Source organism: Mobula birostris, chromosome 25 (genome assembly GCF_030028105.1).
Source record: "Mobula birostris isolate sMobBir1 chromosome 25, sMobBir1.hap1, whole genome shotgun sequence".
NCBI lineage: Eukaryota > Metazoa > Chordata > Chondrichthyes > Myliobatiformes > Myliobatidae > Mobula > Mobula birostris.
The window spans coordinates 2,293,968-2,365,182 of NC_092394.1; the positions used below are offsets into that span (position 1 = coordinate 2,293,968).

Genomic DNA, 71,215 nt, shown 5'->3' on the forward strand with positions numbered 1-71,215 from the left:
AGCGTGTCGGCCAGCTCGATCGCCGAACTTAAGGTAAGATTGTTTTTTTCCAACAGCCGCTGGCGCACATACACTGACCTGGTCCCTGTGACGAAGGCGTCTCTCACTAGGAGTTCTGCATGCTGCACCGCTGTCAGCTCCTGGCAATTGCAGGCTCGCATGAGCGTCCGTAGGGCCTGGACGAACTCAGCACTTGACTCCCTGGGCTGTTGTTGCCGTGTCGCTAAGCGATGTCGCGCATAGACGCTGTTTATTGGCCGCAGGTATTGTCCTTTGAGTGTGCTCATCGCGCCATCGTAGCTCGGCTGGTCTCTGATCAGCAAATAGACCCATGGACTGACCCTGGAGAGTAGAACTCTGCGCTTCGCTGTGAGGTCGGTCGCTTTAATCTCCTCTAGGTACGCTTTGAAGCAGGCCAGCCAGAGTTCGAAAGCGTTTCCAGCTTCAGGCGTTTGTGGATCGAGGTCTAACTTGTCAGGTCTCAGTGAATTTTCCGTGTTTAAAATGTACAGCGAATAAAATTGAAGCACCTTCAATTACTCCAAAAGACTGAGGTTGGGTAAAATACTGAAAGGCTTTTATTCGCTGTACAATACGACCTTCACAGTGAGTGTCTGCCCCCGGACTGAGGGGGAGGGACAAGGCGAACACCTTTATACAGGATCTGTGAGAGGAGCCACAGGGGCAGTCAGCAGAGGGGTGTGTCCAGACAGGTAACCCAGTTACAACATATATACATGGTTTACCACACTTATCATGTGTGCATCAAAGCATACAGAGAAATCCATCGTTCGGATTAACAACCAACACACCCAGAGGTGTGCTGGTGGCAGCCTGGGCTCCTGTGCCCATACAGCATACTCACAGTGCTCAGTAGAACAACACACAACACAACAGCAAAACAGACCCCCATTCCCCTCTTCCACACACACACACACACACACTCACTCACACACACTCAAACTCACACACACACACACACACACACACACACACACACTCTCTGTCTCACTCACACACACACACACACACACACACACACACACACACACACACACACACACACACACACACAGACCCACACACACACTCTCTCTGTCTCACTCACACACACACTCAAACTCACACACACACACTCCTCTAACGCCAGGACACAGTGATCACAGCTTCGGCCTCAGACTTGGATTGGGAATTGGAGTTGCAGACAGTGTACCCACAGAAATTCACTGTTTGATTTTGAATGACAAATATCTGCAAAAGGCAGCGTCCATCATTAAGAACCCCCATCACCTAGGACATGTCCTCTTCTCATTGCTACCATCAAGATGGAGGTACAGGAGCCTGAAGACACACACCCAACATTTCAGGATTGGCTTCAGGCATGGATAGAGGATTGGTTAACCAGTAGAAAGTGGAGAATTGGGATACATGGGTGTTACTCTGGTTGGCAATCAGTGGTGAGCGGTGGGCCGCAGGGGCTGGTGCTGGGCCCCTGTTCATGATGCACATTAACGATCTGGAAGAGGGGACCGAGTGTGGTGTATCGAAGTTTGCTGATGATATTAAATTGAGTGGACAAACAGATTGTGCAGAAGTTATGGAGAGTCCAGAGACAGAGAGATATATAGTCTAAGTGAGTGGGCAAGGATCTGGCAGATGGAGGACAATGTTGGTAAATGTGAAGCCATCCACTTTGGAAAGAATAATGAAAGAGCAGATTATTATATAAATGGCAAAAAAAAAATTGTAGCATGCTGCTATGCAGAGGTTCTTAGAATGCTTGTACATGAATCATAAAAGGTGGGTTTGCAGGTGCAGCAGGCTATTAAGAAGGCAAATTGAATGTTGGCCTTCATTGCTAGAGGGATTGAATTTCAGAGCAGGGAGGTTATGCTGCAACTGTACAGGGCACTGGTGAGGCCGCTCCTGGAGTACTGCGTGCAGTTCTGGTCTCCTTACTTAAGGAAGGATATACTGGCTTTGGAGATGGTGCAGAGGAGAGTTGTCAGATTGATTCCAGAGATGAGGGGGTTAGACTACGAGGAGAGATTGAGTCACCTGGGACTGTACTCACTGGAATTCAGAAGAATGAGAGGAGATCTTATCGAAACATATATAATTATGAAAGGGATGGATAAGATAGAGGCAGAAAAGTTGTTTCCACTGGTAGGTGAGACTAGAACTAGGGGATATAGCCTCAAGATTCGGGGGAGTAAATTTAGGACGGAGAGGAGGAGGAACTGCTTTTCCCAGGGAGTGATGAGTCTGTGAAATTCTCTGCCCAATGAAGCAGTGGAGGCTACCTCAGTAAATATATTAAAGATAAGATTGGATAGATTTTTACATAATAGGGGAATTAAGGGTTATGGGGAAAAGGCAGGTAGGTGGAGATGAGTCCATGGTCAGATCAGCCACGATCGTATTGAATGGTGGAGCAGGCTCGACGGGCCAGATGGCCGACTCCTGCTCCTATTTGTTAAGTTCTTATGGCTTCATCCCCTGTGCCATCCGATTTCTGAATGGACACTCAACCCATGAACACTACCTCACTATTTTATTACATATTGCAATGTACTGCTGCCGCAAATCAACAAATTTCACAACAAACGCCAGAGGCACTAAACCTGATTCTGATACAATGCAAGTAGCGTTTTAAATTTTCTACCTGTGTCATAAGTACACCTGAATAGATGATCATTTATTTGTGGTGGTATTACTGTATGTGTTAGGTGTGTGAGCTGTATGTACTGTGTTGTGCACCTTGGCCTGGAGGAACATTCTCTCATTTGGTGGTATATGTGTGTACGGCTGAGTGACAAAAACTAAACTTGAGGGTGGAGGTGGAGGTGCCTGACTGGGTGGATAGGTAAGTAATTGACCCTTCGTATAGAGAATGGATGGGGAGGGGGAGCTGATGGACAAGTGGGAAAGAGAATGTTGCAGAAATAAAGGGAGGTGAGGAGTGGATAACGAGACTGATGTGATCACTGAGCTAGGAGACAGTGCAGGCTGAAGGGCATCCTTCTGTGCTGGTATTGTAATTTCTGTCTGATCACATTGTTGTGTCTGCAGCAGTAACATTGACACTGACAGGCAGAGGTGCAGGTTTACAATCAGGACACCCGGTTTTATACACGGTGAGAAGCTAAGAACAGTCTTTCACACACAGCTCATCTGGAACCAGCTGCTATCCTCAGACAACAGCCCCACACCGAGTAGCAGCACCATCCACACCTCACCTGCCTGGGCATGCCAAACCACCTTCCACTGCCCAGGTAAATCAGTAACCCAGTGCAAGGGACAGCAGCCAGCCACCAAGATTAAGGATTTAAAGATTATCTTTACTTATCACATTTACATTGAAACATCAAAACACATAAAGAAAAGGCATCGTTTGCGTCAACAACCGACACAGCCTGGGGATTGTGCTGGGACATCCTACAAGTGTGGCCACACTTCCCACACCAACATTGCATGCCCACAACCCTAACCAATGGAATGTGGGAGGAAACCAGAACACCCGAAGGAAACCCATGTGGTCTCAGGGAGAACATACAAACTCCTGACAGACTGCGGCAGGAATTGCACCCCGATCGGTGATCGCTGGCACTGTAACAGCATTATGCCCACCACTATGCCACCATGCCACCCATCTGTGGGCACAGGGTCATAACCGGCAATATTGAGGTCCCATGCACAGCCTCCCTGCACGTGGTCACGGGTCTCCACTGGAGTCAGTCACCAGGTTTGAGGAGACTCCAGCAATTTTCTGCAGATGTACCATGGAGAGCATTCTAACCGGTTACATCGCCATCTGCCATGGAGCCAGCAATGCACATGATCAGGGAAAGCCGCAGAGGGCTATAGACACAGCCAGCTTCACCAAGGCCATGAGCTTCCCAGCATCAAGACTTTTAAAAAGGCGATGCCTCAAGGTGGCATCCATTATTGGGGACTCTCACCACCCAGGTCATGCCCTATTCTCCTCACTACCACCAGCGAGGACATACAGCAGGGATTTCCAACCTATGTTATGCCGCAGAGCCGGGGGTCTGCGGACTCCAGATGGGAACCCCTGAGGTGTAGGATCCTCAAGACCCACACTCAACGCTTTAGGAACAGCTTCTTCCCCTGCGCCATCAGATTTCTGAAAGGTCCACGATCCTATGAGAATTACATCACTATTTTGGTCTCTTTTTGCACGATATATTTTTTATATACTTATTGAAATTTATAGTTTTTTCATATATTGCATGGTAGTGCAGTCACAAAACAACACGTTTCATGACATATGCTGGTGGTTCTGAGGGACTGTGTACACGCCGAGTGCTGCTGGTCACAGGTCACGTTCTGTCCACACTGTGGGCGAAGGTTGGGACCTGACGTAGGCGGGGGATGGGCGGTGAGAGGAAGATCAAGGTCTACATCAGACTGAATCGAACCAGCCCCTGACAGGGGTCTCCGTGTGGTGGGGGTGAGGCAGACTCCAGCGAGCAGAGGTGTTCTGCTGTGCAGACGGCTCAAAGCAGTCCTCCACTTGGATGTAATCCTGAGAAAAGAAAGATTGCAGAGTTAGTCAGGTTGCCACCGAGTGATCTGCTCACAATGGGAGCCCTTCATCTTGCTTGCCAAGGGACACATCACCGAGGATCCCGTCACTGACGGATCTGCTCACCCAGGAATCCGTCACCGTGCGAGCTGATCACTGAGGAACCCGCCACTGACGGAAAACCCCCGCACATGACAACACCTCCCCCCACCCCACTTGTAACATATCCACCTCGAGAGTACAGACCCTGAGGGTGTTCACCCTCCCTGGGGACAGACCCTGAGGGTGTTCACTCTCCCTGGGGACAGATCCCAGGGTGTTCACCCTCCCTGGGGACAGACCCTGATGGTGTTCTCCCTCCCTGGGGACAGACCCTGAGGGTGTTCACCCTCCCTGGGACATTCCCTGAGGGTGTTCTCCCTCCCTGGGGACAGACCCTGAGGGTGTTCACCCTCCCTGGGACATTCCCTGAGGGTGTTCTCCCTCCATGGGGACAGACCCCAGGGTGTTCACCCTCCCTGGGACATTCCCTGAGGGTGTTCTCCCTCCCTGGGGACAGACCCTGAGGGTGTTCACCCTCCCTGGGACATTCCCTGAGGGTGTTCTCCCTCCATGGGGACAGACCCCAGGGTGTTCACCCTCCATGGGGACATTCCCGGAGGGTGTTCTCCCTCCCTGGGGACAGACCCCAGGGTGTTCACTCTTCATGGGGACAGACCCCGAGGGTGTTCACCCTCCATGGGGACAGACCCTGAGGGTGTTCTCCCTCCCTGGGGACAGACCCCGAGGGTGTTCACCCTCCCTGGGGACAGACCCTGAGGGTGTTCTCCCTCCTTGGGGACAGACCCTGAGTGTGTTCACCCTCTATGGGGACAGACCCCGAGGGTGTTCACCCTCCCTGGGGACAGACCCCAGGGTGTTCTCTCTCTCTGGTATTGGTGTTCTCATATCCCAGGTCCCAACACACTCTTGCAGACAAATTGTGCAAATCAGTTATTCAGAGCCAGACTCAATCCAGCAGCCACAGGAACCACTGGATGAGATGGCAGCAGGTGGTGATGTAACCACATGGCCACCCCTGCCCAGCAACATGGGCTGCCGGCAACGGTGGTGGAGGTGGATACGATGGGGTCTTTAAGACACTTTCCGGTAGGTACATGGAGCTTAGTAAAATAGAGGGCTATGGGTAAGCCTAGTAATTTCTAAGTTAGCGACATGTTTGACACAACTTTGAGGGCCGAAGGGGCTGTATTGTGCTGTAGGTTTTCTATGTTTCTAACATCCCACCATTGTTTAATGCAGCTTCTATCTCCCCCCATTCCTGGTGTCTGGTGATTCGACCCAGGGTGGACCAGGGTCATTGTTGGGTCAGGATGCCTCTAGTGCGGTGAGCTCAGTCCTCAGCCTGGTGTCCAGTCTGATAGCCCAACAGGCTCGGTTGTTAAATGGCGACCTCCCCACTTACTGCGTCATTCTCCACCAGATCCTCCAGGTACTTGGTGATGTCACTGAACGGCGGCCGCTCCTCATGTCTGTCTGTCCAGCAGTAACCCATCACCTCGTACCTGCAGAGATACAGGAACCCCTGGGTAACCATAAGACCACAAGCCATAGGAGCAAATTTAGCCAATTGGCCCTCAGATCTCCCCCACCGTTCCTTCATAGCTGCTCAAACACATTCTTCTGCTTTCTCTCCTTAACCTTTGACACCCTAACCAATCAAGAACCTATTAACCTCTGCTTAAAATATGCCCAATGACTTGGCCTCCAGTCACCTGCGGCAATGAGTTCCATGGATTCACCATCCTCTGGCTAAAGAAATTCCTCCTCATCTCCGTTCTAAATGGATGTTCCTCTATTCTGAGGCTGTGCCCTCCGGTCCCGGACTCCCTTCCCCTCCCCCTCCACTAATGGAAACATCCTCGCACATCCACTCTATCCAGGCCTTTCAATATTCGATTGTTTTCAATGAGGTTCCCCCGCATTTTTCTAAACTCCAGTGGGTACAGGTCCAGAGTCATCAAATGATCCTCATATGTTAACCCTTTCATTCCCTGAATAATTCTCATGACTTTCCTGAGGTGAACATTCCCATAACCTTTCACCGCTGACCCACAACCCCACCCTCTCATCTTACCCCAGGGTGGGTGCACATCGTCAGGACAGGTTGTAGTTCCTGTTTCAGTGTCTGAGGGGGCAATTCCCGACGTTGGAGTGCATTTGAGCCCTGTTCCCCAGATTCTGGGTCAGGAGGGATGTGGAGTGGTGGCCCTGCTTGTTGTTCGGTCGTCAGGTGTGGGGGGGGGGGGGTGGATTGATATACAAAATTTATTTATTTATCACTTGTACAGCGCATCAAAACATACACCAACATTTATCTTTTTACCCTACCGACCAAAACGACAGAAGTATGTGCTGAGGGCAGCCTGCTAAAGTCTCCACATTCTGGTGCTAAACTAGCAAAAACAACAGAACAAAGCAACAACAGCAAGACAAACCCATTTCTCACACACGTACCACACACACACACACACACACACACACACACACACACACACACACACACACGAACACACATGCACGCACGCATACGCACATGCACGAACACACATATATATACACACACACACACACACACACACACACACACACACACACACACACACACATACCACACAGACACACAGAAACACAGAGGCAGGCGCGCACACACCTGCCACCCCGGGCCTCGTGCCCTGGCTATTGACTTTGGACTCACATGGACCTCTGACCCTGGGATGCTGTCAGACCTCCTGTCTCCCGCCGACACAAACCTCTGAGTTGAGGACTTGTTGATCTGGGTCCTCAGCGCCTGGTGACCCAACCTCTGGGGAGTGTTGCCCTTCAAGCACAGAGTGCTTCAACTCTGAACCCTGACTTTTCATTTACTGCCCCTGACCCATAACTCCCCCTTCATCCCTGTCCCTAAACCCTAATCTGACTTTTAACTCCCCACATTCCTGTCCCTAAACCCTAATCTGACATTTAACTCCCCACATCCCTGTCTCTCAACCCTAATCTGACCTTTAACTCCTCCACATCCCTGTCCGTAAACCCTAATCTGACCTCTATCTCCCCCACATCTCTGTTCCTGAACCCTAATCTGACCTTTAACTCCACATGTCCCTGTCCATAAACCCTAATCTGACAACTGACATCCACATTCCTGTCCATAAACCCTAACCTGCCCTCTAACTCCTCCACATCCCTGTCCATAAACCCTAATCTGATCTTTATCTCCCCCACATCTCTGTTCCTGAACCCTAATCTGACTTTTAACCCCACATGTCCCTGAACCACAACCTGTCCCATGATTCCCTGTGCTGTCCCCAACCCTTCAAAATCTGAAAAAGCAACTGAGCTGCAAGCTCGAGGGATATGCCCGTACCCTGTGTCCCCACAGAGAGAGAACGTGTGGTCCATGGCTGTCTGGGGGATGGCTGAGATCAGACTGTACCTTGGACCACTGCACGTGGCTGGAGAGGGTTGGAGAGTCCACGAAGAGTGAGAGTACTTACAACTCTTGTCGGCACTGCTGGGGGGCCTTCATCTTGTATCCAGAACAGATGTTGTACACCACCTCCTTGGCTGACTCGAACTCCGGGTAGGGGGAGCTCCCTGTGGCAGGAATGGAACCAGGGTCAATGGGGACCTACGGCAGAAGCATCTGTGGGACTGAACCCGAGATCAGCCCACCCAGGAATGCCACATGATGTCAGCATTGTACTGGGCAGTGGACAGTGTTTGAGTCCAGTGGAGGTTAGTGTCCTTGGCACAGCGGTGTGGGTTATCATTACCAGAACACAGACCCAGTGTCGGCACCCTGAGCTGGGCTGGAGAATGAATCGGGTGGGGAGGGGCACAATGAACAGAGAGGTACCCTCACCAGCACCGACACAGTTGTCCACAACCATGGGAGGAAGTAGGGACTGCTTTGGGGGGAGGAGGGCCGTGAATTGGGGTGTGAGTATGAGGGGGCAGAAGGAGGGATGAATGGGGGACAGAGAGAGAGGAATAAGGGTGCAAATGGGGGTACAGGAGGTTGGGGATGGAGGGCAAGATGGAGTGGTGTAAGAGGGAGAGTGGAGGGAGGAATGAGGGATGGATTGATGGTGTGGAAGGAAGGAGGGAGGTAATGTAGAGTGACTAGCAGCAGTGGAATGCACAAGAGAGGGGTGGTGAGTGGAGGGAAGTGAGTGAGGGGGAGAAAGATGTGCAGCGGATGAGTAATGATTCAGTGATGAGTGATGGGGGTGGAATTGGGATTGAGGGACCAGAGGGGACGATCTTCAGAGTTCCACGGAACGTGCTCTTACCCAGACTATAGAGCTCCCAGAGCAGAATCCCAAATGCCCAGACGTCTCCCTGCAGATTGTAAATCCCGTCAGTGAAGTATTCCGGGGGGTACCAACGGAACGGGATGCTGAAGTTCTGCACAAAGCAGTTAAACTTTAAAATCACTGGATGCAGATCTGTCACTACAGAACACCGGGGGTACGGTACCGGTGGGGACGGGTCTGTCAGTGTGTAACACCCGGGTACGGTACCGGTGGGGACGGGTCTGTCAGTGTGTCACACCGGGGTGCGGTACCGGTGGGGACGGGTCTGTCAGTGTGTCACACCGGGGGTACGGTACCGGTGGGGACGGGTCTGTCAGTGTGTCACACCGGGGGTACGGTACCGGTGGGGACGGGTCTGTCAGTGTGTCACACCGGGGTGCGGTACCGGTGAGGACGGGTCTGTCAGTGTGTCACACCGGGGGTGCGGTACCGGTGGGGACGGGTCTGTCAGTGTGTCACACCGGGGGTACGGTACCGGTGGGGACGGGTCTGTCAGTGTGTCACACCGGGGTGCGGTACCGGTGAGGACGGGTCTGTCAGTGTGTCACACCGGGGGTACGGTACCAGTGGGGACGGGTCTGTCAGTGTGTCACACCGGGGGTACGGTACCGGTGGGGACGGGTCTGTCAGTGTGTCACACCGGGGGTACGGTACCGGTGGGGACGGGTCTGTCAGTGTGTCACACCGGGGTACGGTACCGGTGAGGACGGGTCTGTCAGTGTGTCACACCGGGGTGCGGTACCGGTGAGGACGGGTCTGTCAGTGTGTCACACCGGGGTGCGGTACCGGTGGGGACGGGTCTGTCACTATATACTGTAACAACGAAAATGCTTTTTATGATGAGAAATTTTTGGTGAAATTAAAGTAATTTTGTTTCATTGGACTGTGAATACTGTATCCCTGCCGACCTTTAAAGATACGATCAATCTAACCCTTCCCTCACGCATAACTCCATTTTTCTGTCATCCGTGTGCTATGTAAGTTTGTCATAATGTCCCTGACATCTCTGCCTCGATCAGCATGCTGGCAGAGCGTTGCACACACCCAGCACCCAGCACCCGGCACCCGGCACCCGGTGTGATAAAACCACTCCGACCCCCCCCTGTACTTTCTCCAAACGGTTACTCACCGCGCTTCCCCTCTTCTGCATCTTGACCCGAGGATCAGAAAAGTCAATGGCCAGACTGAACTCCGCAATCTTACACTCCTGGGGAAAGCGTCCCACCAGGATGTTTCGGGCAGCCAAGTCGCGGTGAGCGATCTGCAGAGAGAAGTCAGTCTCAGTGATGTGGGGCCGATGCGGGACCGATGCGGGGCAGTTTGCCTGGCCGTGCGCGCACTGCCAATCCAGGACACACCGCTGGATGGCGCCATTGCACTGAGCCTGGCTTGGCCAATGACCAGCTCAGCGACGCCAAACCCAAACGCGCCATGTGGAGTGGTTCTAGAGCACAATCCCTTTGGCCACAGTGTTGTACCACACTAATTAACTACTAATCAAATGTCCAAATAAATGAAGCCCTTCTGCCCATGCGATGTCCATATACATCCATTTTATTTAGAAACACAGCACAGAATGCAGCCCAATGAGCCACGGGTCCAGCAACCACCTATTTAACCCGAGCCAAATCACAGGGCAATTTATAATGACCAATTAACCTGCTGACCGGTATGTGTTTGGACTATGGGAGGAAACCCATGTACACTCGGGAATAACATACAGACTTTCTCACAGAGAACATTAGGTTTGAACACCGAACTCCAACACCCTGAGCCGTAAGTGTCATGTTAACTGCGACGTTACAGTGCCTCCCTAATTTCCTGCACGTTCATTCATAGTCATAGTCATAGTCATACTTTATTGATCCCGGGGGAAATTCGTGTATCCAAGAACCTCTTGAACGTTTACGTATATCATTTCTGCCTCGACCAGCACCCGGCAGCCGGCAGCGCGTTACAGGCACTCACCACCTTCTCTGTACAAAAACTTGCCCCTCACATCTCCTCTGAAATAACCCTTCCCCCTCCACACACACACACCTTGAAAGCTTGCCCTCTGGTATTAGACATTTCAACTCATGGAACATATTAGTTTTTGTCTGTTCTATCTGTGCCTGTCATAATCTTGTAAACCTCAATCAGATCTCCCCTCAGCCTCCAGAGAAAATAACATAAGCCTGTCCAACCTCTCGTTATAACACATACCCTCTGATCCTGGTAAATCTCTTCTGCACCCTCTCCAAAGACTCAACATTCTTCCTCTGTGCTCATCCCACATTTGGAATACTGGGAGCAGTTTTGGGCCCATATCGAAGAGAGGGTGTGCTGGCATTGGAGAGGCTCCAGAGTACGTTTATGGCAATGATCCAGGGAATGAAGGGGTTAACACGAGGATTATTTGATGACAGATAGAGTGGATGTGGAGAGGATGTTTCCCATGGTGGGGAGTCTAGGACCAGAGGACACAGATAGAGTGGGTGTGGAGAGGATGTTTCCCATGGTGGGGAGTCTAGGACCAGAGGACACAGATAGAGTGGGTGTGGAGAGGATGTTTCCCATGGTGGGGAGTCTAGGACCAGAGGACACAGATAGAGTGGATGTGGAGAGGATGTTTCCTATAGTGGGAGAGTCTAGGACCAGAGGACACAGACAGAGTGGATGTGGAGAGGATGTTTCCTGTAGTGGGGGAGCCTAGGACCAGAGGGCGCAGATAGAGTGGATGCGGAGATGATGTTTCCTGTTGTGGGGGAGTCTAGGACCAGAGGGCGCAGATAGAGTGGATGCGGAGATGATGTTTCCTGTTGTGGGGGAGTCTAGGACCAGAGGGCGCAGATAGAGTGGGTGTGGAGAGGATGTTTCCTATAGTGGGAGAGTCTAGGACCAGAGGGCACAGATAGAGTGGATGTGGAGAGGATGTTTCCTATAGTGGGGGAGTCTAGGACCAGAGGGCACAGATAGAGTGGGTGTGGAGAGGATATTTCCTACAGTGGGGGAGTCTAGGACCAGAGGACACAGACAGAGTGGATGTGGAGAGGATGTTTCCTACAGTGGGGGAGTCTAGGACTGGAGAACAGAGGGACATCCATTTAGAACAGAGATGAGGGGAAATTCCTTTCACCAGAGGATGGTGAATCTGTGGAATTCATTACCACAGACAGCTGTGGAGGCCAGGTCATTGGATATATTTAAAGGGGAAGTTGATAGGTTCTTGATTAGTCATGGCACCAAAGGTTACAGGGAGAAGCAGGAGAGTGGGATTGAGAGGGATAATAAATCAGCCATGATGGAATGACGGAACAGACTTGATGGGCTGAATGGCCTCATTCAGCTCCTAGGTTTTCTGGTGATGCTCAGCCTCCCCTGCTCCAGGGAAAGCACTCCAGGTTTGTCTGATCTCTCATCCTGGTAGACCTCTTCTGTACCCTCTCTGAAATCTCCACACGGTAGGGTAGCGGTTAGCACAATGCTCTTACTGCACCAGTGACCCGGGATCAATCCCACTACTGTCTGTAAGGAGTTTGTACGTTCTCCCAGAGGCCGCGTGGGTTTCCTCCCACAGTCCGGTTACGGTTAGTAAATTGTGGGCGTGCTATGTTGGTGCCAGAATTGTGGCAGCACTTGTGGGCTGGTCCCAGCACATCCCTGGACTGTGTTAGTCATTGACGCAAATGACACATTTCACGGTATGCTTCGATGTAGATGTGACAAATAAAACTGACCTGTCTTTTAAAACCTCTCTACAAGAGGGTGACTGGAACTGAATGCAATACCCGAGATCCGGCTTAACTGCGGCTTTATAAATCTACGGCCCTGACCATGGGAAGGTCAGTGGCATTGGGAAGGGCCGCGGCGCTTTATCTCGGCCGTCCACACCCGGCTGGCACCTGCTCACCACGCCAGCCCAGCCGAACCTTTACCTTCTTTGATGCAATGTGCTGCATGCCCAGAGAGATGAAGTATGCTACCAGTGTCAGCTGGGACAACAGGTCCTTGCAGCTGGAAAGCTGTTCCCTGTTGACCTGCAGGAAGCTCTTCAGGTTCTGGGAGCCCACGTGCTCCATGATCAGAACGTACGGCTCTGGAAAACACCACATAAGCTCGTTAGCACCTGCACGCCCGAGGAACTGGAGTACCACTCAGCCTGTTAGCCCCTCAGATTAAGTCCTGGCCTCAGCGTCACTGCTGACCCATTTCACTGCACACTTCCTTATACATTTTGATGTGTATGTCACAGAAAAGGCCAATCCTTAGTCTCCATCCCAACCCCACATGCTCCGGCTGTCATGGTCGGGAAACAGTCAGTCTCCACCCCAACCCCGCATGATCCGGCTGTCATGGTCGGGAAACGGTTAGTCTCCATCCCAACCCTGCGTGATTTAGCTGTCATGGCAGGGAAACAGTCAGTCTCCATCCCAATCCCACGTGATTTAGCTGTCGTGGTCAGGAAACGGTTAGTCTCCATCCCAACCCCGCGTGATCTGGCTGTCATGGTAGGGAAACAGTCAGTCTCCATCCCAACCCCGCATGATCCGGCTGTCATGGTCGGGAAACGGTCAGTCTCCATCCCAATCCCACGTGATATGGCTATCATGGTAGGGAACCGGTTAGTGCCAACAGCCTGGTTCATTTCTTGCCACTGTCTGTAGGGCGGCTGTATGTACTCTCCCCGAAGGCGTAGGATTGCTCGGGGTGCTCCGGTTATCTTCCACATTCCGAAGATGAGGAGTAAAGCAGATTGAATGAGCCCAAACTCAGGTTGGAGGAGCAACACCTCATATTCCATCTGGCTGGTCTCCAGCCTGACGGCACGAAGATGGAATTCTCCAACTTCCGGAGGTTTCTCTCCCTCCCCTTCTCCGTTTTTCCATTCCCCACTTTGGTTCCTCTCTCGTCCTTTCTCTTCTCCTCACTTTTCTCCAGTGCACCTCCTTCCCTTTCTCCCATGGTCCAGTCTCCTGCCCTATCAGATTCCTTCTTCCTCAGACTTTACTTTTCCCACCTATCCCCTCCCGGCTTCTTAGTTCATCCCCTGCCCCACCCACTCACTTTCCAACTCATCTGGTTTGACCCCTATCAGCTGCCAGCTTGCACTCCTCCCTTCCCTCTCCCCTCTAATCCCTTCCCTCTCCCCTCTAACCCCTTCCCTCTCCCTTCTAACCCCTTCCCTCTCCCCTCTAACCCCTTCCCTCTCCCTTCTAACCCCTTCCCTCTCCCCTCTAACCCCTTCCCTCTCCCCTCTAACCCCTTCCCTCTCCCTTCTAACCCCTTCCTTTCCAGTTCTGACAAAGGTTCTTGGCCTGAAACATCGGCCATAGATGCTATCTGACCTGCTGAGGTCCTCCAGCATCTGCTGAGAGTGGTGACCAGACCAGTACACATTGCTGAAAAACCAGCAGACCAACCTTCTTTGTATCAGCCCCGATATGGCTCCAGTGGTCAACACACAACCACAAAGCCATTGAGCAGAGTGAGGCAGTTCAGCCCATTGAGTCTGCTCTACCATTCCAGCATGGCTGATTTATTATCCCTCTCAACCCTATTTCCCTGCCTTCTCCCCAAAGCCTATGACACCCAATGAATCAAGAACCTGTCAACCTTGGCTTTAAATATACTCAATGACTTGGCCTCCAGAGCTCCCTGTGGCAATGAATTCCACAGATTCACCACTCACTGGCAAAATAAATTCCTCCCCATTTCTGTTCTAAATGGACGTGCTTCTAATCTGAGGCTCACTGCCTGCCAGGTCTGCGAGTAGCTGAGGCCCCAAACAACCTCACCGGTCACAAGTTACCAGCCGGTTTATCCGAATTTATGCTTTGTGAGCAAGCTGAACACAAGGGGTCAGGGCGACAGAGGTCCTTGCTCCATGGCCCCACCGGGATGGGTCATTCGATCTGAGCTCACACCTTCCAGAATGTTCCACTCCAACAGCTGGATCACATTCTTGTGGTATCCGAGTTTCTTCATGATGCTGATCTCTGTCTTCATCTTCTTCTGGGACACAGCTGTTGGGAGTGAACAGGCCAAACTCAGCACCATCCTGGATGAAAGATCAGAGGGGTGGTACTGAGGGAGGGTCACACTGTGGGAGGGGTGGTACTGAGGGAGGGTCACACTGTGTGGGAGTGGTACTGGGGGGTCACACTGTGGGAGGGGTCGTACTGAGGGAGAGTCACACTGTGGGGGGGTGGTACTGAGGGAGGGTCACACTGTGTGGGAGTGGTACTGGGGGGGGTCACACTGTGGGGGGGGTGGTACTGAGGGAGGGTCACACTGTGGGAGGGGTGGTACTGAGGGAGGGTCACACTGTGGGGGGGGTGGTACTGAGGGAGGGTCACACTGTGTGGGAGTGGTACTGGGGGGGTCACACTGTGGGAGGGGTGGTACTGAGGGAGGGTCACACTATGGGGGGTGGTACTGAAGGAGCATCGCACTGTGGGAGGGGTGGTACTGAGGGAGGGTCACACTGTGGGAGGGATGGTACTCAGGGAGTATCACACTGTGGGGGGTGGTACTGAGGGAGCATCGCACTGTGGGGGGAGTGGTACTGAGGGAGGGTCACACTGTGGGAGGGGTGGTACTGAGGGAAAGTCACACTGTGAGGGGTGGTACTGAGGGAGGGTCACACTGTGGGGAGGGGTGGTACTGGGGGAAAGTCACACCGGGAGGGGTGGTACTGAGGGAGAGTCACACTGTGGGAGGGGTGTTACTGAGGGAGGGTCACACTGGGAGGGGGGGGTACTGACGGAGGGTCACACTGTGGAGGGATGGTACTGAGGGAGAGTCACACTGTGGGAGGGGTGTTACTGAGGGAGGGTCACACTGTGGGGGAGTGGCACTGAGGGAGGGTCACACTGTGGAGGAGTGGCACTGAGGGAGGGTCACACTGTGGGAGGGACACACTGTGGGAGAGTCACACTGTGGGAGGGGTGGTACTGAGGGAGGGTCACGCTGTGGGAGGGGTGGTATTGATGGAGGGTCACACTGTGGGAGAGGTGGTACTGAGGGAGGGTCACACTATGAGGGGTGGTACTGAGGGAGGGTCACACTGTGGGAGGAGTGGTACTGAGGGAGGGTCACACTGTGGGGGGGTGGTACTGAGGGAGAGTCACACTGTGAGGGGTGGGGGTGGTACTGTTGGAGGGGTGGTACTGAGGGAGGGTCACACTGTGAGGGATGGTACTGAGCGAGGGTCACACTGTGGGAGGGGTGGTACTGAGGGAGAGTCACACTGGGGGGTGGCACTGAGGGAGGGTCACACTGTGTGGGACTGGTACTGAGGGAGGGTCACACTGTGGGAGGGGTGGTACTGAGGGAGGGTCACACTGTGGGAGGGGTGGTACTGGGGGAGGGACACACTGGGAGGGGTGGTACTGAGGGAGAGTCACACTGTGGGGGTGGGGGGTACTGACGGAGGGTCACACTGTGGAGGGGTGATACTGAGGGAGAGTCACACTGTGGGAGGGGTGGTACTGAGGGAGGGTCACACTGTGGGAGGGGTGGTACTGAGGGAAGGTCACACTGTGGGAGGGGTGGTACTGAGGGAGGGTCACACTATGAGAGGTGGTACTGAGGGAGGGTCACACTGTGGGAGAGGTGGTACTGAGGGAGGGTCACACTATGAGAGGTGGTACTGAGGGAGGGTCACACTGTGGGGGGTGGTACTGAGGGAGGGTCACACTGTGGGAGGGGTGATACTGAGGGAGAGTCACACTGTGGGGGGGTGGTACTGAGGGAGGGTCACACTGTGGGAGGGGTGGTACTGAGGGAGGGTCACACTATGAGGGGTGGTACTGAGGGAGGGTCACACTGTGGTGGGGGTGGTACTGAGGGGGGTCACACTGTGGGAGGGGTGGTACTGAGGGGGGTCACACTGTGTGGGACTGGTACTGAGGGAGGGTCACACTGTGGGAGGGGTGGTACTGAGGGAGGGTCACACTGTGGGAGGGGTGGTACTGGGGGAGGGACACACTGGGAGGGGTGGTACTGAGGGAGAGTCACACTGTGGGGGTGGGGGGTACTGACGGAGGGTCACACTGTGGAGGGGTGATACTGAGGGAGAGTCACACTGTGGGAGGGGTGGTACTGAGGGAGGGTCACACTGTGGGAGGGGTGGTACTGAGGGAAGGTCACACTGTGGGAGGGGTGGTACTGAGGGAGGGTCACACTATGAGAGGTGGTACTGAGGGAGGGTCACACTGTGGGAGAGGTGGTACTGAGGGAGGGTCACACTATGAGAGGTGGTACTGAGGGAGGGTCACACTGTGGGGGGTGGTACTGAGGGAGGGTCACACTGTGGGAGGGGTGATACTGAGGGAGGGTCACACTGTGGGGGGGTGGTACTGAGGGAGGGTCACACTGTGGGAGGGGTGGTACTGAGGGAGGGTCACACTATGAGGGGTGGTACTGAGGGAGGGTCACACTGTGGTGGGGGTGGTACTGAGGGGGGGTCACACTGTGGGAGGGGTGGTACTGAGGGACGGTCACACTGTGGGGCGGTGGTACTGAGGGGGGTCACACTGTGGGAGGGGTGGTACTGAGGGAGGGTCACATTGTGGTGGGGGTGGTACTGAGGGAGGGTCACACTGTGGGAGGGGTGGTACTGAGGGAGGGTCACACTGTGGGGGGGTGGTACTGAGGGAGGGTCACACTGTGGGAGGGGTGGTACCGAGGGAGGGTCACACTGTGGGAGGGGTGGTACCGAGGGAGGGTCACACTATGAGGGGTGGTACTGAGGGAGAGTCACACTGTGGGGGGGGGTGGTACTGAGGGAGGGTCACACTATGAGGGGTGGTACTGAGGGAGGGTCACACTGTGGGAGGGGCGGTACTAAGGGGGGTCACACTGTGGGAGGGGTGGTACTAAGTGGGGTCACACTGTGGGAGGGGTGGTACTGAGGGAGGGTCACACTGTGGGAGGGGTGGTACTGAGGGAGGGTCACACTGTGGGGGGGTGGTACTGAGGGTGGTCACACTGTGGAGGGGTGGTACTGAGGGATGGTCACACTGTGGGGCGGTGGTACTGAGGGGGGTCACACTGTGGGAGGGGTGGTACTGAGGGAGGGTCACACTGTGGGGGGGGTGGTACTGAGGGGGGTCACACTGTGGGAGGGGTGGTACTGAGGGAGGGTCACACTGTGGGAGGGGTGGTACTGAGGGAGGGTCACACTGTGAGAGCTCTTTCTGCTAGTTGAAAATTTCATGGCAAAATCGTAAAAGAGCAGGTTTTGAGACCAGCAGAAACCTTTGCGGAATGTGGAGTATCATCTTGGCAAAGGAGGAGACCAGATTCTTTCCTGGAAGGAGTCTGTTGTAGAGTGTTTTGTCCCTGTTTCTTAAGCACTGATCAGCTTGTGGATTATCAAAGTCCGAGTCTAAACTTTGCCAGGAGCAGGGATGGATTTATTCTGTTTGTGACAATGGAGTGCACAGCCCAGGACAACCGGGTGAACAGGACTTCAGACTTTTCAGTGGCCAAAGGAAGAGTGGAGATGGCTTCATCTTTGCAGCAGCATAGACAGTGTTGAGGTTTTAACATGCATGCACTTCCTGCCTATCCACAGCCTTTCCTAACTTTTCCCCGCCTGTCTCTGAACTGTTTTCTATTTGAATCTATCTGCTGTGTTCCGCTTGGTGTTGAACTGTTAGGCATTTGAGAAGGTACCCCATGCAAGGCTTATTGAGAAAGTAAGGAGGCATGGGATCCAAGGGGACATTGCTTTGTGGACCCAGAACTGGCTTGCCTGCAGAAAGCAAAGTGTGGTTGTAGACGGGTCATATTCTGCATGGAGGCCGGTGACCAGTGGTGTACCTCAGGGATCTGTTCTGGGACCCCTATTCTTCGTGATTTTTATAAATGACCTGGATGAGGAAGTGGAGGGATGGGTTAGTAAATTTGCCGATGACACAAAGGTTGGAGGTGTTGTGGATAGTGTGGAGGGCTGTCAGAGGTTACAGTGGGACATTGATAAGATGCAAAACTGGGCTGAGAAGTGGCAGATGGAGTTCAACCCAGATAAGTGTGAAATGGTTCATTTTGGTAGGTCAAATATAATGGCAGAATATAGTATTAATGGTAAGATTCTTGGCAGTGTGGAGGATCAGAGGGATCTTGGGGTCCGAGTCCATAGGACACTCAAAGCAGCTGTGCAGGTTGATTCTGGTTGAGAAGACATACGGTGTATTGACCTCATCAATCGTGGAATTGAATTTAGGAGCTGAGAGGTAATGTTGCAGCTATATAGGACCCTGGTCAGATCCCACTTGGAGTACTGTGCTCAGTTCTGGTCGTCTCACTATAGGAAGGATGTGGAAACCATAGAAAGGGTGCAGAGGAGATTTACAAGGATGTTGCCAGGATTGGGGAGCATGTCTTATGAGAACAGGTTGAGTGAACTCAGTCTTTTCTCCTTGGAGCGACGGAGGATGAGAGGTGACCTGATAGAGGTGTGTAAGATGATGAGAGGCTTTTTCCCAGACCTGAAATGGTTGCCACAAGAGGGCACAGTTTTAAACTGCTTGGAAGTAGGTACAGAGGTGATGTCAGGGGTAAGTTTTTTACGCAGAGAGTGGTGAGTGCGTGGAATGGGTGGTCAGTAACGGTGGTGGAGGCAGATATGATAGAGTCTTTTAAGAGACTTTTGGATAGGTACATGGAGCTTAGAAAAATAGAGGGCTATAGGTAAGCCTAGTAATTTCTAAGGTAGGGACATGTTCGGCACAACTTTGTGGGCCGAAGGGCCTGTATTGTGCTGTAGGTTTTCTATGTTTCTGTGTTTCTAAAACCCTGGTGGTGGTGTCGAATCTCAGACTGTGTTCTGATCGTCATGGTGGACTGCAACTCCAAGATATCGCGCTGCAGTCGTACGCTGAGGCTGCGGGCTTAGGAGTAACAGCAAGTGAAGAGGACAACCCGTCCGAGTGAACGACTAAAGAACGGCGTACCGTGTACTGTATCTACTGCAGTCGGTAGGAATGGTGCTTTAAAAGCCATGGGGGAGACTGTTGGAGGTTGGGGGGCATTGTTGTGTCAAAGGTTTCAAATGGAAAGACCATTTTCTATTTGAGGTTGGTGAGAAATGTATTTCTGGCCTAGGGTACGGGGGTTATGGGTGGGAAGGGTTTTCATGCAGGTGGAGCCGATGTTGGCCCTTGTGCAGATGGTAATACTCTCAGACGTCCACCCCCATATCCCTGACAAGACCTTCTTTCCCTAACTGCGATCCATTGGCAAGGTGCGTTCGAAAATAACCCCAATACGGTACAGGGCACCTCCGCGGGGATATGAGAATCTGTTCATTCCAGCGCCGACTGCTTATGCAGCTGGAGAGGGGTGGGGATGGCAAGGGCGGCTTTGGGTTCATTTTGAGGGGCATTATCACACCGTCCCGTGGGCTAGGGCTGCCCGATGTGCCATGCCTGGAAGGAGTTCGGGACATTGGGAAGAAGGAGCAGGCTATTTTGTTGAACTGACCCGGAGAGTCCCGTGGCTCCGGAAATCCAGCAAGACCCTGATGAAGTCGGGGGAGGGATATGATGCCGGAGACTGGGGACACCTCTGAAATGGAGATCAGCGTTCCTCAGCATTTCTGCTGCCCGAAACGGCGGAGGGTCGTGTCCCCGGAGTCCGGAGATCAGGGGCTGCAAGAGGAGCGAGGTTTACCCCCGGTAAAGACCGTATGCGCGGAGTATGTCACCGCGGAGCCGGAGGATAGCCTTGGCGTACAGAGGCCCTGTGCTGGGGTGGCATCTCCTGAGATGTGCCCTCGCAGCTGGTGAGCGGCGCCACTGCAGGGGGACGGTGTGGAGAGGCAGGCTTCCCTCAGCTGAGTGTACACTTGGAGCACGTATTCCCCGGGGAGAGGCAAAGTCCTGGAGAATGTGGATCGCCTGTGGGTACAGCGTCACCGGTCCGATTAGTTTCCCAGATTGTTGCCTCAGTCGAGGCTAAGTGCCCTGCTGAGGGGCATCTTGTCCACAAGGGGAACCACGTAGCCTGGGATCACCATCCTGAGTAGCTAATCACAGGGACTCTCCTCGTGCTGGTTCCGAGGAGGGTGACGAGGGTGTGGAGATGGGCACAGCCCAGCAGGCTCGTGCTCTGGCTGTGGGACAGATTCTGGACTCTGGCGGGGCCTTCCCCCGTCACTGGTCCTGGGGATGGGGTAGTGTCCATGGTGGGGTCTCCCATTAGGGCCTGGTGAGGAGGGAGGTGGTCAATTCGAGTGCAGATGGTGACTACTTGGAGGGTGACGAGAGCATGGGACATGGTGAGAGGGAACAGGAGACTCTTTTGAAACCCAGATGGTAGACTTCCTTGACACCAGCACTGAGTTACAGCCCGCCTCTGTGGAGATCTGGTGGTTTGAAGGACTACCACAGGAAACTATTCAAGGCCCAGCTGGCCACTGATCAATGGTCGGATCTGCAAGGGGCCATTCAGTCTATCTGCACGATTCTCCAAAAGAAGGGGATGGGAGCTGAAGTGACCCGTCAGAAGAGGTGCCAGTTTGGAGAAGGGTTGTAAGGCGAAGACGAGAGAGGTCTCGAAGGAGAGCTCTGCTCCTTTCTCTTAGGGCTCCGTTGAAGGGTCTCGATAAGATGCATCATGAAGTTAAGAGTTGCAATCTTTAATGTCAGTGGTGGTAGGGGAGCAGTTCGCAGATTCCGTCATCTCCCTGTCCTCCAGGACGAGAGATATGCGGTAAGCTTCTTGCAGGAAACCCGCGCCGTTCCAGGAGACAAATCCACCTGGTTCCTGGAATGGTGAAGGGGGCGGGGGGTCCACATGAGCCACCTCAACTCCTCTTGGCCCCTTTTTCCCAGCCAGAGATGCTTCAGGTTCAGGAACTCATGCCAGGCCACCTGCTTCTCCTCGCCATGTCCCAGGATGGTGTGTCGATGCATTTTGCAAATGTGTACGACCCCTGAGCCCAGCCCGATGCAGGCGCGCCGGTTCCATGAGGTGTCCACGTTGCTGGGGTCTATAGAATATAGTGAGAACATTATCCTCGGAGGTGACTTCAATTGCACCTTGAGGAGAGGGATGACACTGGTTTCAGCGTGGTCGTGCATCGGTAAGAAAGTTAAGGGAGTTGGTTGCACCCTCTGACTTGCTCAATGTCTGGCGGAGCCTTCACCCTGACCTCTGCTTTTCAAGGAGGTATAGAATGAGTGGAGGCTTACAGATCGATCAACTGTACAACTCCAGGGCACACGTCTCCTGGGTGTCTGCTGCCTCTATGCGCCAAGTTGCGTGCTCGTACCACCACCTGGTGTGGGCGGAGCTGAATGCGCTGCCTGCACGGGTGGGGTCCACATATGGGCATTTCAACAACCGGCTGCTGAAGGATGGTCGTTTTCAGGACTCTTTCTATCAGTTTTGGAGGACCTGGCAGGGAGAACAGGGGAGTTTCCCCTCTCTGAGGCTCCCGTGGGATGTGGGCAAGACTCACATATTCTGCCAGGAGTATGGTCATAGGTCAACCAAGCAGCAGTTGACTGGGATCGATTGGTTTGAGAAGGAACTGATCGACTTGGAGTTCCGGCTGGGGCTGACCAATGGAGAACAGCCCCGCTGGGATGAGTGCCAGAGGAAGAAGGAGGCACTGAGGCACCTGCAGCCTGAGAGGTCCCGAGGCGCTTACTTGAGGTCGTAGAACTGGACTACACCTCACCCTTCTACTCTCCCGAGAAGGGGAGGAGTGTCTGTAGGCAGCTCATGGAGTTTCTGGCTCCTCTGTCACAGATCCGGCGAGAATTATTGTGGAGTCCATTCCTTCTATGAGGCTCTCTTCTGGCCTGATCCATATACAGGGGGGGGGGGCGGCGGGGAGCACGGCGATGGGTGAGATGCCCCTCTCTTGGCGCACGGCAGTCGTGGCCCTGCTGCCCAAGAAGGGGTCTCTCCGTAGCCTGCGGAATTGGCGCCCCGTATCCCTCCTCAGCGCGGAGTGTGAGATCTTTGCCCGGGCAATGGTCAATGTCTGGGTTCTGTGCTGGTACAAGTAGTCCACCCTGATCAGTCCTACACGGTCCCAGGGCGGTCGATCCAGGACAATATCCACCTTGTCCGGGATCTGATCTACCCGTGCTGAAAGACTGGTCTGTTACTCGCTCTTCTCTGCCTCGACCAAGAGAAGGGTTTGACAGGGTGGACCACGAGGATTCTGCAAGCCTTTGGGCTAGGGTGGCCCACGTCCAACTGCGGAGTGCCTGGTAAAAAGTTAACGAGTCCCTGACAGCGCCCTTGTGTTTTGGGAGGGGGTGTGCCGGGGTGCCCGATGTTGGGACAGCTGTACTCTGTTTGCGTGGAGACATTCCTGTGCCTACTCTGCGGGAGGTTAACAGGTTTGGTTCTGCGTGAACCGGACACCGAGGTTGTCCTGTCAGCTTACACTGACAACATCCTCTTCATGGTCACTGACCCTGTTGACTTGCAGAGGATGCGAGACCGCCAGCAGGTCCTCTCGGCTGCGTCCTCTGCAAGGGTCAACTGGGAGAAGAGTGTGGGCCTCCCGGTGGGTCAGTGGCAGGTGGATTCCCTACTGGAGAGTTGAGGCCGTGTGCGTGGAGCACCACACACCTCCTCTACTTGGGGGTCTACCTGAGCTCGACGGAGGAGACCTGGCCGGTGAACTGGTGGGATCTGGAGACAAAGATCTCTGCCCGGCTGGTATGCTGTTCGGCCTCCTTTGTGCGATCTCATATGGGGGGAGGGCTTTACTGATCAATCAGCTGGTCACCTCCATGATCGGGTACCAGCTGATTACTTTAGTCCCGTCCACGGCGTTTGTATCCTGGACTCAGAAGAGGCTGGTGGACTTCTGGGGCAACAGGAGGCACTGGGTCTCTCTGCGGTCCTAAGTGTTCCGATCGCGGAGGGCGGTCAGTCATTGGTGTGCATGGGCACCCGGCTGGTGGCTCTCCGCCTCGGGACACTGCAGAGACCACCCTCCGAGATGGCACTTTCGCTGCCGGGGACCCTGCCTGCAGGAGGGCACGCAGCTTCCAGCGGAGCACCAGCCACACCGCTCTGAGGGAACTGCCTCACTTCTACCGAGAGCTGTTAAGGGTATGGGGACTTGTCTCTTCCAGGCAGGGTGCTGTGGCTGCTGGGGGACTGGTCCCAACCCTATTACAGTGGGCCTTGGGTGGTGGGGGGGTCTCAGGGAATTGGAGGGGTCCTGCTCAACTAGAAGTGCTCATCGGACCCAGGCCTCAGAATACCTCGCGGGAGAGGGTCCTGCATAACGTGAGCCGTCTCGCAGGGATGCCCACCATGCGGTTCCATGACGATCCAAAGCGTCTCTTGTACGGGCTGCTCCTGCGCACCTTTCACTTCCTCGCCTCCGTCTGCCGACCGGCCTCGACTGTGTTACCATCGGGCAGCGGAGGAGGCTCCTGGTGGAAATCTCTTTACACAGGGCCCTTCCCCGTACACTGGGGGCCTGGGGTGGAAGGTGTCTCACTGGGCAGTACCGTACAGCAGGTTCACTGACACCCCGTCCGCCTGTCTGTTCCGTGCCTGGGGGGAGTCAGTGTACCACGCCTACACGGAGTGTGAGAGGTCGCAGCCCCTGTCTGGGTGTCTGAGGGGCTGCTCAGGTTCTCGATCACTTCAGCCCCGCGCTCCTCGTATACGGGACAGCGGGTGGGGGTGGGGGTCGCGAGGGGAATCTCCTCACAGCGGGTGGGGCGGGTTACGAGGGGGATCTCCTCGGGGGTTACTCCTGGGGCTGAACGAGATGGCCATTCAGACTGTCTATTCTGGCTGGCTTTGCCAGGACCAATTGTCTGCCCCTCTTCCGAGGATACGTTCATGCCCGGCTGTCCGTGGAGAGGGAGACTGAGGTCACGTTGGGTGCAGTGGGGGATTTCCGGAAGCAGTGGGCCCTCAGTATTGACTGTTTTATAGACAGTAGTAATCATATCTAAATTTGTATTTATTCACTGTCTTGTGAACACTTATGGTTGGTGTAATTTCTCTTTTGTAGTTTTGTAAACAGAAAGGGGCAATAAGGAAGGGGTTTTCACGTGAGGCGTGATGAGATGGTCAGTGCAGACACGGCTGATCTGCTGGGGACAGGCTGTCCGAACTGCAGTATCGAGGGAGATGAGGCTTGTACAGAGAGGGCTATACTCACTTCTCATGGTGAGTTTACAGGTGACAAGCCGATGACCCTTGCAGTTGCCTCTGGTGATCTTGGCCCGGTAGAAACGGCCCTGTTGGCCAACCTTCAGAACCTCGAGCAGAGACAGGTCCCGGACGGTGAAGTGCACCGGCTGTGGGGACAGGCAGGGTTAGACACAGCCCTCACAGCACAGAGCTACACACACACACAGTCTCATAAACAGAGATACAGTCTCACGCACCCACACAACTGAGTAACACACACACAGTGTGGCACCGTGGTTAGCGTAACCCTTTACAGCACCAGCGATTGTGGTTCAATTCTGCCACGGTCTGTAAGGAGTTTGTACTTTCTCCCGGTGCCCTGTGACCGTGTGGGTGTCTCCCACATTCCAGATACATACAGTGGGGGTTAGTAGTTTGTGGACGCGCTGTGTTGGTGCCAGAAGCACGGTGACACTTGATCTGTGATGGTCAATGACACATTTCATTGTGTTTCGATGTACATGTGACAAATAAAACTAATCTGTAACCTTGAAAGTGACCCACAGTGTGCACTGATATAGCCAGCCCTGTATACACTATTCTACTGTGTGTGAATACCTGCAGGCTCGGTCCTCTCGCTGGTAAGCGTGTGATGATTAATGGATGTCTGGGTCCTTGTCCTGGAGCCGGCTGCTTGGGAGACGGCAGCACCTTCACCATCATGTGTCCAGCCTGCTGCCTTTCTGTCACTCTGGACTGCTGCCATTTCCTGGCCTTCCACTTCCTGTGCCCCAGAGAACATAGAACAATGAACAGTACAGCCCAGTACAGGCCCTTCGGCACACAATGTTGTGCTAACCCTTTAACCAACTCCAAGATCAATCTAACCCTTCCCTCCCACAAAGCCCTCCAGTTTTCCATCATCCATGTGCCCATCTAAAAGATTGTTCCATGTCCCTGATGTATCTGTCTCCACCGCCATCCCATTCCACACATCTACCAATAAAAACCTAGACATCACCTCTGTACTTTCCTCGTCCCCTTGTGTTAGCTATCTCCACTATGGGAAAAAGTCTCTGTCTATCCACTGGATTTATGCCCCCCATCATCTTGTACACCTCTATGAAGTTGCCTCTCATCCTCCTTCACTCCAGAGAGAGAAGTCCCAGCTTGCTCAAACTATCCTCCTAATACGTGCTCTCCAATCCAGACAGCATCCTGGAAAACCTTCTTTGCTCCCTCACTAAAGCTTCCACATCTTTCCTATAATGAGGTGACCAGAACTGAACACAATATTCCAATAACAAAGTTGTAAGACTTTGGAGAAGAAACTGCAGCGGAAATTTTGAGAGCGATGTGCAGCCGATGGGCAGCTTGGTCTCCATCCTGCCTGTCTTGAACTCCAGGAGGTTACACGTTAGCTCCTCTTGTCCACCCAGTGTTGGAGGGAGTGGGGGGTGCTGGCATTCCATACCTGAGCACTGACACTCACCACAAGGTTTCGGTGCGCATGCGGCAGCAGAGAGCTGAAGTGCACGTCAGTGCAGGCGCCTCGGTCTGTGGCGGGAGGGAAACTTCGCTTCATTGGCCAAGGCATGGGATGGGGGAGGGGGGTGGAGGGTATACTCTGGACCTGTGCCTTGGTTGTTCATAGCCAGGACAGAGTAGACATTGTGGGAGGGGACAGAGGAGGGAGCCATGGCCAGGGAACTGGTCTTCACACACACACACCGTCCACTCCCTTCCACAGACGCTGTTCAACTGATCAGTAGCTCATTTCCTGCCGGGTAACTGACCGTGGGGAGGGGCTCATCTCCCTGGTAAGGAGGGGGCTGAGAGCAGTGTAAAATAGTGAGGGGAGGGCACCCAACAGGGGGAACATGGATTCCTGAAAGGCACAAACACAGGAGATGCTGGAAATCCAGAGCAACACATACAAAGTGCTGGAGGAACTCAGCAGGTCAGGCAGCGTCTATGCAAATAGTGAACAGTTGACGTTTTGGGCCGACACCTTTCCTGAGAACTGAGAAGGAAGGGGGAAGATGCCAGAATAAAAAGGAGAGCTAGAAGGTGACAGGTGAAGCCAGGTGGGTGGGGAAGAGGGAATAAACTGAGAAGCTGAAAGGTGATAGGTGGAAAATGATAAAGAGCTGGAGGTGAGAGTGAACCATGGGAGAAAGGGAAGGAGGAGGGGCACCGGGGGAGGTGAGGAGAAGAAGTAAGAGGTCAGAGTGAGGAAATGAAGAAGAGGGCAAGGTGAGGGGAAAATAGTGGAAATTGGAGGAATCGATGTTGATGCCATCAGGTTGGAGGCTACCCAGACAGTGGAGGCCAAGTCATTGGGTGTCTTTAAGGCAGAGATTGATAGGTATCTGAGTAGCCAGGGCATCAAAGGTTATGGTGAGAAGGCGGGGCAGTGGGACTAAATAGGATAAAATGGATCAGCTCATGATAAAATGGCGGAGCAGACTCGATGGGCCGAATGGCCTACTTCTGCTCCTTTGTCTTATGGTTTTATGGTCTTAATATAAGATGTTGCTCCTCCACCCTGAGAGTGTCCTCATCATGGCAGAAGAGGAGGTCATGGACCGACATGTCGGAATGGGAATGGGAATAGAAATTAACATGGTTGGCCACTGGGAATTCTGCTTTTTGTGGATGAAGGGCATGTTAAACATAACAAACTTACTGGGGTTGAGTGAAGGAATGAGCGGAGTGCATGGGGGAATGGGTGGGTGTTGTGTACTTGGATGTCCAGAAGGTGTTCATGAAAGACATCCATACAATCAGGGTGCATGGAGTTGAGTACTATTCAGCATGGACAGAGGGTTGGTTAACCAATAGAGTTGAGGGTAATGTATTAGTATGGATGGAGGATTAGTTAGCCAATAAATGGCAGAGAGTTGGGATAAATGTGTGTTTCTCTGGTTGGCTGTCAGTAGTGAGTGGGGTGCTACAAGGATCTTTGTTGGACCACCAACTGTTCACGATACACATTACATTCATGATTTGGAAGAGGGGAGCAAGTGTAGTGCATCCAAGTTTGCTGATGACACTAAATTGAATGGAAAAACAAATTGTACAGAGGGTATGGGGAGTGTGCGGAGAGATATAGATAGGTTAAGCGAGTGGGAAGAATCTGACAGGAGGTTATACTGCAACTGTACAGCGTACTGGTGAGGCCGCATCTGGAGTACTGCCTGCAGTTCTGGTCTCCTTACTAGAGGAAAGATATACTGGTTTTGGAGGTGGTGCAGAGGAGGTTCCCCAGGTTGATTCTGGAGATAAGGGGTTTAGACTATGAGGAGAGATTGAGTCACCTGGGAGTCACAGGAATTTAAAAGACTGAGAGGGGTTATTCCAGAAACATATACAATTATGAAAGGAATAGATGAGATGGAGGCAGGAAAGTTGTTTCCACTGGTTGGTGAGACTAGAACTGGAGCTTCAAGATTCAGGGGAATAGAGTTTGGATGGAGAAAAGGAGAAACTACTTTTCTCAAGGAGAAGTGAATGTGTGGAATTTTCTGCCCAACGAAGCAGTGGAGGCTACCTCAGTAAATATAGTTAATACCCAGATAGACAGATTTTTGCACAGCAGGAAAATGAAGGATTATGGGGAAAATGCAGGTTGGCAGAGCTGAGATCACAGCCAGTTCAGCCGCCATCTTATTGAATGGCGAACCAGGCTCGATGAGCCAATTGGCCAACTCCTGCTTCTAGTTTCTAGTGTTCTTAATAATAGGGAGGACCAATTCCCTCACCGGGGCGGGGGGGGGGAATCTCAACTAATCTTTGAAGGATGTGGGGAAGAGAGGGAGGGTTGTGACAGGGAAGGGAAAGGAAGGGGAGAGAGGAGGAGGAGGAGGGGATTGCTGTCTGCAAAGGTGGAGTGGGACATCACTCACCACCCCTCCTTAATCTCCCTCATGCACCCTCGCTGTCCCTCCCTTGCCACATCAACCCCTCATGGCCCAGCAGCACCCCTGGATGAGAGACCTGGCCCAGGATTGGGAAGGGCTGGAACTACAAGTGCAGATCCGATGGGCTGAATGGTCTGGTTGGTAACTCACCTCAGGTAGCGGATGAGGAGGAAGAGGACCAATCCCACGGACACCAGCAGCAGCACCAGGATCAGCCAGGTTAAGGGGGGTTGCTTGTGCCCAGAGCCAGCTTCTAAACAGGAGGAGAGGGTGAGGGGAGGGAGGGAGAAAGGAAGGCGGAACAGAGGGAGAGGGAGAGAGGAAAGAGAGAGAGGAATAGGGAGAGGGGGAGAGAGAGAGGGTAGAAATGAACCCAATCACCACACGGTAGAAGCATTGATACTGAACGCAGCAATAGGAATCTCCATGTCACAAACTCTGTATTTACCCTCATCCTCCTCCCTCATCCTTTCACTCCCCCTCACACCACCGACCTCCCCTCCCCCTCCTCATCCCCTCCCACCCTCCCTTGTCTCCTCTCCCCCTCCCACCCCTGCCCCTCACCGTCTGGTCTGGTGCTGTATATGGAAGTGGTGAAGGTTGAATAGTTTGCAGTTGAGTTCTCTTTGTCCATCAGTGGTGGGGGGTGGGAACTCTGCCCCAGCTGAAAGACACAAACCCAGAGCAGTTCCAGAACCTTCCTCCACACTGCACCGCATACGGACTGTCCCCCCACCCCCGCTCACTGCAGTATACCTGGTAACAGTCTCATGATTACCCCTCCCTCCCTCAGTCCTCGGTGGGCTCAACAGCAGCCAAACAACTCCTCAAACAGCAACACCCAGATCAGAACTTCAGGTGCTGCTTTCCCCAATTCCCTGCATTCCGTACACTACAATCCTTCCGGAGTTCTGGCAGGACGGGAAAAAACTGCAGAAAGTTGTAAACTCGGCCAGCTCCACCATGGACACCAGCCTCCCCAGCATCCAGGACATCTTCAAAAAGTGATGCCTCAAAACCCCTCTTCCCACAGCCTCACACTTACCCCAGACATTATCTCTTCTCCCCTCTTCCACCAGATGACATAAAAACCTAAAAGCACATCCCACTAGGCTCAAGGACAGCTTCTCCCCCACCACTGAACGGCTCCCTAATAGTCGGAAACTAGATCATAAGACAAAGGATCAGGAAGTCTGCTCTGCCATTCCATCATGGCTGATTTATAATCTCTCTCAACCCCATTCTCCTCGTAACCTCTGACGCCCTGACTTATCAAGAACCAAGCCTCCCTGCTGATCTCACAACTTACCCTCGCCCTGGCCCTTGCACTTTACAGTCTGCCTTCTCTGAACTGTCTCTGTAGCTGTGACTCTCTACTCTGTCTTCAGTTATTGTAGTAACGACTTCGAAGTTTTTCACTGTATATGTGAAAATACTAATTTACCAATTGACCCAATTGCGTGCACCCACATACCCGGAGTATTTCAACGCTGCAGAGTTCTCTCAACTCAGCCATGGATGGTCCCAAATCCGGCTGTGAAAGGAGGAGACTAGCAACCCCATCCTGTAAAAACCCAGCGCTACAGAAACGCCAACAGAAGCTCCAAAGACCTCACCCTTGGGAGAGGGAGGATATACCAAGAAAATGCGCGACATCTGGGACAACACGATAGGCTGGTCCAGAATAGAGAACTCTGACAAGCTACTGTTCGTGGTCTATGTCCCGGTAGAGGAAGCGGGCTTAAGCAAGTAAGAAAGTTCTCTCTCTCCCCCCTCACAACTGCTTCTGTCAGCTACACAAGAAATTCTTCAGATGCTGGAAATCCCGAGAAACACACACAAAATGGTGGAGGATCAGGCAGCAACTATGGAAATGAAAAAACAGTTGATGTTTCAGGTCAAGACCCTTCATCAGGATTGGAAAGGAAAGGTGAAGATGCCAGAAAAGGAAATAAAATGTAAAAGTCTGCCTCTGGCAAGAAACGGCAACCCTGCCTGTGATCTCTGGGTGTTAGCATTGACCTCTGCCTGCTGAATCCACATCAGGACCCTGACCTCCTCCGCTGGCAGCCAGCCGCCAGTCTGAGACGAGATCCCAGTCCCTGGTGTTGGATCCTGATGTCTGCAATCCAAAGCTTCTTCGGAAGTCGAGAAAGAGGCTTTAAACCTGTTGCTTATGGCCGTTTTATTAGGTATTACAAGAACAAAAAAGTGAAGACGAGAGAGCTCGGAGAAGAAAGAAAAGACAAAGGAAAATATAATTGTGGGCGTCTCAGATTCAAACTGGAGATAACAGCGTCCCAGTGACAACAATCAACCGATAACATAGCCAGGTTTCAGTAGCGTGATACGCAGAGTGAAAACAAAGAATTTTCTAGAGAAGTACAGAAGCCACTCTACTGTAATTACTGGAACATTGAACAATTACGAATATATGCGTAGGTGATTCGGAAAGTTAAACTACATGGAAAATAACAATTCTATACCCCAGCCGAGTTAGTGAACCCGAGTTACCCTGGGCGAGTTACTGAACTGTAGCTGTTGTCTGGAAGATATAACATAGAACTTAAGCAGTACAGCACAGGGACAACCTCTTCAGCCCACAATGTTCTGATGAACCAGATAAATTAGTAATCAAATGGGGAACCAAATCAATCCCTCCTGCCTGCACAATGTCCACGTCCACTTTCCTCACATTCCCATGCCTGTCTAAACGCCTCTTAAAAGTTATTAACCTACCCACCTCGACCACCACCACAGGCACCCTCTACTCGGTGTAAAAGAACTTGCCTCTCATACCTTCTTTGAATCTACCCCCTGTCACCTTAAAAGCATGACTTCTGGGTTTAGACATTTCAACCCTGAGAAAAAGATATTGCAAATCTACTCTATTTATGCTTTCATAATCTTATGAGCCTCTGTCAGATCTCGTCTCAGCCTAACTAGAGTTTTGTAAAGCTGCAACATAACTTCCTGACTTTTGAACTCAATGCCTGGAGTAATATAAGCCTTCTTACTCACCCTAGCAACCTGCGCAGCCATTTACAGGGAACTGTGAACTTGGACCCCAAGACCCCTCTGCTCTTCCACACTGTTAAGGGTCTTGGCCTTAATAGTGCACAGTCTCTTTACAGGTTCTTTAAGATTGTCATAGCCAGGGATGAGGGTTAGCGGGACAACCTCCCATTACCTATTAAGTGCTCCCAATGGTGGGTTTCTCAAATAGCCTCTGACAATCAAGTCCAGTCCCCGGCCTTCACCTGTGGCTTAGCTTCTAAGCCCAGCAGAACCTTTTCTACTGACAGGAGAAGGGGCAAAGGTGGGTTACTGATACCTTAAAACCAATCACACTGGGCAGATAGGGCTTGTGAACCGTGGTTGGCAGCTCATCGAGGAGAAGGCAATCTCCGATCTCAAACGTCCGCTGCCTTGTGACTCACTCACTCATAGGGAAAATCCAGAGCTGTGATGCCTAAGGCAGTCCTACGTTGAATTCAATGCTGATTGGAAACTCCTGTGATCTGCTGGGTGCCAATCTGTATTGGTCTCTGCTGTTTCTTTTGATTCATCTTCTGTGTGGAGAGGGTGAGCCTACTACATGGGCAACAGTTTGCTCTCCACATTGTACTGCCCTGGCTTGCGTATCAAACGTATTCAGCTGGAATGGAGCATCCACTGTCAACCCCAACAATGGAGAGCCTTAAGTCTCTCCTCATTTGACGTAGCAAGGTGCAACAGCTGACATTTGGCTGCGTTAAACTCTATCTGTCATTTCTGTGCCCTTACCTATAACTGATCTATATCCTACTGTACTTTTGACAGTCATTTACACCATCCACAACATCACCAATCTTCATATCATCTGCAAATCTACTAACCCACCCATCTACATAGGTCACTTATGTACTTCACAAACAGCAGAGATCCCAGTACAGATCCCAGCAGAACACCACTAATCACAGACCTCCGACTAGAACGAGTCCCTTCAACCACTACCCTCGGTCTCCTATGTGCAAGCCAGATCTGAATCCAAACAGCCAATTCACCACGGACCCCGTGCATCTTAATCTTCTAGGTGAGCCTCCCATGAGGGACTTTGTCAAGCACCTTACTAAAGTCCATGTTGACAACATCTACAGCCCTTGTCACCTCGTCAAAAACTCAATCGAGTTAGTAATTCACAACTTGCCTTGTGCAAAGTCTTGTTGGTTCTCTTTAATTGGATCATGGTTTTCCAAATGTTCATAATTCCTATTCCTAAGAATTCTCTCCAGCGACCGCCCAATCACTGACATGAGACTCACCGGTCTATGTATTCCAGGATTATCCTTGGTTCCCTTCTTGAACAATAGAACAACATTAATTACTTGCTAGTCCTCCAGGACCTTGCCTGTGGCTGGAGAGGACACAAAAATATTCATCGATGTCCTAGCAATCTCTTCACATGCTTTTCTTAATAACCTGGGGTATATTCCATCAGGCCCTGGAATTTATCCACCTTAATATTCATTCGAAACCCAACATAACTTCATCCTTTACCTCGAAAACACAAAATAATCTGCAGATGCTGGGATCAAAGCAACACTCACAACACGCTGGAGGAACTCAGCAGGTCAGGCAGCATCCGTGGAAACGATCAGTCAACATCTCGGGCTGGTCCTGACGAAGGGTTCCGGCCCGAAACATTGACTGATTGCTTCCACGGATGCTGCCCGACCTGCTGAGTTCCCCCAGCGTGTTGTGAGTGTTCTCTTACCTCAAAATGCCCCAGCATATCAATACTCTCAGCACTGATCTCCCTATCGTCCACCTCCTTCTCCTTGGTAAATTCTGATGTAAAGTATCGTTAAGAACCTCACCCACATCCTCCACATTCAAACAAATGTTCTCAACTCTATCCTTGAGCAGTCCTGTGCTCTCCCTAGTTATCATGATGTATGTATAGAATGTCTTGAGATTCTCTTTAATCCTACTTGCCAAGGACTCTTCATGGTCCCTTCCAGCTTTCCTGAGTTCTTTTCTGGCCTCTTTATATCCTCAAGGGCTCTGTTTGATTCGAGCTTCCTAAGTTTTACACACTTCTCACCACCTCCCTCAACATCCAAGTTCTCTTACCTTGTGAGTCTTGTCCTTCCTTCCGACTGGAAGGTACTGATTTCAAACCAAAATCCTCCTCTCTACGTTATCAAAAACTCCATGGAGATGTTGAAAAATGTGAGAGCAGAAACTGAGAGAAAATTTCAAAGTGGATCTTTCGTTCCTGTCAATCTCTGAAGAGTGATCCAATCACTCACTCTGCAGACGTGACATCACTCGTCACCTCTCTCCTTCCCCAGCCCCCTGCTGCCTCCCTCCTTCCCTCTTTATCTCTTTCTGTTTTCTATAACTCTCTGCTCCTCTCTCTCCTTCTTCCCATCCCTTTCTCACTCCATTTATGCTCCCTTCCCCCTTCCCTTTTCTGCTCTCTTTCCAGCTTTCTGCCACTCTCCCCGTGCCTGCCTCCCTCCCTCCCTCAAGGTCCTGCTCACTCACTTACTCTGCCCGGTGTGACGACAGACTCACTCAGACCATTTCCTTTCACGTTACCAACAGCCCATTGCCTCGCGTGGTACCTCAGACTCTGGGAGCAGCCTGTGGTTTCCGGTGCTGTGCTGCTCGCCTGCTATTGTGAAACTTCTTATTTTCACCCTGTACCTCTGGGCTGAAGGTGCCTCACCTTTCCACTGTGTCCCTGACATCCTCGTCTCTGGGATGGCCAGAAGGGAATACCAGTCCCATCACGCCTGAGAAATTGGCAGGGGTTAGCAGTTGGTTCAGGCGGGGCAGAGGTAAACAACTTCCCGTGGCTTCTTCCCCCTTCCTTTCCAAAGTAAGTTCAAAGTAAATTAATTGGCAAAGTACATATATGTCACCATTTACAACCCTGAGATTCATTTTGTTGCAGGAATTCACAGTAAATACAAGAAACACAAAAGACTCACTGAGAAACCACACCCGACAGTATGGACAAACAATCAATGTACAGCAGACAATGCACTGTGCAAAAACAAAAGCAAGGACCTCGGCCTGAAACGTCGACTGTTAATTCATCTCCATAGACGCTGCCTGACCTGCTGAGTTTCTCCAGCATTTGGTGTGTGTTACCACGAGCAGGTGGAGGGGGGCACATCACTATCTGTCATTGGGTGAGCTGTGGGAGGGGTGAACGGTGAGATCCAGCCACCAGGGATGTAGCATTAGGTACCCAACTGTTGTCTGGTTCTCCAGGGTCTCAGGAAGAGAGACTACATAGGCCAAACCTGCCCCAGGCCCCACCAGCCTCCTCTCTTTGGTCTTGCACTCAGATGGAGCCCGGTTCCAAGGGGTGCTGCCCTGTCATACAGTAGGAGAGATCCTGTGACCACCAGGGACAGGGTCACACAGCACCAAGACAGGTCCTTTGGCCCAACCACTCCCTGCTGACCAAGGTTCCCAGCTAAGCTAGTCCCATTGCCCATGTTTGGCTCATATCACTCTAAAGTGAAAGAGTGGAGCTTTGAGGCTTTGACTCGAGAGGCTTCGACGAGAAGAGGCGGAGGAGAAGCTAACTCGCAGTTAGTTTTTTACAATGTCTCCTGAGACGGTGATGTGCCTCTCATGTGAGATGTGGCAGTCTTGGGGGAACTCCCCTCTCCTGCAGAATCACATCTGCCAGAAGTGCATAGGGCTGGGCGATCTGGAAGACCGTGTAAGGAATCTGGAGCAGCAGCTGGGTGACCTTCGACTCATAAGGGAGAATGAGGCAGTCATAGATGAGAGCTACAGGGAGGTAGTCACACCGAGGCTGCCGGAAGCAGGTCGTTGGGTGACAGTCAGAGGGGGGAAAGCAAAGGTGAGCAGACAGGTAGTGCAGAGCACCCCTGTAGCCATTCCCCTGAATAATAAGTTTACCATCCTGGATACTGTTGGCGGGGATGACTGACCAGGTGTGAGTTACGGTGGCAGGGCCTCCGGCACTGAGTCTGACCCGGTGGTGCAGAAAGGTGGGACGGAGAAGAGGAGAGCTGTCGTCATTGGAGACTCTATAGTCAGGGGAGCAGACAGGAGATTTTGTGGACGTGAGAAGGACACCCGCATGGTTTATTGCCTCCCGGGTGCCAGGGTCCGGGATGTCTCTGACCGGGTGCACGACATCCTGGTACGAGAGAGAAAGCAACCAGAAGTCGTGATACATGTTGGGACCAATGACATAGGCAGGAAGAGGGATGAGGTCCTGAAGTGTGAGTTTCGGGAATTAGGCAGAAGGCTGAAGAACAGGACCTCAAGGGTGACGTTCTCAGGATTGCTGCCAGTGCTACGTGACAGTGATGGTAAGAATTGAAGGAGATGGCAGTTGAATGCGTGGCTGAGGAGTTGGTGCAGGGAGCAGGGTTTTAGATTTTTAGATCATTGGGATCTCTTCTGGGGAAGGTGGAACCTGTACAGATTGGATGGGTTGCACCTGAACTCGAGGGGGAGCAATATCCTTGCAGGTAGGTTTGCTAGCATGGTTCGGGAGGGCTTAAACTAATTTGCGAGGGGGATGGGACCCAGAGCGATAGAGCAGTGAAAGAAGTGCATGGAGTAAAGCCAGATCTAACATACAGAGAGGCTTTGAGGAAAGAGAAGCAGAATAAATGGTGTAAAGACAGTAAGGTAGAAGGGCTGAAATGTGTACCTCAATGCAAGAAACATCAGGAACAAAGGTGATGAACTGAGAGCTTGGATACATACATGGAATTATGATGTAGTGGCCATTACAGAGACTTAGCTGGCACCAGGGCAGGAATGGATTCTCAATATTCCTGGATTTCAGTGCTTTAAAAGGGATAGAGAGGGCGGAAAAAGGGGAGGAGGGGTGGCATTACTGGTCAGGGATACTATTACAGCTACAGAAAGGGTGGGTAATGTGCAGGATCCTCTTTTGAGTCAGTATGGGTGGAAGTCAGGAACAGGAAGGGAGCAGTTACTCTACTGGGAGTATTCTATAGGCCCCCTGGTAGCAGCAGAGATACAGAGGAGCAGATTGGGAGGCAGATTTTGGAAAGGTGCAAAAATAACAGGGTTGTTATCATGGGTGACTTTAACTTCCCTAATATTGATTGGCACCTGATAAGTTCCAAGGGTTTAGATGGGGCAGAGTTTGTTAAGTGTGTCCAGGACGGATTCCTGTCACAGTATGTGGACAGGTCAACCAGGGGGAATGCCATACTAGATCTAGTACTAGGTAATGAACCAGGTCAGGTCACAGATCTCTCAGCAGGTGAGCATCTGGGGGACAGTGACCACCGCTCCCTGGCCTTTAGCATTATCATGGAAAAGGATAGAATCAAAGAGGACAGGAACATTTTTAATTGGGGAAAGGCAAATTATGAGGCTATAAGGCTAGAACTTGCGGATGTGAATTGGGATGATGTTTTTGCAGGGAAATGTACTATGGACATGTGTTCGATGTTTAGAGATCTCTTGCGGGATGTTAGGGATAAATTTGTCCCAGTGAGGAAGATAAGGAATGGTAGGATGAAGGAACCATGGGTGACAAGTGAGGTGGAAAATCTAGTTAGGTGGAAGAAGGCAGCATACATGAGGTTTAGGAAGCAAGGATCAGATGGGTCTATTGAGGAATATAGGGAAGCAAGAAAGGAGCTTAAGAAGGGGCTGAGAAGAGCAAGAAGGGGGCATGAGAAGGCCTTGGCAAGTAGGGTAAAGGAAAACCCCAAGGCATTCTTCAATTATGTGAAGAACAAAAGGATGACAGGAGTGAAGGTAGGACCGATTAGAGATAAAGGTGGGAAGATGTGCCTGGAGGCTGTGGAAGTGAGCGAGGTCCTCAATGAATACTTCTCTTCGGTATTCACCAATGAGAGGGAACATGATGATGGTGAGGACAATATGATTGAGGTTGATGTTCTGGAGCACGTTGATATTAAGGGAGAGGAGATGTTGGAGTTGTTAAAATACATTAGGACAGAAAAGTCCCCGGGGCCTGACGGAATATTCCCCAGGCTGCTCCACGAGGCGAGGGAAGGGTTTGCTGAGCCTCTGGCTAGGATCTTTATGTCCTCGTTGTCCACGGAATGGTACCGGAGGATTGGAGGGAGGCGAATGTTGTTCCCTTGTTCAAAAAAGGTAGTAGGGATAGTCCGGGTAATTATAGACCAGTGAGCCTTACGTCTGTGGTGGGAAAGCTGTTGGAAAAGATTCTTAAAGATAGGATCTATGGGCATTTAGAGAATCATGGTCTGATCAGGGATAGTCAGCATGGCTTTGTGAAGGGCAGATCGTGTCTAACAAGCCTGATAGAGTTCTTTGAGGAGGTGACCAGGCATATAGATGAGGGTAGTGTAGTGGATGTGATCTATATGGATTTTAGTAAGGCATTTGACAAGGTTCCACATGGTAGGTTTATTCAGAAAGTTAGAAGGCATGGGATCCAGGGAAGTTTGGCCAGGTGGATTCAGAATTGGCTTGCCTGCAGAAGGCAGAGGGTGGTGGTGGAGGGAGTACATTCAGATTGGAGGATTGTGACTAGTGGTGTCCCACAAGGATCTGTTCTGGGACCTCTACTTTTCGTGACTTTTATTAACGACCTGGATGTGGGGGTAGAAGGGTGGGTTGGCAAGTTTGCGGACAACATAAATGTTGGTGATGTTGTGGATAGTGTAGAGGATTGTCGCAGATTGCAGAGAGACATTGATAAGATGCAGAAGTGGGCTGAGAAGTGGCAGATGGAGTTCAACCCAGAGAAGTGTGAGGTGGTACACTTTGGAAGGACAAACTCCAAGGCAGAGTACAAAGTAAATGGCAGAATACTTGGTAGTGTGGAGGAGCAGAGGGATCTCGTGGAACATGTCCACAGATCCCTGAAAGTTGCCTCACAGGTAGATAGGGTAGTTAAGAAAGCTTATGGGGTGTTAGCTTTTATAAGTCGAGGGATAGAGTTTAAGAGTCGCGATGTAATGATGCAGCTCTGTAAAACTCTGGTTAGGCCACACTTGGAGTACTGTGTCCAGTTCTGGTCACCTCACTATAGGAAGGATGTGGAAGCATTGGAAAGGGTACAGAGGAGATTTACCAGGATGCTGCCTGGTTTAGAGAGTATGCATTATGATCAGAGATTAAGGGAGCTCGGGCTTTACTCTTTGGAGACGAGGAGGATGAAAGGAGACATGATAGAGGTGTACAAGATAATAAGAGGAATAGATAGAGTGGATAGCCAGCACCTCTTCCCAGGGCAACACTTCTCAATACAAGAGGACATGGATTTAAGGTAAGGGGTGGGAAGTTCAAGGGGGATATTAGAGGAAGGTTTTTTACTCAGAGAGTGGTTGGTGCGTGGAATGTACTGCCTGAGTCAGTGGTGGAGGCAGATACACTAGTGAAGTTTAAGAGACTACTAGACAGGCATATGGAGGAATTTAAGGTGGGGGGTTATATGGGAGGCAGGGTTTGAGGGTTGGCAAAACATTGTGGTCCAAAGGGCCTGTACTGTGCTGTACTATTCTATGCTCTATGTTCTATGTAAACCCTGGAGTCTTACCACTAACCGGGTGTCCTTCGACACCAGGTCGGGAACACCTGCTTGAAATCTTTCCCATGAATGTAGATGACCAAATGCCTTGGGAGAAAGCAGAGGAGAATTACCAGGATGTACCTGGATTAGAGAGGGTGCAGAGGAGATTTACCAGGATGCTGCCTGGATTAGAGAGGGTGCAGAGGAGATTCACCAGGATGCTGCTTGGATTGGAGAGGGTGCAGAGGAGATTTACCAGGATGCTCCCTAGATTAAAGAGGGTGCAGATGAGATTTACCAGGATGCTTCTGGATTAGAGAGGGTGCAGAGGAAATTCACCAGGATGCTGCCCAGATTAGAGGGGGACACTGAAGAGATTCACCAGGATACTGCCCATATTGGAGAGGGTGCAGAGGATATTAACCAGGATGCTGCCCGGATTAGACCGGGTGCAGAGGAGATTTACCAATATGCTGCCTGGATTAGAGAGGATGGTGAGGAGATTTACCAGGATGCTGCCTGGATTAGAGAGCATGCAGAGGAGATTTACCAGGATGCTGCCCGGATTAGAGAGGATGCTGAGGAGATTCACCAGGTAGCTGCCTAGATTGGAGAGGGTGCAGAGGAGATTTACCAGGATGCTGCCTGGATTAGAGAGGGTGCAGAGCAGATTCACCAGGATGCTGTCTTTATTAGAGAGGGTGCAGAGGAGATTCACCAGGATGCTGCCCAGATTAGAGAGGGCGCTGAGGAGGTTCACCAGGATGCTGTCTGGATTGGAGACGGTGGGGAGTAGATTCAGCAGGATGCTGTCCGGATTAGAGGGGGTGCAGAGGGGATTTACCAGGATGCTGCCTGGATTAGAGAGGATGCAGAGGAGATTCACCAGGATGCTGACTGGATTAGAGACGGTGCAGAGGAGATTTACCAGGATGCTGCTTGGATTAGAGAGTGTGCAGAGGAGATTTACCAGAATGTGCCTGGATTAGAGAGGGTGCAGAGCAGATTCACGAGGATGCTGCCCGGATTACACTGTGTAGAGGAGATTTACCAGGATGCTGCCTGGATCAGAGAGAGGGTGCAGAGGAGATTTACCAGGATGTGCCTGGATTAGAGAGCATGCAGAGGAGATTTACCAGGATGCTGCCTGGATTAGAGAGGATGCAGATGAGTTTCAATAGGATGCTGCCCGGATTGGAGAGGGTGCTGAGGAGATTCACCAGGTAGCTGCCTAGATTGGAGAGGGTGCAGAGCAGATTCACCAGGATGCCGCCTTTATTAGAGAGGGTGCAAAGCAGATTCACCAGGATGCTGCCTGGATTAGAGAGGGTGGTGAGGAGATTTACCAGGATACTGACTGGATTAGAGAGCGTCGTGAGGAGATTTACCAGGATGCTCCCTGGATTAGATAGGGTGCAGAGGAGATTCACCAGGATGCTGCCTGGATTAGAGAGGGTGCAGATGAGATTCACCAGGATGCTGCCCGGATTGGAGAGGGCACGGAAGAGATTTACAAGGTAGCTGCCTAGATTGGAGAGGGTGCAGAGGTGATTTACTAGGATGCTGCCTGGATTAGAGAGGGTGCAGAGGAGATTCACCAGGATGCTGCCTGGATTAGAGAGGGTGGTGAGCAGATTTACCAGGATGCTGAATGGATTAGAGAGAGTGGTGAGGAGATTTGCAAGGATGCTGCCTGGATTAGAGAGGGTGCAGAGAAGATTCACCAGGATGCTGCCCGGATTAGAGAGGGTGCAGAGGATATTGGCCAGGATGCTGCCCGGATTAGAGAGGGTGCAGAGGAGATTTACCAGGATCTGCCTAGATTAGAGAGCATGCAGAGGAGATTCACCAGGATGCTGCCTGGATTAGATAGGGTGCAGAGGAGATTCACCAGGATGCTGCCTGGATTAGAGAGGGTGCAGAGCAGATTCAAAAGGATGCTGTCTTTATTAGTGAGGGTGCAGAGGAGATTCACCAGGATGCTGCTTGGATTAGAGAGTGTGCAGAGGAGATTTACCAGGATGCTGCCTGGATTAGAGAGGGTGCAGAGCAGATTCAACAGGATGCTGTCTTTATTAGTGAGGGTGCAGAGGAGATTCACCAGGATGCTGACCAGATTAGAGAGGGCGCTGAGGAGGTTCACCAGGATGCTGCCTGGATTGGAGAGGGTGGGGAGTAGATTCACCAGGATACTGGCCGGATTAGAGGGTGTAGAGGGGATATACCAGGATGCTGCCTGGATTAGAGAGGATGCAGAGCAGATTCACGAGAATGCTGCCTGGATTAGAGAGGGTGCAGAGGAGATTCAGCAGGATGCTGCCTGGATTAGAGAAGGTGGTGAGGAGTTTTACCAGGATGCTGACTGGATTAGAGAGGGTGCTGAGGAGATTTACAAGGATGCTGCCTAGATTAGAGAGGGTGCAGAGGAGATTCACCAGGACGCTGCCTGGATTAGAGAGGGTGGTGAGGAGATTTATCAGGATGCTGCCTGGATTAGAGAGGATGCAGATGAGTTTCACGAGGATGCTGCCCGGATTGGAGAGGGTGCTGAGGAGATTCACCAGGATGCTACCTGGATTGGAGTGGGTGGGGAGTAGATTCGCCAGGATGATGCCCGGATTAGAGAGGGTGCAGAAGGGATTCACCAGGATGCTGTCTGGATTAGAGAGGGTGCAGAGGAGATTCACAAGGTTGCTTCCCAGATTAGAGAGGGCGCTGAGGAGATTTACCAGGATGCTGCCTGGATTGGAGAGGGTGGGGAGGAGATTCACCAGGATGCTGCCCGGATTAGAGAGGGTGCAGAGGGGATTTACCAGGATGCTGCCTGGATTAAAGAGGGTGCAGAGGAGATTTATCAGGATGCTGCCTGGATTACAGAGGGTGCAGAGGAGATTTACCAGGATGTGCCTGGATTAGAGAGGGTGCAGACGAGATTTCCCAGGATGCTGCCTGGATTAGAGATGGTGCAGAGGAGATTTACCAGGATGTGCCTGGATTAGAGAGCATGCAGAGGAGATTTATCAGGATGCTACCTGGATTATACAGGGTGCAGAGGAGATTTACCAGGATGTGCCTGGAATAGAGAGGGTGCAGACGAGATTTCCCAGGATGCTGCCTGGATTAGAGAGGGTGCAGAGGAGATTTACTAGGATTCTGCCGGGATTAGAGAGGGTGCATAGGAGATTCACCAGGATGCTGCTTGAATTGGAGAGGGTGCAGAGGTCATTCACCAGGATGCTGCCTGGATTAGAGAGGGTGCAGAGGAGATTTCCCAGGATGCTGCCTGGATTAGAGAGGGTGCAGAGGAGATTTACTAGGATTCTGCCTGGATTAGAGAGGGTGCATAGGAGATTCACCAGGATGCTGCTTGAATTGGAGAGGGTGCAGAGGTCATTCACCAGGATGCTGTCTGGATTGGAGAGGGTGCAGAGGAGATTCACCAGTATGCTGCCCAGATTAGAGAGGGCGTTAAGGAGATTTACCAAGATGCTGCCCGGATTAGAGAGGGTGCAGAGGAGATTCACCAGGATGTTGACTGGATTAGAGAGGGTGCAGAGGAGATTTACCAGGATGCTGCTTGGATTAGAGAGTGTGCAGAGGACATTTAGCAGGATGTGCCTGGATTAGAGAGCATGCAGAGGAGATTTACCAGGGTGCTGCTTGGATTAGAGAGTGTGCAGAGGAGATTTACTAGGATGCTGCCTGGATTAAAGAGGGTGCAGAGGAGATTTACCAGGATGCTGCCTGGATTATAGAGGGTGCAGAGGAGATTTACCAGAATGTGCCTGGATTAGAGAGGGTGCAGACGAGATTTCCCAGGATGCTGCCTAGATTAGAGATGGTGCAGAGGAGATTTACCAGGATGTGCCTGGATTAGAGAGCATGCAGAGGAGATTTATCAGGATGCTACCTGGATTATACAGGGTGCAGAGGAGATTTACCAGGATGTGCCTGGATTAGAGAGGGTGCAGACGAGATTTCCCAGGATGCTGCCTGGATTAGAGAGGGTGCAGAGGAGATTTACTAGGATTCTGCCTGGATTAGAGAGGGTGCATAGGAGATTCACCAGGATGCTGCTTGAATTGGAGAGGGTGCAGAGGTCATTCACCAGGATGCTGCCTGGATTAGAGAGGGTGCAGAGGAGATTTCCCAGGATGCTGCCTGGATTAGAGAGGGTGCAGAGGAGATTTACTAGGATTCTGCCTGGATTAGAGAAGGTGCATAGGAGATTCACCAGGATGCTGCTTGAATTGGAGAGGGTGCAGAGGTCATTCACCAGGATGCTGTCTGGATTGGAGAGGGTGCAGAGGAGATTCACCAGTATGCTGCCCAGATTAGAGAGGGCGTTAAGGAGATTCACCAAGATGCTGCCCGGATTAGAGAGGGTGCAGAGGAGATTCACCAGGATGTTGACTGGATTAGAGAGGGTGCAGAGGAGATTTACCAGGATGCTGCTTGGATTAGAGAGTGTGCAGAGGAGATTTAGCAGGATGTGCCTGGATTAGAGAGCATGCAGAGGAGATTTACCAGGGTGCTGCTTGGATTAGAGAGTGTGAAGAGGAGATTTACTAGGATGCTGCCTGGATTAAAGAGGGTGCAGAGGAGATTTACCAGGATGTGCTTGGATTAGAGAGGGTGCAGACGAGATTTCCAAGGATGCTGCCTGGATTAGAGAGGGTGCAGAGGAGATTTACCAGGATGTGAATGGATTAGAGAGCATGCAGAGGAGATTTATCCGGATGCTGCCTGGATTATAGAGGGTGCAGAGGAGATTTACCAGGATATGCATGGATTAGAGAGGGTGCAGACGAGATTTCCCAGGATGCTGCCTGGATTAGAGAGCGTGTAGAAGAGATTCACCAGGATGCTGTCCAGAATAGAGAGGGTGCAGATGAAATTTACCAGGATGCTGCCCGGATTAGAGAGGGTGCAGAGCATATTCACCAGGAAGCTGTCTCGATTACAGAGGGTGCAGAGGAGATTCACTAGTATGCTGCCCAGATTCGAGAGGGCGTTAAGGAGATTCACTAGGATGCCGCCTGGATTGGAGAGGGTGGGGAGGAGATTCACCAGGATGCTGCCCGGATTAGAGAGGGTGCAGAGGGGATTTATCAGGATGATGCCTGGATTAGAGAGGGTGCAGAGGAGATTCACCAGGTTGCTGCCAGGGTTAGAGAGGGCGCTGAGGAGATTCACCAGGATGCTGCCCGGATTAGAGAGGGTGCAGAGGGGATTTACTAGGATGCTGCCTGGATTAGAGAGGGAGCAGAGGAGATTCACCAGGATGTTGCTTGGATTGGTGTGGGTGCAGAGGAGATCTAACAGGATGCTGCCTGGATTAGAGGGTGCAGAGGAGATTCACCAGGATGCTGCTTGGATGAGAGAGTTAGCAGAGGAGATTTACCAGGATGCTGCCTGGATTAGAGAGGGTGCAGAGGAGATTTACCAGGATGCTGCCTGTATAACAGAGGGTGCAGAGCAGATTCACCAGGGTGCTGTCTGGATTAGAGAGGGTGCAGAGGAGATACACCAGGATGCTGCCCATATTTGAGAGGGTGCAGAGGGGATTTACCAGGATCCTGCCTGGATTAGAGAGGGTGCAGAGCAGATTCACCAGGATGCTGCCCGGATTAGGGAGTGTGCAGAAGAGATTCACCAGGATGCTGCCCAGATTAGAGAGGGTGCAGAGGAGATGTACCAGGATGCTGCCCGGATTAGAGAGGGTGCAGAGCAGTTTCACCAGGATGCTGTCTGGATTAGAGAGGGTGCAGAGGAGATTCACCAGTATGCTGCCCAGATTAGAGAGGGCGTTAAGGAGATTTACCAGGATGCTGCCTGGAGTGGAGAGGGTAGGGAGTAGATTCACCAGAATGTTGACTGGATTAGAGAGGGTGCAGAGAAGATTCACCAGGATGCTGCCCGGATTAGGGAGTGTGCAGAAGAGATTCACCAGGATGCTGCCCACATCAGAGAGGGTGCAGAGGAGATTCACCAGGATGCTGCCTGGATTAGAGAGGGTGCAGAGGAGATTCACCAGGATGCTGCTTGGATGAGAGAGTGTGCAGAGGAGATTCACCAGGATGTTGCTTGGATTGGAGAGGGTGCAGAGGAGATTTACCAGGATGCTGCCTGGATTAGAGAGGGTGTAGAGGAGATTCACCAGGATGCTGCCCATATTAGGGAGGGTCCAGAAGCGATTCACCTGGATGCTGCCCGGATTAGAGAGGGTGCAGAGGAGATTCACCAGGATGCTGCCTGGATTAGAGAGGGTGCAGAGGAGATTCCCCAGGATGTTGACTGGATTAGAGAGGGTGCAGAGGAGATTCACCAGTATGCTGCCTGGATCAGAGAGGGTGCAGAGGAGATTCACCAGGAGGCTGCCCGGATTTGAGAGGGTGCAGAGGGGATTTACCAGTATGTGCCTGGATTAGAGAGGGTGCAGAGCAGATTCACCAGGATGATGCCTGGATTAGAGAGGGTGCAGAGGAGATTCACCAGGATGCTGCCTGGATTAGAGAGGTTGCTGAAGAGATTTACTAGGATGCTGTCTGGATTAGAGTGGGTGCAGAGGAGATTTACCAGGCTGCTGCCTGGATTAGAGAGGGTGCAGAGGAGATTCACGAGGATGCTGCCTGGATTAGATAGGGTGCAGAGGATATTCATTAGGATGCTGCCTGGATTAGAGAGAGTGCAGAGGAGATTCACCAGGATGCTGCCTGGATTAGAGAGGATTCAGAGGAGATTCACCAGGATGCTGTCTGGATTAGAGAGGGTGCAGATGAGTTTCACTAGGATGCTGTCCTGATTGGAAGGGGCACTGAAGAGATTCACCAGGTAGCTACCTAGATTGCAGAGGGTGCAGAGCAGATTCACCAGCATGCTGCCTGGATTAGAGAGGGTGCAGAGGAGATTCACCAGGATGCTGCCCGCATTTGAGAAGGTGCAGAGGAGATTCAGCAGGATGCTGCCTGGATTAGAGAGGGTGGTGAAGAGATTTACTAGGATGCTGTCTGGATTAGAGAGGGTGCAGAGGAGATTCACCAGGATGCTGCCTGGATTAGAGAGGGTGGTGAGGAGATTTACCAGGATGCTGCCTGGATTAGAGTGGGTGGTGAGGAGATTTACCAGGATGCTGACTGGATGAGAGAGGGTCGTGAGGAAATGTACCAGGATGCTGCCTGGATTAGAGAGGGTGCAGAGCAGATTCACCAGGATGCTACCCAGATTAGAGAGGGTGCAGAGGAGATTCACCAGGATGCTGCCCTGATTAGAGAGGGCTCTAAGGAGATTCACCAGGATGCTGCCCATATTAGGGAGGGTCCAGAAGCGATTCACCTGGATGCTGCCCGGATTAGAGAGGGTGCAGAGGAGATTCACTAGGATGCTGCCTGGATTAGAGAGGGTGCAGAGGAGATTCCCCAGGATGTTGACTGGATTAGAGAGGGTGCAGAGGAGATTCACCAGTATGCTGCCTGGATCAGAGAGGGTGCAGAGGAGATTCACCAGGAGGCTGCCCGGATTTGAGAGGGTGCAGAGGGGATTTACCAGTATGTGCCTGGATTAGAGAGGGTGCAGAGCAGATTCACCAGGATGCTGCCTGGATTAGAGAGGGTGCAGAGGAGATTCACCAGGATGCTGCCTGGATTAGAGAGGGTGCTGAAGAGATTTACTAGGATGCTGTCTGGATTAGAGTGGGTGCAGAGGAGATTTACCAGGCTGCTGCCTGGATTAGAGAGGGTGCAGAGGAGATTCACGAGGATGCTGCCTGGATTAGATAGGGTGCAGAGGATATTCATTAGGATGCTGCCTGGATTAGAGAGAGTGCAGAGGAGATTCACCAGGATGCTGCCTGGATTAGAGAGGATTCAGAGGAGATTCACCAGGATGCTGTCTGGATTAGAGAGGGTGCAGATGAGTTTCACTAGGATGCTGTCCTGATGGGAAGGGGCACTGAAGAGATTCACCAGGTAGCTACCTAGATTGCAGAGGGTGCAGAGCAGATTCACCAGCATGCTGCCTGGATTAGAGAGGGTGCAGAGGAGATTCACCAGGATGCTGCCCGCATTTGAGAAGGTGCAGAGGAGATTCAGCAGGATGCTGCCTGGATTAGAGAGGGTGGTGAAGAGATTTACTAGGATGCTGTCTGGATTAGAGAGGGTGTAGAGGAGATTCACCAGGATGCTGCCTGGATTAGAGAGGGTGGTGAGGAGATTTACCAGGATGCTGCCTGGATTAGAGTGGGTGGTGAGGAGATTTACTAGGATGCTGACTGGATGAGAGAGGGTCGTGAGGAAATGTACCAGGATGCTGCCTGGATTAGAGAGGGTGCAGAGCAGATTCACCAGGATGCTACCCAGATTAGAGAGGGTGCAGAGGAGATTCAGCAGGATGCTACCTGGATTGGAGTGGGTGGGGAGTAGATTCACCAGGATGCTGCCCGGATTAGAGAGGGTGCAGAAGGGATTCACCGGGATGCTGTCTGGATTAGAGAGGGTGCAGAGGAGATTCACTAGGTTGCTGCCCAGATTAGAGAGGGCGCTGAGGAGATTCACCAGGATGCTGCCTGGATTGGAGAGGGTGAGGAGGAGATTCACCAGGATGCTGCCCGGATTAGAGAAGGTGCAGAGGGGATTTACCAGGATGCTGCCTGGATTCGAGAGGGTGCAGAGAGATTCACCAGGATGCTGCTTGGATGAGAGAGTGTGCAGAGGAGATTTACCAGGATGCTGCCTGGATTAGAGAGGGTGCCGAGGAGATTTACCAGGATACTTCCTGGATTAGAGAGTGTGCATAGGAGATTTACAAGGGTGCTGCTTGGATTAGAGAGTGTGCAGAGGAGATTTACCAGGATACTGCCTGGATTAGAGAGCATGCAGAGGAGATTTATCAGGATGCTGCCTGGATTATACAGGGTGCAGAGGAGATTTACCAGGATGTGCCTGGATTAGAGAGGGTGCAGACCAGATTTCCCAGGATGCTGCCCGGATTAGGGTGGGTGCAGAAGCGATACACCAGGATGCTGCCCGGATTAGGGAGGGTGCAGAACAGATTAACCAGGATGCTGCCTGGATTAGAGAGGGTGCAGAGGAGATTCACCAGGATGTTGACTGGATTAGAGAGGGTGCAGAGGAGATTTACCAGGATGCTGCTTGGATTAGAGAGTGTGCAGAGGAGATTCACCAAGATGCTGCCTGGATTAGAGAGGGTGCAGAGGAGATTTACCAGGATGCTGCGTGGATTAGAGAGGGTGGTGAGGAGATTTACCAGGATGCTGCCTGGATTAGAGAGGGTGGTGAGGAGATTTAACAGGATGCTGACTGGATTAGAGAGGGTCGTGAGGAGATATACCAGATGCTGCCTGGATTAGAGAGAGTGCAGAGGAGATTCACCAGGATGCTACCTGGATTAGAGAGGGTGCACAGGATGTTCACCAGAATGCTGCCTGGATTGGAGAGGGCACTGAGGTGATTCACCAGGAAGCTGCCTAGAATGGAGAGGGTGCAGAGGAGATTTACCAGGATGCTGCCTGGATTAGAGAGGGTGCAGAGCAGATTCACCAGGATGCTGTCTTTATTAGAGAGGGTGCAGAGGAGATTCCCCAGGATGCTGCCCAGATTAAAGAGGGCGCTGAGGAGGTTCACCAGTATGCTGCCTGGATTGGAGAGGGTGCAGAGGAGATTTACCAGGATGCTGGTTGGATTAGAGAGTGTGCAGAGGAGATTTACCAGAATGTGCCTGGATGAGAGAGGGTGCAGAGCAGATCCGCCAGGATGCTGCCTGGATTAGAGAGGGTGGTGAGGAGATTTACCAGGATGCTGTCTGGATTAGATAGGGTGGTGAGGAGTTTAACCAGGATGCTGCCTGGTTTAGTGAGTGTGGTGAGGAGATTTAGCAGGATGCTGACTGGATTAGAGAGGGTCGTGAGGAGATTTACCAGGCTGCTGCCTGGATTAGAGAGAGTGCAGAGGAGATTCACGAGGATGCTGCCTGGATGAGAGAGGGTGCAGCCGAGATTTCCCAGAATGCGGCCTGGATTAGAGAGGGTTGCAGGGGAGATTTACCAGGATTCTGCCTGGATTAGAGAGGGTGCATAGGAGATTCACCAGTATGCTGCTTTGATTGGAGAGGGTGCAGAGGTCATTTACCAGGATGCTGCCTGGAATAGAGAGGGTGCAGAGGAGATTTACCAGGATGCTGCCTGGATAACAGAGGGTGCAGAGCAGATTCAGCAGGATGCTGTCTGGATTAGAGAGGGTGCAGAGGAGATTCACCAGTATGCTGCCCAGGTTAGAGAGGGCGTTAAGGAGATTCAGCAGGATGCTGCCTGGATTGGAGAGGGTGCAAAGGAGATTCACCAGGATGCTGCTTGGAATAGAGAGGGTGCAGAGCAGATTCACCAGGATGCTACCCAGATTAGAGAGGGTGCAGAGGAGATTCAGCAGGATGCTACCTGGATTGGAGTGGGTGGGGAGTAGATTCACCAGGATGCTGCCCGGATTAGAGAGGGTGCAGAAGGGATTCACCGGGATGCTGTCTGGATTAGAGAGGGTGCAGAGGAGATTCACTAGGTTGCTGCCCAGATTAGAGAGGGCGCTGAGGAGATTCACCAGGATGCTGCCTGGATTGGAGAGGGTGAGGAGGAGATTCACCAGGATGCTGCCCGGATTAGAGAGGGTGCAGAGGGGATTTACCAGGATGCTGCCTGGATTCGAGAGGGTGCAGAGAGATTCACCAGGATGCTGCTTGGATGAGAGAGTGTGCAGAGGAGATTTACCAGGATGCTGCCTGGATTAGAGAGGGTGCCGAGGAGATTTACCAGGATACTTCCTGGATTAGAGAGTGTGCATAGGAGATTTACAAGGGTGCTGCTTGGATTAGAGAGTGTGCAGAGGAGATTTACCAGGATACTGCCTGGATTAGAGAGCATGCAGAGGAGATTTATCAGGATGCTGCCTGGATTATACAGGGTGCAGAGGAGATTTACCAGGATGTGCCTGGATTAGAGAGGGTGCAGACCAGATTTCCCAGGATGCTGCCCGGATTAGGGTGGGTGCAGAAGCGATACACCAGGATGCTGCCCGGATTAGGGAGGGTGCAGAACAGATTAACCAGGATGCTGCCTGGATTAGAGAGGGTGCAGAGGAGATTCACCAGGATGTTGACTGGATTAGAGAGGGTGCAGAGGAGATTTACCAGGATGCTGCTTGGATTAGAGAGTGTGCAGAGGAGATTCACCAGGAGGCTGCCCGGATTTGAGAGGGTGCAGAGGGGATTTACCAGGATGTGCCTTGTTTAGAGAGGGTGCAGAGGAGATTCACCAAGATGCTGCCTGGATTAGAGAGGGTGCAGAGGAGATTTACCAGGATGCTGCGTGGATTAGAGAGGGTGGTGAGGAGATTTACCAGGATGCTGCCTGGATTAGAGAGGGTGGTGACGAGGTTTACCAGGAAGCTGTCTGGATTAGAGAGGGTGGTGAGGAGATTTAACAGGATGCTGACTGGATTAGAGAGGGTCGTGAGGAGATATACCAGATGCTGCCTGGATTAGAGAGAGTGCAGAGGAGATTCACCAGGATGCTACCTGGATTAGAGAGGGTGCACAGGATGTTCACCAGAATGCTGCCTGGATTGGAGAGGGCACTGAGGTGATTCACCAGGAAGCTGCCTAGAATGGAGAGGGTGCAGAGGAGATTTACCAGGATGCTGCCTGGATTAGAGAGGGTGCAGAGCAGATTCACCAGGATGCTGTCTTTATTAGAGAGGGTGCAGAGGAGATTCCCCAGGATGCTGCCCAGATTAAAGAGGGCGCTGAGGAGGTTCACCAGTATGCTGCCTGGATTGGAGAGGGTGCAGAGGAGATTTACCAGGATGCTGGTTGGATTAGAGAGTGTGCAGAGGAGATTTACCAGAATGTGCCTGGATGAGAGAGGGTGCAGAGCAGATCTGCCAGGATGCTGCCTGGATTAGAGAGGGTGGTGAGGAGATTTACCAGGATGCTGTCTGGATTAGATAGGGTGGTGAGGAGTTTAACCAGGATGCTGCCTGGTTTAGTGAGTGTGGTGAGGAGATTTAGCAGGATGCTGACTGGATTAGAGAGGGTCGTGAGGAGATTTACCAGGCTGCTGCCTGGATTAGAGAGAGTGCAGAGGAGATTCACGAGGATGCTGCCTGGATGAGAGAGGGTGCAGCCGAGATTTCCCAGAATGCGGCCTGGATTAGAGAGGGTTGCAGGGGAGATTTACCAGGATTCTGCCTGGATTAGAGAGGGTGCATAGGAGATTCACCAGTATGCTGCTTTGATTGGAGAGGGTGCAGAGGTCATTTACCAGGATGCTGCCTGGAATAGAGAGGGTGCAGAGGAGATTTACCAGGATGCTGCCTGGATAACAGAGGGTGCAGAGCAGATTCAGCAGGATGCTGTCTGGATTAGAGAGGGTGCAGAGGAGATTCACCAGTATGCTGCCCAGGTTAGAGAGGGCGTTAAGGAGATTCAGCAGGATGCTGCCTGGATTGGAGAGGGTGCAAAGGAGATTCACCAGGATGCTGCCCGGATTGGAGAGGGTGCAGAGGGGATTTACCAGGATGCTGCCTGGATTAGAGAGGGTGCAGAGGAGATTCACCAGGATGCTGCTTGGATGAGAGAGTGTGCAGAGGAGATTCACCAGGATGTTGCTTGGATTGGAGAGGGTGCAGAGCAGATTTACCAGGATGCTGCCTGGATTAGAGTGGGTGCAGAGGAGATTTACTAGGATGCTGCCTGGATAACAGAGGGTGCAGAGCAGATTCACCAGGATGTTGTCTGGATTAGAGAGGGTGCAGAGGAGATTCACCAGGATGCTGCCCTGATTAGAGAGGGCTCTAAGGAGATTCACCAGGACGCTGCCCATATTAGGGAGGGTCCAGAAGCGATTCACCAGGATGCTGCCCGGATTAGAGAGGGTGCAGAGGAGATTCACCAGGATGCTGCCTGGATTAGAGAGGGTGCAGAGGAGATTCCCCAGGATGTTGACTGGATTAGAGAGGGTGCAGAGGAGATTCACCAGTATGCTGCCTGGATCAGAGAGGGTGCAGAGGAGATTCACCAGGAGGCTGCCCGGATTTGAGAGGGTGCAGAGGGGATTTACCAGTATGTGCCTGGATTAGAGAGGGTGCAGAGCAGGTTCACCAGGATGCTGCCTGGATTAGAGAGGGTGCTGAAGAGATTTACTAGGATGCTGTCTGGATTAGAGTGGGTGCAGAGGAGATTTACCAGGATGCTGCCTGGATTAGAGAGGGTGCAGAGGAGATTCACGAGGATGCTGCCTGGATTAGATAGGGTGCAGAGGATATTCATTAGGATGCTGCCTGGATTAGAGAGAGTGCAGAGGAGATTCACCAGGATGCTGCCTGGATTAGCGAGGATTCAGAGGAGATTCACCAGGATGCTGTTTGGATTAGAGAGGGTGCAGATGAGTTTCACTAGGATGCTGTCCGGATTGGAAGGGGCACTGAAGAGATTCACCAGGTAGCTACCTAGATTGGAGAGGGTGCAGAGCAGATGCACCAGCATGCTGCCTGGATTAGAGAGTGTGCAGAGGAGATTCACCAGGATGCTGCCCGCATTTGAGAAGGTGCAGAGGAGATTCAGCAGGATGCTGCCTGGATTAGAGAGGGTGGTGAAGAGATTTACTAGGATGCTGTCTGGATTAGAGAGGGTGCAGAGGAGATTCACCAGGATGCTGCCTGGATTAGAGAGGGTGGTGAGGAGATTTACCAGGATGCTGCCTGGATTAGAGTGGGTGGTGAGGAGATTTACGAGGATGCTGACTGGATTAGAGAGGGTCGTGAGGACATGTACCAGGATGCTGCCTGGATTAGAGAGGGTGCAGAGGAGATTCACCAGGATGTTCCCTGGATTAGAGAGGGTGGTGAAGAGATTTACTAGTATGCTGTCTGGATTAGAGAGGGTGCAGAGGAGATTCACCAGGATGCTGCCTGGATTAGAGAGGGTGGTGAGGAGATTTACCAGGCTGCTGACTGGATTAGAGAGGGTCGTGAGGACAAGTAACAGGATGCTGCCTGGATTAGAGGGGGTGCAGAGCAGATTCACCAGGATGCTGCCCAGATTAGAGAGGGTGCAGAGGAGATTCACCAGGATGCTGCCCGGATTAGAGAGGGGTGCAGAGGGGATTTACCAGAATGCTGCCTGGATTAAAGAGGGTGCAGAGCAGATTCACCAGGATGCTGTCTGGATTGGAGAGGGTGCAGAGGAGATTCACCAGTATGCTGCCCAGATTAGAGAGGGCGTTAAGGAGATTTACCAAGATGCTGCCCGGATTAGAGAGGGTGCAGAGGGGATTTATCAGGATGCTGCCTGGATTAGAGAGGGTGCAGAGGAGATTCACCAGTATGTTGACTGGATTAGAGAGGGTGCAGAGGAGATTTACCTGGATGCTGCTTGGATTAGAGAGTGTGCAGAGGAGATTTACCAGGATGTGCCTGGATTAGAGAGCATGCAGAGGAGATTTACCAGGGTGCTGCCTGGATTAAAGAGCATGCAGAGGAGATTTATTAGGTTGCTGCCTGGATTATAGAGGGTGCAGAGGAGATTTACCTGGATGTGCCTGGATTAGAGAGGGTGCAGACGAGATTTCACAGGATGCTGCCTGGATTAGAGAGGGTGTAGAGGAGATTTACCAGGATGTGCCTGGATTAGAGAGGATGCAGAGGAGATTTATCCGGATGCTGCCTGGATTATAGAGGGTGCAGAGCAGATTTACCAGGATATGCCTGGATTAGAGAGGGTGCAGACGAGATTTCCCAGGATGCTGCCTGGATTAGAGAGGGTGCAGAGGAGATTTACCAGGATGTGCCTGGATTAGAGAGCATGCAGAGGAGATTTATCAGGATGCTGCCTGGATTATACAGGGTGCAGAGGAGATTTACCAGTATGTGCCTGGATTAGAGAGGGTGCAGACGAGATTTCCCAGGATGCTGCCTGGATTAGAGAGGGTGCAGAGGAGATTTACCAGTATGTGCCTGGATTAGAGAGGATGCAGAGGAGATTTATCCGGATGCTGCCTGGATTATAGAGGGTGCAGAGGAGATTTACCAGGATATGCCTGGATTAGAGAGGGTGCAGACGAGATTTCCCAGGATGCTGCCTGGATTAGAGAGGGTGCAGAGGAGATTTACCAGGATTCTGCCTGGAGTAGAGAAGGTGCAGAGGAGATTCACCAGTATGATGCCCAGATTAGAGAGGGCGTTAAGGAGATTCGCCAGGATCCTGCCTGGATTGGAGAGGGCGGGGAGTAGATTCACCAGGATTCTGCCCGGATTAGAGAGGGTATAGAGGGGATTTATCAGGATGCTGCCTGGATTAGAGAGGGTGCAGAGGAGATTCACCAGGATGTTGACTGGATTAGAGAGGGTGCAGAGGAGATTTACCAGGATGCTGCTTGGATTAGAGAGTATGCAGAGGAGATTTGCCAGGATGTGCCTGGATTATAGAGGGTGCAGAGCAGATTCACCAGGATGCTGCCCGGATTAGGGAGTGTGCAGAAGGGATTCACCAGGATGCTGTCCAGATTAGAGAGGGTGCAGAGGAGATTTACCAGGATGCTGCCCGGATTAGAGAGGGTGCAGAGCATATTCACCAGGATGCTGTCTCGATTAGAGAGGGTGTAGAGGAGATTAACAAGGATGCTGCCCGGATTAGGGAGTGTGCAGAAGAGATACACCAGGATGCTGCCCACATTAGATAGGGTGCAGAGGAGATTCACCAGGATGCTGCCCGGATTAGAGAGGGGTGCAGAGGGGATTTACCAGAATGCTGCCTGGATTAAAGAGGGTGCAGAGGAGATTCACCAGGTTGCTGCCAGGATGAGAGAGGGCGCTTAGGAGATTCACCAGGCTGCTGCCCGGATTAGAGAGGGTGCAGAGGGGATTTACCAGGATGCTGCCTGGATTAGAGAGGGTGCAGAGGAGACTCACCAGGATGCTGCTTGGATGAGAGAGTGTGCAGAGGTGATTTACCAGGATGCTGCCTGGATTAGAGAGGGTGCAGAGGAGATTTACCAGGATTCTTCCTGAGGGTGCATAGGAGATTCACCAGGATGTTGCTTGGATTGGTGTGGGTGCAGAGGAGATTTACCAGGATGCTGCCTGGATTAGAGAGGGTGCAGAGGAGATTCACCAGGATGCTGCTTGGGTGAGAGAGTGTGCAGAGGAGATTTACCAGGATGCTGCCTGGATTAGAGAGGGTGCAGAGGAGATTTACCAGGATTCTTCCTGAGGGTGCATAGGAGATTCACCAGGATGTTGCTTGGATTGGTGTGGGTGCAGAGGAGATTTACCAGGATGCTGCCTGGATTAGAGAGGGTGCAGAGGAGATTTACCAGGATGCTGCCCAGATTAGGGAGGGTGCAGAAGCGATTCACCAGGATGCTGCGCGGATTTGAGAGGGTGCAGAGGGGATTTACCAGGATCCTGCCTGGATTAGAGAGGGTGCAGAGCAGATTCACCAGGATGCTGCCCGGATTAGGGAGTGTGCAGAAGAGATTCACCAGGATGTTGCCCAGATTAGAGACGGTGCAGAGGAGATTCACCAGGATGCTGCCTGGATTAGAGAGGGTGCAGAGGAGATTCACCAGGATGCTGCCCTGATTAGAGAGGGCTCTAAGGAGATTCACCAGGACGCTGCCCATATTAGGGAGGGTCCAGAAGCGATTCACCAGGATGCTGCCCGGATTAGAGAGGGTGCAGAGGAGATTCACCAGGATGCTGCCTGGATTAGAGAGGGTGCAGAGGAGATTCCCCAGGATGTTGACTGGATTAGAGAGGGTGCAGAGGAGATTCACCAGTATGCTGCCTGGATCAGAGAGGGTGCAGAGGAGATTCACCAGGAGGCTGCCCGGATTTGAGAGGGTGCAGAGGGGATTTACCAGTATGTGCCTGGATTAGAGAGGGTGCAGAGCAGGTTCACCAGGATGCTGCCTGGATTAGAGAGGGTGCTGAAGAGATTTACTAGGATGCTGTCTGGATTAGAGTGGGTGCAGAGGAGATTTACCAGGATGCTGCCTGGATTAGAGAGGGTGCAGAGGAGATTCACGAGGATGCTGCCTGGATTAGATAGGGTGCAGAGGATATTCATTAGGATGCTGCCTGGATTAGAGAGAGTGCAGAGGAGATTCACCAGGATGCTGCCTGGATTAGCGAGGATTCAGAGGAGATTCACCAGGATGCTGTTTGGATTAGAGAGGGTGCAGATGAGTTTCACTAGGATGCTGTCCGGATTGGAAGGGGCACTGAAGAGATTCACCAGGTAGCTACCTAGATTGGAGAGGGTGCAGAGCAGATGCACCAGCATGCTGCCTGGATTAGAGAGTGTGCAGAGGAGATTCACCAGGATGCTGCCCGCATTTGAGAAGGTGCAGAGGAGATTCAGCAGGATGCTGCCTGGATTAGAGAGGGTGGTGAAGAGATTTACTAGGATGCTGTCTGGATTAGAGAGGGTGCAGAGGAGATTCACCAGGATGCTGCCTGGATTAGAGAGGGTGGTGAGGAGATTTACCAGGATGCTGCCTGGATTAGAGTGGGTGGTGAGGAGATTTACGAGGATGCTGACTGGATTAGAGAGGGTCGTGAGGACATGTACCAGGATGCTGCCTGGATTAGAGAGGGTGCAGAGGAGATTCACCAGGATGTTCCCTGGATTAGAGAGGGTGGTGAAGAGATTTACTAGTATGCTGTCTGGATTAGAGAGGGTGCAGAGGAGATTCACCAGGATGCTGCCTGGATTAGAGAGGGTGGTGAGGAGATTTACCAGGCTGCTGACTGGATTAGAGAGGGTCGTGAGGACAAGTAACAGGATGCTGCCTGGATTAGAGGGGGTGCAGAGCAGATTCACCAGGATGCTGCCCAGATTAGAGAGGGTGCAGAGGAGATTCACCAGGATGCTGCCCGGATTAGAGAGGGGTGCAGAGGGGATTTACCAGAATGCTGCCTGGATTAAAGAGGGTGCAGAGCAGATTCACCAGGATGCTGTCTGGATTGGAGAGGGTGCAGAGGAGATTCACCAGTATGCTGCCCAGATTAGAGAGGGCGTTAAGGAGATTTACCAAGATGCTGCCCGGATTAGAGAGGGTGCAGAGGGGATTTATCAGGATGCTGCCTGGATTAGAGAGGGTGCAGAGGAGATTCACCAGTATGTTGACTGGATTAGAGAGGGTGCAGAGGAGATTTACCTGGATGCTGCTTGGATTAGAGAGTGTGCAGAGGAGATTTACCAGGATGTGCCTGGATTAGAGAGCATGCAGAGGAGATTTACCAGGGTGCTGCCTGGATTAAAGAGCATGCAGAGGAGATTTATTAGGTTGCTGCCTGGATTATAGAGGGTGCAGAGGAGATTTACCTGGATGTGCCTGGATTAGAGAGGGTGCAGACGAGATTTCACAGGATGCTGCCTGGATTAGAGAGGGTGTAGAGGAGATTTACCAGGATGTGCCTGGATTAGAGAGGATGCAGAGGAGATTTATCCGGATGCTGCCTGGATTATAGAGGGTGCAGAGCAGATTTACCAGGATATGCCTGGATTAGAGAGGGTGCAGACGAGATTTCCCAGGATGCTGCCTGGATTAGAGAGGGTGCAGAGGAGATTTACCAGGATGTGCCTGGATTAGAGAGCATGCAGAGGAGATTTATCAGGATGCTGCCTGGATTATACAGGGTGCAGAGGAGATTTACCAGTATGTGCCTGGATTAGAGAGGGTGCAGACGAGATTTCCCAGGATGCTGCCTGGATTAGAGAGGGTGCAGAGGAGATTTACCAGTATGTGCCTGGATTAGAGAGGATGCAGAGGAGATTTATCCGGATGCTGCCTGGATTATAGAGGGTGCAGAGGAGATTTACCAGGATATGCCTGGATTAGAGAGGGTGCAGACGAGATTTCCCAGGATGCTGCCTGGATTAGAGAGGGTGCAGAGGAGATTTACCAGGATTCTGCCTGGAGTAGAGAAGGTGCAGAGGAGATTCACCAGTATGATGCCCAGATTAGAGAGGGCGTTAAGGAGATTCGCCAGGATGCTGCCTGGATTGGAGAGGGCGGGGAGTAGATTCACCAGGATTCTGCCCGGATTAGAGAGGGTATAGAGGGGATTTATCAGGATGCTGCCTGGATTAGAGAGGGTGCAGAGGAGATTCACCAGGATGTTGACTGGATTAGAGAGGGTGCAGAGGAGATTTACCAGGATGCTGCTTGGATTAGAGAGTATGCAGAGGAGATTTGCCAGGATGTGCCTGGATTATAGAGGGTGCAGAGCAGATTCACCAGGATGCTGCCCGGATTAGGGAGTGTGCAGAAGAGATTCACCAGGATGCTGTCCAGATTAGAGAGGGTGCAGAGGAGATTTACCAGGATGCTGCCCGGATTAGAGAGGGTGCAGAGCATATTCACCAGGATGCTGTCTCGATTAGAGAGGGTGTAGAGGAGATTAACAAGGATGCTGCCCGGATTAGGGAGTGTGCAGAAGAGATACACCAGGATGCTGCCCACATTAGATAGGGTGCAGAGGAGATTCACCAGGATGCTGCCCGGATTAGAGAGGGGTGCAGAGGGGATTTACCAGAATGCTGCCTGGATTAAAGAGGGTGCAGAGGAGATTCACCAGGTTGCTGCCAGGATGAGAGAGGGCGCTTAGGAGATTCACCAGGCTGCTGCCCGGATTAGAGAGGGTGCAGAGGGGATTTACCAGGATGCTGCCTGGATTAGAGAGGGTGCAGAGGAGACTCACCAGGATGCTGCTTGGATGAGAGAGTGTGCAGAGGTGATTTACCAGGATGCTGCCTGGATTAGAGAGGGTGCAGAGGAGATTTACCAGGATTCTTCCTGAGGGTGCATAGGAGATTCACCAGGATGTTGCTTGGATTGGTGTGGGTGCAGAGGAGATTTACCAGGATGCTGCCTGGATTAGAGAGGGTGCAGAGGAGATTCACCAGGATGCTGCTTGGGTGAGAGAGTGTGCAGAGGAGATTTACCAGGATGCTGCCTGGATTAGAGAGGGTGCAGAGGAGATTTACCAGGATTCTTCCTGAGGGTGCATAGGAGATTCACCAGGATGTTGCTTGGATTGGTGTGGGTGCAGAGGAGATTTACCAGGATGCTGCCTGGATTAGAGAGGGTGCAGAGGAGATTTACCAGGATGCTGCCCAGATTAGGGAGGGTGCAGAAGCGATTCACCAGGATGCTGCGCGGATTTGAGAGGGTGCAGAGGGGATTTACCAGGATCCTGCCTGGATTAGAGAGGGTGCAGAGCAGATTCACCAGGATGCTGCCCGGATTAGGGAGTGTGCAGAAGAGATTCACCAGGATGTTGCCCAGATTAGAGACGGTGCAGAGGAGATTTACCAGGATGCTGCCCGGATTAGAGAGGGTGCAGAGCATATTCACCAGGATGCTGTCTGGATTAGAGAGGGTGCAGAGAAGATTCACCAGTATGCTGCCCAGATTAGAGAGGGCGTTAAGGAGATTTGCCAGGATGCTGCCCGGATTAGGGAGTGTGCAGAAGAGATTCACCAGGATGCTGCCCACATTAGAGAGGGTGCAGAGGAGATTCACCAGGATGCTGCCCGGATTAGAGAGGGTGCAGAGGGGATTTACCAGGATGCTGCCTGGATTAGAGAGGGTGCAGAGGAGATTCACCAGGATGCTGCTTGGATGAGAGAGTGTGCAGAGGAGATTCACCAGGATGTTGCTTGGATTGGAGAGGGTGCAGAGGAGATTTACCAGGATGCTGCCTGGATTATAGAGGGTGCAGAGGAGATTTACCAGGATACTGCCTGGATAACAGAGGGTGCAGAGCAGATTCACCAGGATGCTGTCTGGATTAGAGAGGGTGCAGAGGAGATTCACCAGGATGCTGCCCTGATTAGAGAGGGCGCTAAGGAGATTCACCAGGATGCTGCCCATATTAGGGAGGGTCCAGAAGCGATTCACCAGGATGCTGCCCGGATTAGAGAGGGTGCAGAGGAGATTCACCAGGATGCTGCCTGGATTAGAGAGGGTGCAGAGGAGATTCCCCAGGATGTTGACTGGATTAGAGAGTGTGCAGAGCAGATTTACCAGGATGCTGCTTGGATTAGAGAGTGTGCAGAGGAGATTTACCGGAATGTGCCTGGATTAGAGAGGGTGCAGAGCAGATTCACCAGGATGCTGCCCGGATTAGGGAGTGTGCAGAAGAGATTCACCAGGATGCTGCCCAGATTAGAGAGGGTGCAGAGGAGATTCACCAGGATGCTGCCTGGATTGGAGAGGTTGGGGAGTAGATTCACCAGGATGCTGCCTGGATTAGAGAGGGTGCAGAAGGGATTCACCAGGCTGCTGTCTGGATTAGAGAGGGTACAGAGGAGATTCACCAGGTTGCCTCCAGGATTAGAGAGTGCGCTGAGGAGATTCACCAGGATGCTGCCTGGATTAGAGAGGGTGCAGAGGAGATTTAACAGGATGTGCCTGGATTAGAGAGGGTGCAGACGAGATTTCCCAGGATGCTGCCTGGATTAGAGAGGGTGCAGAGGAGATTAACCAGTATGCTGCCCAGATTAGAGAGGGCGTTAAGGAGATTCACCAGGATGCTGCCTGGATTGGAGAGGGTGGGGAGTAGATTCACCAGGATGCTGCCCGGATTGGAGAGGTTGTAGAGGGGATTTATCAGGATGCTGCCTGGATTAGAGAGGGTGCAGAGGAGATTCACCAGGATGTTGACTGGATTAGAGAGGGTGCAGAGGAGATTTACCAGGATGCTGCTTGGATTAGAGAGTGTGCAGAGGAGATTTGCCAGTATGTGCCTGGATTATAGAGGGTGCAGAGCAGATTCACCAGGATGCTGCCCGGATGAGGGAGCGTGCAGAAGAGATTCACCAGGATGCTGTCCAGATTAGAGAGGGTGCAGAGGAGATTCACCAGGATGTTCCCTGGATTAGAGAGGGTGGTGAAGAGATTTACTAGTATGCTGTCTGGATTAGAGAGGGTGCAGAGGAGATTCACCAGGATGCTGCCTGGATTAGAGAGGGTGGTGAGGAGATTTACCAGGATGCTGACTGGATTAGAGAGGGTCGTGAGGACAAGTAACAGGATGCTGCCTGGATTAGAGGGGGTGCAGAGCAGATTCACCAGGATGCTGCCCAGATTAGAGAGGGTGCAGAGGAGATTCACCAGGATGCTACCTGGATTGGAGTGGGTGGGGAGTAGATTCACCAGGATGATGCCCGGATTAGAGAGGGTGCAGAAGGGATTCACCAGGATGCTGTCTGGATTAGAGGGGGTGCAGAGGAGATTCACAAGGTTGCTGCCCAGATTAGAGAGGGCGCTGAGGAGATTTACCAGGATGCTGCCTGGATTGGAGAGGGTGGGGAGGAGATTCACCAGGATGCTGCCCGGATTAGAGAGGGTGCAGAGGGGATTTGCCAGGATGCTGCCTGGATTAGAGAGGGTAGAGGAGATTCACCAGGATGCTGCTTGGATGAGAGAGTGTGCAGAGGAGATTTACCAGGATGCTGCCTGGATTAGAGAGGGTGCCGCGGAGATTTACCAGGATACTTCCTGGATTAGAGAGTGTGCATAGGATATTTACCAGGGTGCTGCTTGGATTAGAGAGTGTGCAGAGGAGATTTACCAGGATGCTGCCTGGATTAAAGAGGGTGCAGAGGAGATTTACCAGGATGTGTCTGGATTAGAGAGCATGCAGAGGAGATTTATCAGGATGCTGCTTGGATGAGAGAGTGTGCAGAGGAGATTTACCAGGATGCTGCCTGGATTAGAGAGGGTGCCGCGGAGATTTACCAGGATACTTCCTGGATTAGAGAGTGTGCATAGGATATTTACCAGGGTGCTGCTTGGATTAGAGAGTGTGCAGAGGAGATTTACCAGGATGCTGCCTGGACTAAAGAGGGTGCAGAGGAGATTTACCAGGATGTGTCTGGATTAGAGAGCATGCAGAGGAGATTTATCAGGATGCTGCCTGGATTATAGAGGGTGCAGAGGAGATTTACCAGGATGTGCCTGGATTAGAGAGGGTGCAGACGAGATTTCCCAGGATGCTGCCTGGATTAGAGATGGTGCAGAGGAGATTTACCAGGATGTGCCTGGATTAGAGAGCATGCAGAGGAGATTTATCAGGATGCTGCCTAGATTATACAGGGTGCAGAGGAGATTTACCAGGATGTGACTGGTTTAGAGAGGGTGCAGACGAGATTTCCCAGGATGCTGCCTGGATTAGAGAGGGTGCAGAGGAGATTTACCAGGATGCTGCCTGGATAACAGAGGGTGCAGAGCAGATTCACCAGGATGCTGTCTGGATTGGAGAGGGTGCAGAGGAGATTCACCAGTATGCTGCCCAGATTAGAGAGGGCGTTAAGGAGATTTACCAAGATGCTGCCCGGATTAGAGAGGGTGCAGAGGGGATTTATCAGGATGCTGCCTGGATTAGAGAGGGTGCAGAGGAGATTCAACAGGATGTTGACTGGATTAGAGAGGGTGCAGAGGAGATTTACCAGGATGCTGCTTGGATTAGAGAGTGTGCAGAGGAGATTTAGCAGGATGTGCCTGGATTAGAGAGCATGCAGAGGAGATTTACCAGGGTGCTGCTTGGATTAGAGAGTGTGCAGAGGAGATTTACTAGGATGCTGCCTGGATTAAAGAGGGTGCAGAGGAGATTTACCAGGATGTGCCTGGATTAGAGAGGGTGCAGACGAGATTTCCCAGGATGCTGCCTGGATTAGAGAGGGTGCAGAGGAGATTTACCAGGATGTGCCTGGATTAGAGAGCATGCAGAGGAGATTTATCCGGATGCTGCCTGGATTATAGAGGGTGCAGAGGAGATTTACCAGGATATGCATGGATTAGAGAGGGTGCAGACGAGATTTCCCAGGATGCTGCCTGGATTAGAGAGGGTGCAGAAGAGATTCACCAGGATGCTGTCCAGAATAGAGAGGGTGCAGATGAAATTTGCCAGGATGCTGCCCGGTTTGGAGAGGGTGCAGAGCATATTCACCAGGATGCTGTCTCGATTAGAGAGGGTGCAGAGGAGATTCACTAGTATGCTGCCCAGATTCGAGAGGGCGTTAAGGAGATTCACTAGGATGCTGCCCGGATTAGAGAGGGTGCAGAGGGGATTTATCAGGATGCTGCCTGGATTAGAGAGGGTGCAGAGGAGATTCAACAGGATGTTGACTGGATTAGAGAGGGTGCAGAGGAGATTTACCAGGATGCTGCTTGGATTAGAGAGTGTGCAGAGGAGATTTAGCAGGATGTGCCTGGATTAGAGAGCATGCAGAGGAGATTTACCAGGGTGCTGCTTGGATTAGAGAGTGTGCAGAGGAGATTTACTAGGATGCTGCCTGGATTAAAGAGGGTGCAGAGGAGATTTACCAGGATGTGCCTGGATTAGAGAGGGTGCAGACGAGATTTCCCAGGATGCTGCCTGGATTAGAGAGCATGCAGAGGAGATTTATCCGGATGCTGCCTGGATTATAGAGGGTGCAGAGGAGATTTACCAGGATATGCATGGATTAGAGAGGGTGCAGACGAGATTTCCCAGGATGCTGCCTGGATTAGAGAGGGTGCAGAAGAGATTCACCAGGATGCTGTCCAGAATAGAGAGGGTGCAGATGAAAGTTACCAGGAAGCTGCCCGGATTAGAGAGGGTGCAGAGCATATTCACCAGGATGCTGTCTCGATTAGAGAGGGTGCAGAGGAGATTCACTAGTATGCTGCCCAGATTCGAGAGGGCGTTAAGGAGATTCACTAGGATGCTGCCTGGATTGGAGAGGGTGGGGAGGAGATTCACCAGGATGCTGCCCGGATTAGAGAGGGTGCAGAGGGGATTTATCAGGATGCTGCCTGGATTAGAGAGGGTGCAGAGGAGATTCACCAGGTTGCTGCCAGGATTAGAGAGTGCGCTGAGGAGATTCACCAGGAGGCTGCCCGGATTAGAGAGGGTGCAGAGGGGATTTACCAGGATGCTGCCTGGATTAGAGAGGGTGCAGAGGAGATTCACCAGGATGCTGCCTGGATTAGAGAGGGTGCAGAGGAGATTTACCAGGATTCTTCCTGAGGGTGCATAGCAGATTCACCAGGATGTTGCTTGGATTGGTGTGGGTGCAGAGGAGATTTAACAGGATGCTGCCTGGATTAGAGAGGGTGCAGAGGAGATTCACCAGGATGCTGCTTGGATGAGAGAGTGTGCAGAGGAGATTTACCAGGAATCTGCCTGGATTAGAGAGGGTGCATAGGAGATTCACCAGGATGTTGCTTGGATTGGTGTGGGTGCAGAGGAGATTTAACAGGATGCTGCCTGGATTAGAGAGGGTGCAGAGGAGATTCACCAGGATGCTGCTTGGATGAGAGAGTGTGCAGAGGAGATTTACCAGGATGCTGCCTGGATTAGAGAGGGTGCAGAGGAGATTTACCAGGATTCTTCCTGAGGGTGCATAGGAGATTCACCAGGATGTTGCTTGGATTGGTGTGGGTGCAGAGGGGATTTACCAGGATCCTGCCTGGATTAGAGAGGGTGCAGAGCAGATTCACCAGGATGCTGCCCGGATTAGGGAGTGTGCAGAAGAGATTCAACAGGATGCTGCCCAGATTAGAGAGGGTGCAGAGGAGATGTACCAGGATGCTGCCCGGATTAGAGAGGGTGCAGATCATATTCACCAGGATGCTGTCTGGATTAGAGAGGGTGCAGAGGAGATTCACCAGTATGCAGCCCAGATTAGAGAGGGCGTTAAGGAGATTTACCAGGATGCTGCCTGGAGTGGAGAGGGTGGGGAGTAGATTCACCAGGATGTTGACTGGATTAGAGAGGGTGCAGAGAAGATTCACCAGTATGCTGCCATGATTAGGGAGTGTGCAGAAGAGATTCACAAGGATCCTGCCCACATCAGAGAGGGTGCAGAGGAGATTCACCAGGATGCTGCCCGGATTGGAGAGGGTGCAGAGGGGATTTACCAGGATGCTGCCTGGATTAGAGAGGGTGCAGAGGAGATTCACCAGGATGCTGCTTGGATGAGAGAGTGTGCAGAGGAGATTCACCAGGATGTTGCTTGGATTGGAGAGGGTGCAGAGCAGATTTACCAGGATGCTGCCTGGATTAGAGTGGGTGCAGAGGAGATTTACTAGGATGCTGCCTGGATAACAGAGGGTGCAGAGCAGATTCACCAGGATGTTGTCTGGATTAGAGAGGGTGCAGAGGAGATTCACCAGGATGCTGCCCTGATTAGAGAGGGCTCTAAGGAGATTCACCAGGACGCTGCCCATATTAGGGAGGGTCCAGAAGCGATTCACCAGGATGCTGCCCGGATTAGAGAGGGTGCAGAGGAGATTCACCAGGATGCTGCCTGGATTAGAGAGGGTGCAGAGGAGATTCCCCAGGATGTTGACTGGATTAGAGAGGGTGCAGAGGAGATTCACCAGTATGCTGCCTGGATCAGAGAGGGTGCAGAGGAGATTCACCAGGAGGCTGCCCGGATTTGAGAGGGTGCAGAGGGGATTTACCAGTATGTGCCTGGATTAGAGAGGGTGCAGAGCAGGTTCACCAGGATGCTGCCTGGATTAGAGAGGGTGCTGAAGAGATTTACTAGGATGCTGTCTGGATTAGAGTGGGTGCAGAGGAGATTTACCAGGATGCTGCCTGGATTAGAGAGGGTGCAGAGGAGATTCACGAGGATGCTGCCTGGATTAGATAGGGTGCAGAGGATATTCATTAGGATGCTGCCTGTATTAGAGAGAGTGCAGAGGAGATTCACCAGGATGCTGCCTGGATTAGCGAGGATTCAGAGGAGATTCACCAGGATGCTGTTTGGATTAGAGAGGGTGCAGATGAGTTTCACTAGGATGCTGTCCGGATTGGAAGGGGCACTGAAGAGATTCACAAGGTAGCTACCTAGATTGGAGAGGGTGCAGAGCAGATGCACCAGCATGCTGCCTGGATTAGAGAGTGTGCAGAGGAGATTCACCAGGATGCTGCCCGCATTTGAGAAGGTGCAGAGGAGATTCAGCAGGATGCTGCCTGGATTAGAGAGGGTGGTGAAGAGATTTACTAGGATGCTGTCTGGATTAGAGAGGGTGTAGAGGAGATTCACCAGGATGCTGCCTGGATTAGAGAGGGTGGTGAGGAGATTTACCAGGATGCTGCCTGGATTAGAGTGGGTGGTGAGGAGATTTACGAGGATGCTGACTGGATTAGAGAGGGTCGTGAGGACATGTACCAGGATGCTGCCTGGATTAGAGAGGGTGCAGAGGAGATTCACCAGGATTTTCCCTGGATTAGAGAGGGTGGTGAAGAGATTTACTAGTATGCTGTCTGGATTAGAGAGGGTGCAGAGGAGATTCACCAGGATGCTGCCTGGATTAGAGAGGGTGGTGAGGAGATTTACCAGGATGCTGACTGGATTAGAGAGGGTCGTGAGGACAAGTAACAGGATGCTGCCTGGACTAGAGGGGGTGCAGAGCAGATTCACCAGGATGCTGCCCAGATTAGAGAGGGTGCAGAGGAGATTCACCAGGATGCTGCCCGGATTAGAGAGGGGTGCAGAGGGGATTTACCAGAATGCTGCCTGGATTAAAGAGGGTGCAGAGCAGATTCACCAGGATGCTGTCTGGATTGGAGAGGGTGCAGAGGAGATTCACCAGTATGCTGCCCAGATTAGAGAGGGCGTTAAGGAGATTTACCAAGATGCTGCCCGGATTAGAGAGGGTGCAGAGGGGATTTATCAGGATGCTGCCTGGATTAGAGAGGGTGCAGAGGAGATTCACCAGTATGTTGACTGGATTAGAGAGGGTGCAGAGGAGATTTACCTGGATGCTGCTTGGATTAGAGAGTGTGCAGAGGAGATTTACCAGGATGTGCCTGGATTAGAGAGCATGCAGAGGAGATTTACCAGGGTGCTGCCTGGATTAAAGTGCATGCAGAGGAGATTTATTAGGTTGCTGCCTGGATTATAGAGGTTGCAGAGGTGATTTACCTGGATGTGCCTGGATTAGAGAGGGTGCAGACGAGATTTCACAGGATGCTGCCTGGATTAGAGAGGGTGTAGAGGAGATTTACCAGGATGTGCCTGGATTAGAGAGGATGCAGAGGAGATTTATCCGGATGCTGCCTGGATTATAGAGGGTGCAGAGCAGATTTACCAGGATATGCCTGGATTAGAGAGGGTGCAGACGAGATTTCCCAGGATGCTGCCTGGATTAGAGAGGGTGCAGAGGAGATTTACCAGGATGTGCCTGGATTAGAGAGCATGCAGAGGAGATTTATCAGGATGCTGCCTGGATTATACAGGGTGCAGAGGAGATTTACCAGGATGTGCCTGGATTAGAGAGGGTGCAGACGAGATTTCCCAGGATGCTGCCTGGATTAGAGAGGGTGCAGAGGAGATTTACCAGTATGTGCCTGGATTAGAGAGGATGCAGAGGAGATTTATCCGGATGCTGCCTGGATTATAGAGGGTGCAGAGGAGATTTACCAGGATATGCCTGGATTAGAGAGGGTGCAGACGGGATTTCCCAGGATGCTGCCTGGATTAGAGAGGGTGCAGAGGAGATTTACCAGGATTCTGCCTGGAGTAGAGAAGGTGCAGAGGAGATTCACCAGTATGATGCCCAGATTAGAGAGGGCGTTAAGGAGATTCGCCAGGATGCTGCCTGGATTGGAGAGGGTGGGGAGTAGATTCACCAGGATTCTGCCCGGATTAGAGAGGGTATAGAGGGGATTTATCAGGATGCTGCCCGGATTAGGGAGTGTGCAGAAGAGATTCACCAGGATCCTGCCCACATCAGAGAGGGTGCAGAGAAGATTCACCAGTATGCTGCCCGGATTAGGGAGTGTGCAGAAGAGATTCACCAGGATCCTGCCCACATCAGAGAGGGTGCAGAGGAGATTCACCAGGATGCTGCCCGGATTGGAGAGGGTGCAGAGGGGATTTACCAGGATGCTGCCTGGATTAGAGAGGGTGCAGAGGAGATTCACCAGGATGCTGCTTGGATGAGAGAGTGTGCAGAGGAGATTCACCAGGATGTTGCTTGGATTGGAGAGGGTGCAGAGCAGATTTACCAGGATGCTGCCTGGATTAGAGTGGGTGCAGAGGAGATTTACTAGGATGCTGCCTGGATAACAGAGGGTGCAGAGCAGATTCACCAGGATGTTGTCTGGATTAGAGAGGGTGCAGAGGAGATTCACCAGGATGCTGCCCTGATTAGAGAGGGCTCTAAGGAGATTCACCAGGACGCTGCCCATATTAGGGAGGGTCCAGAAGCGATTCACCAGGATGCTGCCCGGATTAGAGAGGGTGCAGAGGAGATTCACCAGGATGCTGCCTGGATTAGAGAGGGTGCAGAGGAGATTCCCCAGGATGTTGACTGGATTAGAGAGGGTGCAGAGGAGATTCACCAGTATGCTGCCTGGATCAGAGAGGGTGCAGAGGAGATTCACCAGGAGGCTGCCCGGATTTGAGAGGGTGCAGAGGGGATTTACCAGTATGTGCCTGGATTAGAGAGGGTGCAGAGCAGGTTCACCAGGATGCTGCCTGGATTAGAGAGGGTGCTGAAGAGATTTACTAGGATGCTGTCTGGATTAGAGTGGGTGCAGAGGAGATTTACCAGGATGCTGCCTGGATTAGAGAGGGTGCAGAGGAGATTCACGAGGATGCTGCCTGGATTAGATAGGGTGCAGAGGATATTCATTAGGATGCTGCCTGGATTAGAGAGAGTGCAGAGGAGATTCACCAGGATGCTGCCTGGATTAGCGAGGATTCAGAGGAGATTCACTAGGATGCTGTCCGGATTGGAAGGGGCACTGAAGAGATTCACCAGGTAGCTACCTAGATTGGAGAGGGTGCAGAGCAGATGCACCAGCATGCTGCCTGGATTAGAGAGTGTGCAGAGGAGATTCACCAGGATGCTGCCCGCATTTGAGAAGGTGCAGAGGAGATTCAGCAGGATGCTGCCTGGATTAGAGAGGGTGCTGAAGAGATTTACTAGGATGCTGTCTGGATTAGAGAGGGTGCAGAGGAGATTCACCAGGATGCTGCCTGGATTAGAGAGGGTGGTGAGGAGATTTACCAGGATGCTGCCTGGATTAGAGTGGGTGGTGAGGAGATTTACGAGGATGCTGACTGGATTAGAGAGGGTCGTGAGGACATGTACCAGGATGCTGCCTGGATTAGAGAGGGTGCAGAGGAGATTCACCAGGATGTTCCCTGGATTAGAGAGGGTGGTGAAGAGATTTACTAGTATGCTGTCTGGATTAGAGAGGGTGCAGAGGAGATTCACCAGGATGCTGCCTGGATTAGAGAGGGTGGTGAGGAGATTTACCAGGATGCTGACTGGATTAGAGAGGGTCGTGAGGACAAGTAACAGGATGCTGCCTGGATTAGAGGGGGTGCAGAGCAGATTCACCAGGATGCTGCCCAGATTAGAGAGGGTGCAGAGGAGATTCACCAGGATGCTACCTGGATTGGAGTGGGTGGGGAGTAGATTCACCAGGATGATGCCCGGATTAGAGAGGGTGCAGAAGGGATTCACCTGGATGCTGTCTGGATTAGAGAGGGTGCAGAGGAGATTCACAAGGTTGCTGCCCAGATTAGAGAGGGCGCTGAGGAGATTTACCAGGATGCTGCCTGGATTGGAGAGGGTGGGGAGGAGATTCACCAGGATGCTGCCCGGATTAGAGAGGGTGCAGAGGGGATTTGCCAGGATGCTGCCTGGATTAGAGAGGGTAGAGGAGATTCACCAGGATGCTGCTTGGATGAGAGAGTGTGCAGAGGAGATTTACCAGGATGCTGCCTGGATTAGAGAGGGTGCCGCGGAGATTTACCAGGATACTTCCTGGATTAGAGAGTGTGCATAGGATATTTACCAGGGTGCTGCTTGGATTAGAGAGTGTGCAGAGGAGATTTACCAGGATGCTGCCTGGATTAAAGAGGGTGCAGAGGAGATTTACCAGGATGTGTCTGGATTAGAGAGCATGCAGAGGAGATTTATCAGGATGCTGCTTGGATGAGAGAGTGTGCAGAGGAGATTTACCAGGATGCTGCCTGGATTAGAGAGGGTGCTGCGGAGATTTACCAGGATACTTCCTGGATTAGAGAGTGTGCATAGGATATTTACCAGGGTGCTGCTTGGATTAGAGAGTGTGCAGAGGAGATTTACCAGGATGCTGCCTGGACTAAAGAGGGTGCAGAGGAGATTTACCAGGATGTGTCTGGATGAGAGAGCATGCAGAGGAGATTTATCAGGATGCTGCCTGGATTATAGAGGGTGCAGAGGAGATTTACCAGGATGTGCCTGGATTAGAGAGGGTGCAGACGAGATTTCCCAGGATGCTGCCTGGATTAGAGATGGTGCAGAGGAGATTTACCAGGATGTGCCTGGATTAGAGAGCATGCAGAGGAGATTTATCAGGATGCTGCCTAGATTATACAGGGTGCAGAGGAGATTTACCAGGATGTGACTGGATTAGAGAGGGTGCAGACGAGATTTCCCAGGATGCTGCCTGGATTAGAGAGGGTGCAGAGGAGATTTACTAGGATTCTGCCTGGATTAGAGAGGGTGCATAGGAGATTCACCAGGATGCTGTTTGAATTGGAGAGGGTGCAGAGGTCATTCACCAGGATGCTGCCTGGATTAGAGAGGGTGCAGAGGAGATTTACCAGGATGCTGCCCGGATAACAGAGGGTGCAGAGCAGATTCACC

The 71,215-nt window shown here is 52.0% G+C and overlaps 1 protein-coding gene across 4 annotated transcripts; it reads right to left on the reverse strand.

The window, feature by feature from the left end:
- Window positions 1-3,304: 3,304 nt before the first annotated feature.
- Window positions 3,305-34,280, reverse strand: LOC140187717 (tyrosine kinase receptor Cad96Ca). Of its 4 annotated transcripts, none has more exons than XM_072243306.1 (12): window positions 30,442-30,511; window positions 29,532-29,631; window positions 29,118-29,217; window positions 25,663-25,828; window positions 25,073-25,211; window positions 14,835-14,933; window positions 12,846-13,006; window positions 10,058-10,189; window positions 8,905-9,019; window positions 8,107-8,206; window positions 6,015-6,114; window positions 3,305-4,549 (listed from the first exon to the last, which is right to left on the reverse strand). In XM_072243306.1, exons 1-12 carry the CDS (start codon window positions 30,481-30,483, stop codon window positions 4,427-4,429), a joined length of 1,377 nt encoding a protein of 458 aa, XP_072099407.1. In that variant the 5' UTR covers window positions 30,484-30,511; the 3' UTR covers window positions 3,305-4,426. The 4 variants fall into 4 exon arrangements, with proteins under 4 accessions (XP_072099407.1, XP_072099406.1, XP_072099408.1 ...); XM_072243305.1 differs by having other exon boundaries at window positions 29,118-29,220; window positions 30,442-30,510; XM_072243307.1 differs by lacking the exon at window positions 30,442-30,511 and adding an exon at window positions 34,083-34,280 and having other exon boundaries at window positions 3,307-4,549; window positions 29,118-29,220.
- Window positions 34,281-71,215: the final 36,935 nt, after the last annotated feature.

Bases quoted from the DNA above. Each gene is read 5' to 3' on its own strand.
- LOC140187717 (XM_072243305.1), bottom strand. From the start codon at position 30,483: ATGGCTGAGTTGAGAGAACTCTGCAGCGTTGAAATACTCCGG. The intron at 10,190-12,845 runs GTAAAGGTTCGG...TTCTCTCTGCAG, and splicing joins AGCACATTGCATCAAAGAAG to ATCGCTCACCGCGACTTGGC. The intron at 8,207-8,904 runs GTAAGAGCACGT...TTCCTGCCACAG, and splicing joins CTGGGAGCTCTATAGTCTGG to GGAGCTCCCCCTACCCGGAG.